At 34.4% G+C, this 72089-nt stretch overlaps 2 protein-coding genes across 6 annotated transcripts; one reads left to right on the forward strand and one right to left on the reverse strand.

Annotated features, from left to right (window-relative positions):
* The first annotated feature begins 2257 nt into the window (after positions 1–2257).
* LOC129311217 (protein NLP5-like) lies at positions 2258–8196 on the forward strand. Of its 4 annotated transcripts, none has more exons than XM_054953346.1 (7): positions 2258–2591; positions 2858–3858; positions 4336–4383; positions 4461–5358; positions 5666–6832; positions 6929–7120; positions 7969–8196. In XM_054953346.1, exons 2-5 carry the CDS (start codon positions 2986–2988, stop codon positions 6487–6489), a joined length of 2643 nt encoding a protein of 880 aa, XP_054809321.1. In that variant the 5' UTR covers positions 2258–2591; positions 2858–2985; the 3' UTR covers positions 6490–6832; positions 6929–7120; positions 7969–8196. The 4 variants fall into 4 exon arrangements, with proteins under 4 accessions (XP_054809321.1, XP_054809320.1, XP_054809319.1 ...); XM_054953345.1 differs by having other exon boundaries at positions 5666–6747; XM_054953344.1 differs by having other exon boundaries at positions 5666–7120.
* A 3092-nt stretch (positions 8197–11288) lies between these two features.
* LOC129312115 (suppressor of RPS4-RLD 1) lies at positions 11289–38950 on the reverse strand. Of its 2 annotated transcripts, XM_054954707.1 has the most exons (23): positions 38559–38949; positions 38317–38426; positions 37113–37756; positions 36908–36952; positions 36690–36791; positions 36524–36604; positions 34181–34247; positions 32998–33098; positions 32773–32880; positions 31469–31539; positions 31252–31308; positions 30397–30505; positions 29922–30002; positions 29334–29420; positions 22036–22242; positions 15396–15724; positions 13877–13963; positions 13706–13805; positions 12927–13018; positions 12812–12850; positions 12621–12711; positions 12069–12166; positions 11289–11986 (listed from the first exon to the last, which is right to left on the reverse strand). In XM_054954707.1, the coding sequence occupies exons 1-23, from the start codon at positions 38678–38680 to the stop codon at positions 11698–11700; spliced, it is 3117 nt and encodes a 1038-aa protein (XP_054810682.1). In that variant the 5' UTR covers positions 38681–38949; the 3' UTR covers positions 11289–11697. The 2 variants fall into 2 exon arrangements, with proteins under 2 accessions (XP_054810682.1, XP_054810683.1); XM_054954708.1 differs by lacking the exon at positions 22036–22242 and having other exon boundaries at positions 38559–38950.
* Between the last annotated feature and the right edge of the window lie 33139 nt (positions 38951–72089).

The raw sequence follows: 72089 nt of genomic DNA on the forward strand, positions 1-72089 counted from the left end.
TAGGTATAAAATATACAAGTCACTTTCAAACTAATTCATATAAATCTTTGTCCAAAATAAAAAAGAAAAGAAAACTCATTCATATGAATCAATAAAAGAAGTTCCCAGCCATCCTTTGTCACTTTGCATTATAAATTATAAGGCACTTTAAATTAGCTTATACTTCTAATAAATTAGCTTATGACATTTAAAATTATACATTTTTATGTTTATCTTGACTTAACAGGGTGTCTCAATTAAAAAAAGATTATCAATTATATCTCAATAATATTTTTCTAAAAGAAAATCTTTATCAATTACTCCCTCTGTTCAATAATACTCCCTCCATTTTTAAATATAAAAGAAAATAACTAACTAACACAGTATAAAAAATTTGATTAAGTGTAATAATTATGTTTAAAAATAAAAAAATTAATCTAAAATACCCTTGTACTTAATCAAATAAGTCTGCATTAATATTTTTTCTCATGAATAAAAACTATGATTTTATGAGGGATAATTTAGAAAAATTGTGATAAATGCTTATTTAAATGTGTAACTTTGCTTATGAAAAAAAAAACAAAATACCATGTGACAGTTTCTTCGATATTTAAAAATGAAGGGAGTATTATAAGGTATTATTTCTAACTAAATTACATCCAAATGAGTTAATTAATTGTCTTAAAATTATGTTATCTTTTCATGTCCACTTTTATTTAATATAGTGTTTTAATTAGAAAATTTTATTAATGACACCTCTAATTAAAGGTATTTTTAAAAAAATATTATCAATTGTACCTTAAAAGATTTAAAATGCCTTATATTTTTAAATATTTTACCTCTAAAAAATGCCTTATATTTTTTAATGGAGAGAGTGCACCTTAAAAGACCCAAAATATTTTATATTCTTAAATATACTGCTTAAAAAAAGTGCCTTATAATAATAAACGAAAAGAGAACTTATAGTGTTAAAATTGTCATAAAATTTATTTAACTTCAAATTTACTCTTACTAATTCACTAAACTCACTGTTATATTAATTTATATCCTCTCTCACTGTATATATAGAGACTTTTTTTTTTTGAATTTGATAACAAGTGCAGTATATAGAGAAAATATTTAATGCTCCTACAAGTCTATAAAGTGACTAACAAAAAGGATAAAAACATATATTAGGAAAAAAAAATCTGATAGAAAGTGCTTTGTATATAAAATGGGAGGGATTATTTGCCCAATCCAAAAAAAAAAAATGAGACACCTTTAAACTATCTTCACAAGAATTAAGAAATTAAGAAAATTAGTTAAAAGTGGTTTGCATGATCATTAAATTGGCAAAAACTTATCACTATAGCTCAAAATTATCTTCTAATTAAAATCAATATATCTTAGTTACTTTTAATTTTTTGTATAATCTCTCTTCCTATAATACAATTAACAAGGCCATTTGTAAAATGAATAATTTAATGTTATGATTTTTTTTTCAAAGCGTTTTATATTTTAAAATAACAATTGCTGATAAAAAATATTTTATAGTCAATTACAAATTGTCTCAGTAACAACAGCTCTATCTCCTCCTCTTAGAAAAGGTCCCAAGTTTAAATCTAGCATTAACATATTTCTACATGCTGAGCTATCTACTTTTCTTATAAGGAAGGATTATATGAGAGGTAAAATTATAAAAAAAATTTTATATTTAAAATAAAACTAATATATGTCAGTAAAACTGAGGGAATGTATACAATTATTCATGTATACTCGCACCCCACACACAGATTAAGCGGCATTTTAAAATATCGATCTCGGCAAGATTCCCGATCGCATTATGCAGAGAATAAAATAAGGGTATGACGCAATAAAAATTAATAAGAAAATGAGGATAGGAATCTCGTTCTCATCCCTTGGCCTGAGGTTTGAACTATGAAGAATGAATCACAACCAAAGGAGATTCATCATTTTTTTCCATTTCTAGTTCTTTTTTGTTGCTTTTGCAATTTTGTTGGTTCCTTCAAGTTGAAGACGAAAGCGACAAGTCCAGAGCCAAAAGAAAAGCTATGAAATCAAAATTTCTTGGCTGTTTTCATTTTCTCGAAACATCTTGCTAATTGTATGGTTTAATTTTTTTTATTACTATTTTTCAAGTTTGAATTTTTTTTTTTAATAAAATTTCCAAAAATAATTTTTTAACGTACGTAAAAAATATCAAACCAAAAAAAGAATATTATGTCACTATAAAAAGCGAGCGCCGGTCTAGATAGGAATCTTGGAACTTACTTTTTGTTAGGCTTGAGGGTGACGCGCTGGTTCTGTGTCACCGGGCATTTCTACTATCGTATTTGTGGTGGCTGACACTTGCTCTCGTCTCTCCCTTGTCGATTTTGATATTGGTTATATCCGGCTTCATTTGGTTAGCATCCAGGGTAGGTGTTTCTTCTTTGGTTTTAGTTCTCTTGCGCTTGATCAATCCAACGGACGACTTTTGTACAAGGGGAGGTGAAGTGGACGATTCAGAAGAGAATAGAATCCTGGTCGCAGATTCTTCTTAACCCCCACCTTCTATCTTTCCTTACGAGTGGTTGCAGCAACCTATTTTCATGGATCCTGGCAAGTTACAGGTATATCGATGCTAATTCTTCCAATTTTATCGCTCATCAGTAAACATATAGTCTCTTTCGTTCTATTTTTAGTTAATCACCCCTTCTAGTTGAGCTTGAAATCTCTCATTTTTGTGGTTAACGAACATCCTCCATCGCCTTCTTCATTCTGATTCTTTGTAGGACATCATGCCCCAATCAGCATGTTGACTATTTCCGGTCACACTCACAGACCGGTTTTTCCATCCAAATATCTTTACTGATGACTTATTGACGACGTTGGACAGGTAGCCCATGAAGATGGAAGAGTGATTTTGCTTGAAGCTTTGCCTTATTGACTTTTCAGTTGGGACACTCCAAATCGAATCAGTTTGGAACCTGAAAATTTCTGTAATTAAGCGGAAGGAACCGCGACATGATTATGGAAGACAATGTTGTGTCACCCAGTACCTTAATAGATTCGTCCATAGATTTCGATTACATGGACGAACTTTTTTCAGACGGATGCTGGTTGGAAACCCCTGCGGATGGATCTGACTTTTTGCTGAGAAGCCCTTCTGCGTCCAATCCCCTCCTTGACTCATCATATTCATGGCCTGCCTTGGATACTGTTGGGCATGTGAGTCTAGAACAAAGGCAGAGTCCCTTGATTGACGAATTACAGGAAACACAAACCAATACTCGATTGGTTGGCAAGGGCAACGACATAATAGATGTTGCTGGTACTTGTAATCAGTCTGAAATTCATTCAGTTGAAAGCTCAGAATTCGTAAGAAGGTGGTGGATTGGACCTATGGGTAATCCGAGCCCCGAGTGTTCTGTGTTGGAGAGGTTAATTAAGGCACTCGTGTATATAAGAGATTTCAATAGAGACAAAGATGTGCTTTTACAAATATGGGTGCCGGTTAATAGAGAGGGTGGGAGGATTCTAAGCACCAGTGATCTTCCCTTCTCGCTTGAAAGTAGCAGTCCAAATCTTGTGAAGTACCGAGAAATCTCTGCCAAATACAAGTTTTTAGCTGAGGGATATTCTAGGGGCTTGGTGCCTGGATTGCCTGGTCGAGTTTTTAAAGAGAAAGTTCCTGAGTGGACTCCTGATGTTCGATTTTTCAGGAATGATGAATACCCTCGAGTTAGCCATGCTCACGAGTATGATGTGCGTGGATCTTTAGCAATTCCAGTCTTTGAGAAGTGTGGCAACATTTGCTTGGGCGTTATTGAGGTTGTAATGACATCCCAGAAGATCAAGTATTTCCCTGAGCTTGAGTGTGTTTGCAAAGCACTTCAGGTTTTTCTCCTTGCTTATTTCAATAAAATTTTGTTTGGGTTTCGTTTTTGGAATGGACAAGCACATAAATATCCAGAATAAACTTAAACCTAAGAATATCAGACTTTAGAAAAGTGGAACTTTTTCTTTTTTTTTTTTTTAAATTCCTTTCGATGTGCCATCTTTTGTTTCCCGAGACATAAAATGCATCCTACCTTGTTGCTTTAAAATTTCCCTGAGCTTGAGTGTTTGCAAAGCACTTCAGGTTTTTCTCCTCACATCTGTTCTGGTTATTGTTACCATATCCATATTTTTACGGTAATTTTCTGTTTCCCCTCTTTTGATATGTTAGTCTGTTTTTATGTATTTCATTATAAATGCATATAGCATGGCCAATTTCTTCTCAATCAAGTAGTTTGTCCGCCAAATTCTTATAATGATTATCAAAACTTGAATTAATTTCAATTTAATGATCGGAAGAAAGTTGTTAACTTGCAGGCTGTTGATCTTAGGAGCACCAATATTTCAAGTATACAGAATGTGAAGGTAAATGGACAATCATATCAAAAGACATTGTATTGAAAATTTCCTTGATTTGTTCATGAAATCAGTTTTCATTTTAGCAGGTATCCAACAATTCCTATGAAGCTGCACTGCCTGAGATCCAAGAAGTTTTGAGATCGGCGTGTGAAATGCACAAATTACCTTTAGCTCAAACTTGGGTTCCATGTATCAAGCAAGGCAAAGAGGGGTGCCGGCACTCAGATGATAATTTTCTATACTGTATATCTCCTGTTGAGCATGCCTGTTATGTTGGTGATCCTTGTGTCCAGGCTTTTCATGAGGTTTGCTCTGAGCATCACTTGTTAAAAGGTCAAGGTGTCACTGGTGAGGCTTTTATGACCAATCAACCATGCTTCTCAACTGATGTAACTTCCTTAAGCAAGATAGATTATCCACTGTCTCATCATGCAAGGATTTTTAGGCTGCGAGCTGCTGTTGCTATACGCCTGCGAAGCATCCGTAGCATTACAGATGACTTTGTGCTAGAGTTCTTCTTGCCTATAAATTGCACTGACAGTGAAGAACAGAAGAAGATGCTCACTTCATTGTCTATGATTATAAAAAGGGTTTGCCATAGTTTGCGGGTGATAACAAATAAAGAACTGGAGGAGGAAAAACGCTTACCAATTGATGAAGTGACAGTCCCTGCAGATAGTAGATGTGCTAGGGTGGAGCTCCAACAATGCAGTAAGGTTACCTCACATGGCACCAAAGAAAAGTCAAATGAAACTGTGACTAGACAGTTTTCTAACCTGATTCAGCAAGAAGACTCTATTTTAAAAGAAAACCCTGAATATGGTTGGGAGTGTTCTTCTTTTGGTGAGGGTGGCTTGCCGATTGAAGGTTTAAGTAAAACAGCAGATAAAAGACGGACCAAAGCAGAGAAAACTATCACTCTGCAAGTTCTTCGGCAATATTTTGCAGGAAGCCTAAAAGATGCAGCAAAGAATATTGGTGGTAAGCTTTATATTGAAAGTGTGTTTCCATTTCAGGCTATTGATGAAGCAAATATAGTCTCTTAAGTTGGGATGCTAGTTCATTATAGTCATTCCTTGATTTCTTGCTGGCCAGTCCTTTTAAAAATTATATGATTTTTTTGTTGGTAATTTACTAGTACAAGCTTTGGCAACATTTTCAGATTGTCATAAGTGCAGATAAGCATCTGCTATTGTTTTATCGTTTCCTTTTTCTCCCCGCCGCCCCCCATTCATGCAGCTCTACTATAATTGTCATTGAAAACAACTTTTGTACTATACTTTTCCAGTTTGTACTACAACTTTGAAAAGAATTTGTCGCCAACATGGGATAAAGCGTTGGCCTTCTCGAAAGATTAAAAAGGTTGGTCACTCCTTACAGAAACTTCAACTTGTCATCGACTCAGTTCAAGGTGCCTCTAGCGCTTTCCAGATAGATTCTTTCTACTCAAAGTTTCCAGAGCTAGCATCTCCAAATTTGCCCGGAAGCAGCTTGTTCTCAACTTCAAAGCAAAGTGATCCGCCAAATCCATCAAGCACAAGGCCTGATACTGGCTTGATGAGCCCAGAAGCACCCTTATCTTCATGCAATCAGAGTTCCAGTTCAAGTCATTCCTCTTCCATCCTGTCAGAGTTACGGCTTCATGCACAAAATGTTGCGGGTGGAAAAGATCCTAGGGTTAGAGAAGATTCTGCTGATGGGGTTATGAAGAGGATTACAAGTGAAGCAGGGCTAAAAAGCTTAAGTCAAGATACAGCAGAGCTCTTGCCAACTTCCCAGAGCCAGGAAACACTTCATGAACATCCAAAATCTGTGTTGAAAAGCAGTCACAAGGCACATAAAAAAGAAGATACTCACAGAGTAAAAGTCACTTTCAGAGATGAGAAAATCCGGTTTCGGATGCCGAAGAGTTGGGGTTATGAAGATCTTTTGTGGGAAATTGCTTGGCGATTCAATATAGATGACATGCACAAATTCGATATCAAGTATCTGGACGATGACTCTGACTGGGTCTTGCTAACTTGTGATGCTGATTTAGAGGAGTGCATTGATGTCTGTCAACATTCTCAGAGCAGTACCATCAAACTTTGCCTTCTAGAGAGCAAATCATAGTATCGTCTATCAGATATGTCAACTAGTGTCGCAAGTTTTTCGTATTGTGGGACAATTTTGATTAGTTTTTTCAAGAGAATTATCTTGGTTATACTACAGAAGTTCAAATGACAGAGGTTTCCAATATTTAAAGTAATGAGCAGTTGCAACGTTGATTCATCTTAAGAGCTGAGTTGGTGTGGTACCAATACTACTCATGATTGTAAATATTCAACTCTTGACGTCTTTTTGGTTCATGGCATCAAGGCGCTGGGAATGGTAATGACAAAATTTATCATGCACATATTCCACTTTCCTCCACAACTGACCTGATTTACCATACCTCCACTTCACAAGAAATGATGTTAGTTTCATTAAGCTTAATGTAATCTGGATCATCCTTTCCTGTGAGAAATTATGGCCATCTGCAGTTTATATCCTTCCTCCTATTACCCTGTAGATGCCTGGTTGAGGCAGCAGCTCCTGCAGTGCAAGACACCGAGCATCCTCTCATCCTCCCATTTGGCTTCTCTCCATTTGTGATGCTCATCCACCAATGCAGCTTATCTCCATTTGCAATGCTCATACTCAGATTTGGCTTTTTTCCATTCGTGATGGCACCATTGATATGGCCTCCTTCCAAACATGGATGGTAAGAGTTACCTCACTGCTCTTTCTAGGTTACATGTTTCATTTTAGTTGCTACTTGTCTTGAACTACTTTTGCTCTGTTAATACTTGCTTGCAATTTTCAATTGAGGAAGTGTTTGTTATAGGGCTCAATTTATCTTCTGACGTAATGGGTGGATATTGACACAGGCTTGGATTAACATCAACTGTTTTAACTTATTTTTGCATTTGGGTTTTTATTTTGTTTGAGTGGGAAAAGTTATTCTTATCCTATTCACCCACGCAACCTGTTGTTGTTTATTGTCCATAAATAATCTTATAGGAGCTTATCGAATCAAATGAGGTTTCGGAAAATGTCAAAATGGACTTTTCGTTCGGGTTTTCAGCTACTTTTACTCCTTGGATGATTGGCTGAAGCTCATATGTGTCCTATAAAGAATCTGTCATAACTAAGTTTCGATTGTTAAAGTTGTTTTAAAACATGGCCAAGTTTATTGATGATGAAATAAATATTTGCCTTGATGACCTGATTCTATAAGATCATTTGCATATTGCTCTTTTAAAAAGAAGTAAACAACTTGATAAAACATCAAAACATCCATGTTAGAAGCAATCAAATACCAGAAACACCCTCAGTCAGAAAAAATAAACCGTTGCCTTGGTCTGCAAATCATAACAAATTGCAAGCTTTTGTTGTTCAACTTGTGTCAATTTTTTTGTGAAACTTTTTGTTAGTACTGTATTATGGAGCTCCGCAAATTGGTTGGGAATGCGAAATAATGTTTACAGTGGCAAAGCCACCTTCCCAGTTTATGATGGTTTTCTTTATTACTAATTATTTCAACAATTTTTTTTTTTCCATTGTGTGCAGATGCATTGGCAAAATAGCTGCAGTAATCAACTCGAAGACAAACTCCTTTGCATTTGAAGAAACCCATTTGCTGCAAATTGTATTGTTTCAGAATCTATAGTTCATATGATCATTTGAAGAAAGCTATTTGTTGGCTTGTATTCTTTTAGTGACATTGTTCTAATTTCATTATGTGAGACAGTTAGTAATTATGATTATTTCAATCTGAAAATGGTAGTCAAGGATTTATATCTCCTGTGCTGGTAGCTTTGACATTTTGCGTGTTTGTAGGAGGTATTCAGCGAAATATTGTACCCTCAAGAAAAAAATCTGTGAATTATAAGATACGTGTACCATATACTTTTTTCATAGAAAAATATAAAATATTTTTAATTGAATTTTATTCTTAATAAAATAGTTAATTATCTTTAAATTAACATTATCTTTTATGTTTATTCTTATTTAAAAAAGTGTTTTATTTTAAAATAAATATAAAATAATTTATTTATTATAGGTATTTAAAAAAACATATTAAATTTGGAAATATTTGACAAGGTTTCTAGTATACTTTTGCATGGTTCAATGGCTTCTAGATGAACAACCTTTGTAGAGGGGCCATTGGTATGACCTCTGAACAAGGAAAAAAATTTACAACAGCAAGCTAAATAAATCTTAAGAAAAAAATAATTTTAAATTCTTGTATTTAGCTTTAATTTTATTATAAATCCTTATACTTTTTTCAGTGTCTCATGTTTCTACACTTTTTTGTTTCTACTTAAGTCGTTACACTTTCAAAAGGACATTGATATATCACTAACAATGTTAATTATGCTGACGTGGACTCTAACAACATTAATCATGTGGTACATGTCATTCAATTGCTCATGTGTATTTTGTAATGACCAGAAAATTTAAAAAAGGCCACATGTAAGAACAAAATGAGCAGAACAAGACGATCTGGAAGCCCCTTATTTCCCAAGGCACAAGAAAAACAAAAGGCAGCTGGAGCGACATTTCAAGCCTGTGAATGTCATGGCATCGTTTAGTTCAATGAGTCTCTCTTCTCCGGCATCATGAGGGTCTCTGTAGGCATCATTTCCGGCGTCGTTCAGCTCAGGGGGGTTGCTCTTCTCTTGGTGAGTACATGACGTGACCTTTTCCAGCGTCCACTAACACCCTTTTCTGGCGTCATGGCTGTGTCTTAGGGTCCTTTTGTTTTTCTCGTCCAGATTGTTTTGTTCTACCCATGGAAAGAGGCTCAAAGTCAGCCTTTTCATTTCGTACATGTGGCCTCTCTCTCTCTCTCCCCCCCTTTCTCTCTCTGTTTTTTTATTTTATTTTTTGGTTATTAAAAAAATTCACTTCAACAACTGAATGACATGTCATCACATAATTAACGATGATAGAGTTCACATTAACATAACTAACACTGTTAGTGTCACATCAATTTTCTTTTAAAAGTATAAGGACTTAAGGTGTAAACGTATACAAATGTAAAGACTTAAAACAAAAAAAACAAAAAAGTGCAGGAACTTATACCCCTCTTACAGAATCATATTAGAAACATTTTAGTTCAAGTTCTTTTTTTTTTTTTTACCGAAAGAAATGTATTCATAATCAAAAGAAATTACACCAAGATAAATTGTCATACAGAAACATTTTCATCATCCACCACCTCTTGGGATAAAAGTGAGGAATGAACAAAGGTATGAAAACTAACATATAATCTATACTCCAAGTACTCCTTTCTTTGCTGTTTTGTTCAAGCTTGATCCTTGCTTCATTGTTGAGTTCCAAGAGACATACGAAGCACTTTCCACATGCACTTTAATTGGATGAATGAAGTATTGGACTGACTGGAGGAACTACGCTAAAACAATCCAAAGATAATACTGCCCATTGAATTTTCCGTTATGACATGCAGATATTATAATTAACATAAACCATCAATTTGATAGAAAATATAAAATCTATGCAATGATGTATTATTCACAAGTTATAGACAATATAATCTAAAATCTAATCAAGTTTAAAATCTAGTCTAGTATTATACTAAATTCTCTATGAAGTCACAGATAAGCTCTATTTTGGCTCCATGCCCTTATTTTTTTTTCAAAGGAAAAAAAAGAAAAAAAACATCGAATTCAAAATTTCCCTCCTCTTTATTTATTTTCATTTAAACTCCACTTATATAATTTCATCTATCTACTTCTAAGTATCCGTGCAAAACAGGGTTGAAATTCTAATTATACTAACACTTCTTGCAAAAGAAGGGGGAAAAAAAGCAGCAAGAACAAGAGCTGAGCTGGCCATCTCCTGCTCAATGGTGTATTTTTTTTTTTTCAATTTATTTTGTGGGCAGAGGAGGATCGTAAGTGATAAATTCTGAATTGTTAACAGAGAGCGGTCGGTTTTGGATGCTGAACCTAAATATTGGTTAGCCCAAAAGAATAGTGGAAATATGAAGAGGAATCACATCAAATAATTGTCAAAACTCAAAACTCAAAAGTACAAACATACATGCTGCCAAAAAAAGGTAATAAGGGGCACACTGAAAGCCTAACAGACTTCATTTTGAAGAAAGTAATAAACAAGCCCATGGAGGTCCAAATCACGTTATCAAAGGGCACACCGAAGGCAGGAAAACCAACAGCTAAACGTCATTTCCACTGGCAATCCCTTCGGGCCGAGACCTAAAGAAATTATTAGATCCGTGCATTATTTCGTCTGACATGTCGGGTCAAAAAAACATTTTCCTTTTGCAAAAGAAAAATTGAAGTGAGTTGCGTGCTCACTAAAACCAGTGAATGCTTTCGAATTCAAAAGGAAAACTAATAAAAAAGTCCTAAAAAACTCATTAATTTAAGTTAAATTTTAAATATTAAGCTTCAAAAATTTATAACTTAATATCTTAATATTATAATCACATTGTGATAAATGTATAATTTATTTTTTAAATTTTAACATAATTAAAAAATAAAAAAATTTATTTTTCTCATTAAAATTTAAAATATAAATTATAAATTTATTTTAAGTTGCAAATTTTTGAAATTGACACTTAAAACTTAAATTAATTAATTTTTTTAGGACATATGTCATTCTCCCAATCCAAAAAATGCTTATGGATCACCCACCAATGTCATTACATCAACAGTGAGCCTTAGTACATTATGAACTCAATCCTCATCCTAACATCGACTTTAATAGATAGCAAATTCAATCCCCATCTCCCTCGAATTTTAATTTCTAGCCTGAGGTTTTTAGAACAGCACTTTCTTCCAAATAGAGATTTGAAATTCATTCATACAAAATCACAGAAAAAAATCTCAAAACTATTGATATTAGAAAATAAAATCAACTTAGCTGAAATTGGTCGGTCACAGCGTTCTTGAATTAGTTCAGAGAATACAATCTTGAATTATACGAACACAACCACGCACTTTGTGGGTCTGGGGCGGGTCAGTTCCAGACTTGGGCCTTCCATCCCATCATCTCATGCCCAGGGCCAGACGGCCACACCCAAATGGAAAAATTTTGTGGGCACACACAGGACATAGGTAATTGACAGTCAACTTTGCAAATTAAAAGGCTTTGTTAACAACCCATACACATTATCTTTATTTCTCTCCAAACTTTACATAATTCCGAAGAAAATAAAAAGATCCAAATCTCTTTGAGACTGAAAGATCAGAGGCAACGGTACATTATTCAATGTGCATTTTAACTCACATTGTCATTGCCATGAGGAGTTCAATCATTCGAAGAGCTGAGAGCAGCAACAACCGATCCTGTTGTTTCAAAAGTTGATGCAACATCCGGATAGTCTTTCCATGAGGTTGTGATCTTCAAAGATGGGTATAGCCAACTTTTAACCGATTCCATAAAGGAGCTTGGATCTAGGTTCAAAATGGCTTCCCAATCCACCTGTAAACCTTGCGGGATGTTTCCTGTGAACTCCATATTGGCAGCGAGCAATAGACCCAGCATAACTACAAATCCAACTGCAGCAGATCCTCTAGACAATGGCATGAAGTTATACCTGGGGAAAAGAATTCAGTTAGATTTACAGAACCAATTTCAAATGTCTCAGAACAAGATCACACATTTTGATGATTGCATACCAGTAATATGTCATCCTTAAAATGGCATCTCTCACGTTTTCAAGCACGTCGAAGTCAGCAGATCCAAAATTTTCACCACAATAAGCATTGCAGAGAGCCTAATGGTATCCAGATGAAAGGTAAAAGTCACTAATTGTTTAGCAACATGAATAACAAATCAAATTGAGACGAAACTTCAGAATATCGCCAATATATTTCTAAAGTTAGACAACTTTTGTCGAAACGTTAACGGTGAATGAATTATAAAGTGATAAACTTGATCACTGGTAAAGATGCCAAGGAAACATTATTCTCTTAGAAACAAAGTAACAAATCACATAAATGGTGATATAAAGAGTACTTGATACATGGAAATCAGGAATAGGAAGGGGAATTAGGGGTAAAAAAGTGGTTTGGGAATTTAGTTATATTCTCTATAAATAGAGCCAACAGACATGTATTCCCCGTCTCGTGGATATTTTCTTATTTTAGTGCATTCTCTCCTTTCATGAGTATCAGTATTTCTATCAGCTATATAAAATATCAAAATATTGCTTATTATGAGTGGCATACCTCCCATGCCACTGCCATTTCAGTGTCAAAATCTTCCCATCTTGAAGGTGTACAGGGTGTTTTAATAGCAAAGTCAAAACCATGTTCACCCCTGAAAATAACAATAAAAGATATAAAGCACGCACACTATCGAATGGAAGGAAATGGGCAAGAAAATAACTTGACTTTCCACAACAAAGCTTGGTACTAACATTTTTCCAATGGTTATCCTTGTCCCTTCAAGCTGCTTCCTGAAGCATGAACACCCAAAAAGTAAGCATTTGCAGAGATTGTTCTCTAGATATTATTTCCATTAGGCACACTTACCCTTCAAATGCAGTACTGTTGCACCAAGTAGCCAACCAGAAATCCTCACCAACCACCCTATGAAGATCAGAGCATGATTTTGCATGCATGATCTGCGCATTAAAATTTAAAATTTCAATTTTCATAGGAGCATTGACAACAAAAATATATCACCAATCACACATGTTATCATGATTCATGAACAAAACAAAATAAAAGATCTACAGCAATATAAGCAAATAAAAATTCCTGATGTTACTTTGATTTAGAAGTTATGAATACCTGAGCTTGGATTGTAGTGTGATGGGATTTCATCTTTCTATCAGTCAATCTATAATTTAAATCCTATGCTAGTTAAAAATTACAGATTATATCTTCAATATTTATCTGATTTTTTGGCCAAGTTAATTTATCTAATTAAAAGGAAAAGGAATGCTCATTTTGCTTGGAAGTTTCAACATAATGTGTACATCAACCCTGTCCCCTGACAAGGCTGGTTTAGGTTCTTTATGACACCTAAGTTCTCCTCAAAGGCTCAACATGCCTCCAGAATCCAGGTCTACAAGTATACTACTGCAAGAAAATTTAAGTAATATAAAAGAAAAACAAGGTATTCCCTGCAGGCGCAACTTAGATTTCATCACCCCACAAATTAAAGGCTTAACAAGAGTTATACTGTGAGCATGACATGCAGAAAAGCAAACATTTTCTAAAGGTGCATCCTTTGGGATCACCAACATGAAACATGTGATGTTACAGCAAAAAAACACAAGATATCAGTCAACAATTCAACAACTCACATCTTCTAATTTCCCATCTTTGGAAAGATGGATGATCTCATCTGTTGTACTGTACACAAACGATCTCTCTTTCATGATAGTCTTTGCAACATTTAATGTCCTGCAGAATTATAAAGTTATGAGAATTGCTCAAGCCAGTAAACTAATTTAGAACATAAGTAGGCTTTATACCTTTCATAGTGAGGGAAATAGCGGATAACTTTGGCTTGTCCAAGAACCAGAGGGGTATGAGAACCAAATCCAGAGTTGAACTCTTCACTGCAGTGCAAGTGAGCTAAAAGACGTTAGAAATCCAAGGAAAGATCAATTTAATCAGCCCAAGTAATAATATGCAGAAAAAAAGGGAATTATAACCTAAGTCTACGGATAAATATACATGCAAAATAATATGAAGGACATCAAGTAAAGGACAAAAATAAAGCCACAGCAAAAAAATTTAAAGAATCAAACTGGAGCAATCAAATGAGAATGGCCTAAGATTGGTTTCCTGTTAAAAAAAAAAAAGGCCCATTAGATGATTAAATTGCAACAATTATAAGCGAAAGATCTAAATTAGTTTCCAGTTAAAAACTTAAAATGGTAACAAATTATCAGAAGAAATTTTTATGAGAAGTCCAGTCCAAATAATGAGTTTTGGTTTGCAATAGAGAATGATTGAATGGAGGAATGGTTTAATTGATCAATAATTTGTTAAAAAGATATCATAATTAACCTATTCAAGAAAAATACCGCACTTTATTAATGTAGAAAATGAACTGATGAAATATGACCTTTCAGGACATTTAATTTACAGAATCTTAAATACCTTAGCATGATCATATTCTCAGGATTGGTGTCCCCACGAATCATGTTCCTAGGAATGTGACTTTCCAACATTTGATTTTACCACCACCACCACCACCACATAATTTACTTATTCAACAGTTATATACTTTGTCAAATAAAACATTCTCTCCATATTAATAATTTTTTATATAATATTATTTATTATATTAATTTCTCATTATTTATCTTGCCAAATGTTTTATTTATAGAAAATTTTTATTTTTCATTTATTTTATCATTCTACAACAACAACAAGAAGAAGAAGCTTTATCCAACTAGGTGGGATCGGCTATATGGATTATATGGATTATTTTATCATTTATTATATTTTATCATTCTACAATTAAGTATAATTTCTTAATTAATTAATTATTATTTTTTTGGAAAGTATCTCAAATGAGAAGGGATAAAATATTCTATCATTTCTAAAACAGTCCATCCTCACGGGAATCAAGCGTTGTCATCTCTCCCATGGAATGAAATGAAGGATTCAGAAATATATTTTTAAAATCTGAATCAAACTTGGGAATGTACAATTCCTATTAGAGATTTCCAGGAATCCAAAAATTATTCCCTGAACCAAGGCCCCCAAAAACAAATTCATGTTAACGAATAAGAGAGATGGGACTTCAAATATAAGTAGAATTTTTGCAAGTTCATTTGACCATAAAACACACACCTCAAGATTAATGAATATATAGCAGTATCTATCAACAACTCAGAAAGAGAACCATAAGAATTGACAGATATATGAGAATCTGTGGGCATTTAAAATTCAAAGAAACATAGGCAAAATATAAAATGCTAAAACAAAACATAGGTTCACTGCCACATGATCAGGAATCATTAGCCTAAGATGAAATACCTTAGCTTGTTAACCCAAACAACAGGGTCACAGGGCTCAGAAATCTGTCTCCATCTAACAGCCGATGAATAAACATCTTGCCATGATATGGAGCGGAAGTATGATCTATCATCTATAATGCCATATGAAGGTGTTTCTAAGGCACTGCTAGTGCTACATCCTGCACCTCCTCTATTCTGACTAGCCATTTGAATTCTCTCCCTTCTCCTAGACCTTTTGCCATGCTTTGAGTTGCTTTTATTAGAATATTTCCATTCTCCTTGCAGAGATCGCCAAGCTTTAGATACCTTTTGTGCAATTTCAATAGCTGCAAATCCAGCCATACGATGCTGGTAAAATGAGGAAACGTTAAGATTCTGATAGTCAAAGGTCATATAAAGATAATATTACCATTTTGAGAATAACTACAATCATTGACATTTTGGACCAAAGTACATTAGCAAGCATGGACATTACAGAGGAAAACCATAACATGTGGTTATTCTAAACCTAGTTTAAAGACTGAGTCGATAAATTAAATTGGATACTGGTTTCAAATAAAACTAAATTAGATTGTAAACAATGGTGCCAAAGGAGCCTAAAATAAAGATACAATTTACTGCATCAGGATATCAAAGCAGCACCATCAGGATTAATTATAAAGACTACCCATCAACAAACAAGACAAGGACTGAAGTTAAATCTGGCCCAAACTCAGTGACCAAGTCTGTTTTCTGGAAAACAGGAACTCCTTGTTTATTTCCTTAGATGTTGACAAACAGAAAGGTAGTGGCCCCTTCTCTTACCATAATTGATACATGCAAATTAGGAATAATAGGGGTAAGTAGGGGTCATTGTGAATGAAGTGTTACTTCTCTCTATTTCGCTTCTACCTCCATCAAAGGTATCACAGCCTCCTCTTTGGCCATGGAGGAGCCATCAAAGCTTCAATCTTCCAATTGTATTGGTGAACTGGAGCACACCTTGATCTTCAACAAGCTACGCTTGAATCTACCAACACTTGTCTAGCCCAACACTCTTAGGTTATCTAGGAACTCAAACAAGCAACTTTCCATCTTGCGAAGTCTATACAAGCTATTGATGCTACGTTGTCATCAATGGTTGTCGGAAAATCAATCCTCATAGTAGTCACAGAGTGAGCAAAACTGAAGCAAGAGACCACAGTGGAGGAGCACTAGTAAAAGTTTGAAATACTCTTACCACACAAAAAGTTACCAAAATCCACTGCCATTAATCCAAGAATTGTTCGGTTCATCAATCCAAGAACCCTTACTAATGCAATGTATTTTGCTGATCTTCAAGACAGGTATGGATGATAGAAGAAGCATGAAGGTCAGGAAGATGAACATCTCCAAGAATTCAAGATTCCAACGCAAGAACACAGAAGTACAGAGAAGGGAGTCAAGATTCTGAGAGCCATGGATTAGAAATTGCAAGGATTAGAAAACTCAACCAATAGAGATAGATAAGGAAAAGGAGCCTCCCTTCAGTTGTGAGGGTGATGATGGATTTGGCATCCTCCAATTTCGTCCTCAATGTTTCTTGCTAAAGAACCAATTGTTGCATCTTCGATCCAACCAAGAACCAAAAATATCTTTGGGCTTCCATTTCACCAAGGGGAAGCTTCCATCGAGCTTGAAGATCCTCCCTATTGATGAAAAACCAATAATTTCAATTCCTCAATTTTTGCAGTTTTTCGACTTGACTCACCGTAGCCTTCCATCCACAAATGGTGTCGATGAAGGCTTCCTCCGCCAATAGTAGCTTCTTCAATTAGTTGCACCTCACTTTGGAAAGGCCCATTGAACCTATAGTCCTCCGTCGATCATTGACTCTTTTCTTTTTTATGTGATAAAGATGTGCACACATCTTTAGAATTGGCAACATTGCAATGTTCGTAGAGCTACACTAAGGAACAAGAGGTCACCGAAAACTTCCCTCAATGTTGCATCATCCTAGTGATGTTATCACAATCCACGACTCTTTGAACTCCGAAAATCCTAACTATATCATTGAAGATGGAATATCAATTGACGAATGCAAAGGATGACCTAGAGGTGAATCGGGTTGAGGAATCTTTGTTTTTAGGTTGGGTAGGGTTGTTGAAGGCATTGACTCAAGTAGTGTTAGCAAAACACTAATGGATTTCAATTTTTCATTGAGCAATCTTGAACCTTTAGTGGGGAGGGAGAGCATCTACCACCATGTGTTTTTAGGATCAGCTCTTTCAACATTGATCGTGCTATACATACTTTAAATTTCCTCTAAGTGTTCTCAACATGGCAACAAGCAATGCGGCAAGCAAGTCACTTCTAATATGTATGCATTGGGAAGATGAATTTGGGCCTTCCCAAAATGATCCAATAGTGCAAATGCCTCACAGTAGTAATTGGAAGCTAGATGTGGACCTCCGCACAATAATGCATCAAGTCCAATTTAAGGGCCCCATTGTTTCAAATGTGATTTTGATGCCTTTATGGACATTTTTACAACATTTTAACAACTTGAGTGCCTTCCATGAGTTGTTTCCCAGCAATTTTGAGGTGTGGTTAAAACATAATCAACATGAGCCTAGTGAGTTCTGTGAAGTTGAATTGAAAATGGGCTTTTGGTGCGTGAAGTATAGAGTTGTTAAACAATTATAGATCCTCTCTTCATTGGATTTTAGCATCAACAATCCTATGTGGAGGGTGACAATTAGGAAGCACGAATACACCAATTTTGGTGGTGTATCTGTGTTAGATACGTACTAGACACGGACACTTGCTCTGTGCGAGTACGTTTGTGTCCAACACGTTTTCTTTTGGGCGGCACGGCGGGACACGGCTTCGACGCGGGACATTGTGTTTTGCATAAAAAAATTGCCTAAAGCCCTAACTTGCTAAGCTTAAGCAGATCGAACCTTGCATAAGCAGATCGAACCTCACAGATTCTCCATTCTCTCCTAACTCTCAAACTTGATTGTCCGTCGATCTCTTCTCACTGAGTCCCAGATCATGCCATCGTGCTCCTTCACAGACCCTTGGAACACGCTACCGTGCCTTCTTGTTTGCACCACCGTGAATGCATTCTTGGTCGCTCAGCTCATCAGCGTTGATTCCAGGTTCTTTCGTTCGTGAGCTTCGCTTCACTGGTCTGGTCTTCTCTCTCTCTTGTGTCTCAACTCTCACATTGAAACTGAAAACTGAAATGAGTTTGTTATTTTATTGTGTTGCTCACTCTTTATTTCAGCTCAATGATCGGTGCTCGTGTCTTTATTTGTTTAAGCTCACATGCTCTTTTTTTTTTTTAACCAAAGCTTACATGCATTTGTTCTGTACTTCTATTCCCCTTTTCTAAATTTGACTTTTGTTCATTAATTTAATATGTTGCATTGCAATGTTCATATGCATAGAATCTATGCCCACTTGCTTTCTATCTTTATATTATTATCATATTATGTTGCTCAAATCTCAATCTGCATTTCAATGATTTTAGTCCTATTTGATTTTAGTTTATTTCAATTTTTTTTAATTAGATATGGGTATAACCAGTAGTTCTAGGGGAAGTATTAATTCAGCAGCTTGTTATTCTTCTACAAATGAGCTACAAAAAGATGGAACTCCCTTATGGTGCTAGGTTACTTTGGTGAATAAAAATAGAGACATACCAAGGGGTGGAAATAGATATTGGAGGTGGAATTATTGTAACAAAGAATTTAATGGCTCTTACTCTAGAGTTAAGTAGCACTTGTTAAAAACTTTTGGTGAAGGAATTGCTATATGCCCGAAAGTTGATGAGTATTGCCTAGTTGAGATGAGAAAATTACAAGATGCTGATGATAAGACCAAGCCAAAGCAAGTACCATTACTACCCCCGACTAAAGGTTCATCTTCCTTACATCCTATGACAAGTGAACGTAATCAAAGCAAGAGAAGAGCAGTAAATCCATTAGAAAAGGCCTTCCAACAAGGGGCAAGAGAAAATCTACATGCTAAAATTGCAAGAATGTTTTATACAGGTGGCTTATCTTTTCATTTGGCACGCGATCTATATTTTATTAGTTCATATCAATATGCTGCCAATAATATCATTCCTAGACACAAACCTCCTAGTTATAATGCATTACAGGGCTCATTGTTGCAAAGAGAAGGAACTCACACAGAGAAGTTACTTGAATCAATTAAAGGAACTTGGAGTTTGAAAAGAGTGCGCATGGTCACGGATGGATGGATAGATGCTCAAAGGAGGCCTCTGATTAATTTTGTGGCTGTATTTGAGGGGGATCCCAAGTTTTTGAAGGCAATTGATGGATCCAAAGAATATAAAGACAGACATTTTATGGCTAACCTAATGCATCAAGTGATTGAAGAGGTCAAGCCTCATAATGTGGTTTAAATAATCACCGATAATGCATTTGTTTGCAAATTAGCAAGTAGACTTATAAAGGCCGAGTATCCCACCATTTTTTGGACACCATGTGTTGTGCATACGCTCAATCTTGCATTAAAGAATATATGTGCAGCAAAAAACACAGAGGCAAAGGAAATTGTGTATGATGAATGTCATTGGATAAAGGAGGTTAAGGATGATGCTGGTTTTATTAAAACATTTATCTTATGTCATTCTATGCAATTGGCAATTTTAATGAATTTGTGCCATTAAAATTACTTGCCATAATTGACACTCGCTTTGCATCCACAATTGTTATGCTCAAAGGACTCGAGCTCATTAAAAGTTCACTTCGCACAATGGTGATAAGTGAAGCATGGAATGCTTATAAGGAAGATAATGTTTGAAAGGCAGCCACAGCGAAAAATTTGATTCATAATGAGCCTTGGTGGGACAAGGTTGATTATATACTTTCCTTCACTAGACCAATTTATGACATGCTTTGGATGGCTAGCACAAATAAGCCTATACTTCATTTAATTTATGAAATGTGGGATTTAATGATAGAACAAGAGGAGGAGTCCATTTGCAAGCATGAGAATAATGAGCTTTCTGAGTATTCAGGTTCCTATAATGTTGTCTATAGAATCATTAGTGATCGATGGACAAAGAGTTGCACTACCCTTCATTGTTTTGCACATTCATTGAATCCTAGGCTAGTAATATTACTATTGCAATATTTATCATTCATGAATTATTTAGTTTTGTTCTTAATACTTTTTGTTTGCAAATGTTATAGGCATTAGACACCCTAATGGCTTAAAGGTGCTCCCAATAGAGTTCCTTTTCATTTAGATAATGAAATATCATCCAAGAGAGTAAAGTGCCTTCATAGGCACTTTACTGATCCTAAGGAGAGAAAGGTGATCTTCCAAGAGTTCTCAAAATTTGTTGAAAGTTTAGACTTTTATTCATCATTTGATTGCTTGCAAGATAGGTGGAATTTAGAACCTAAAGAGTGGTGGTTAAATTATGGTTCTTTCACCCCATTTCTTCAAAGGCTTGCATTGAAACTTCTAGGCCAATTGTGCTCTTCCTCTTGTGAAAGAAATTGGAAAACTTACTCCTTTGTTCACTCATTGAAGAGAAACAATATCACTCTTAAAAGAGCTGAAGACTTAGTTTATGTGCATACTAATCTGTCTCTTGTCAAGGAAGAGTGAAAAGTATCACATTGGGCAAAGTAGAATGTGGGATACTGGTGGAGACACTATGGAGTCATTTGACGTTGTCAATAGCCTTGAGATGGCAAGCTTGTCATTTGATAAACCCATTTTAGACCAAGAAATTATAGGAGAGCCTAGTAATGTAATGAAAAATGAGGATGATGAAATATAATGTACTTGGTAATACTTTGTATTTTGTTGAATTGCTATGCACTTTTGATAGTTGACATGTTGCTTACATTTATATAAAAAAATTTGTACATTCTTGTACTTGTATCCTAAAATTTTTAAAATTTTCTGTATCACTGTATCATGCCATATCGTATCTGATACTCGTACCCGTACCTGTGCAGCCTAGGTGACAATGGGCTTCTGGATTGAAGGACAATTGCAAAAAGCTTAGGCTTTTGATGTCCATTAATTTTGCTTTCAATTATTATTATTATTTTTTACCAAGCCATAGTAACTTTTGGTCTAGTTAACTAAAAAAAAAAAAATCTTTAGATATATATATTTTACCTTCTACTTTTGTACTTATCCTCGAGAACAAAGATCTCTTGTTGGGAAGAGTATATTGATACATGGGAATCAAGAATAATAGGGGCAATTAGGGGACTTAAGAATATGAGGATAGTTTGGGTATTTGGTTATATTCTCTATAAATAGGGTCCTAAGGATATAATGGTGCCTTTGTGAATGAAGTGTTATTTCTCTCTCCCTATTTCCCTTCTACCTCTATCAATAATCCACCTACTCATCTCAATGGGATCTAATATATTTGAACTGAAAAAACAACCTTTCTGATGTAATACCACTTCTCAATGATTTAGATACCCACTTGGAGACCCAAAAACAGTTAATCAGAACTGAAATAAATATAGTTTCACATAAGTTCATCAACCCACCCTTCACCTTGGCGATTTGTAATTTGATTTCACAATATAAGATAATGCGATCTTGAGGAAAAAAGGATTTGGTGGAAAAGAAAGGAAAATGCAAAAATGCATATAATAAGCCATGATATATAATGTGAATAAGTTTACCTGGCGTCTATTAGGTAGAAAACCAGGGCAATCATACTGAATTTTCTTGCCAATGGAATCTGCAGCCCGTATTAGAGTAGCCTTTTGTTTTGTAATGGCAAAATCTTGCTTTCGAAGCTTCCACTTTTTTAAAGACTCACGCAAGGGAGGCTGCCTATAAACTTTTTCACATACATTCTTTGGATGCAATTTCTTGCACCAATAGTCCTGAAAATAATGATGAAGCACATGAATATTGCAAAAGTGGGATCCAAAACATTTTTAAGAAAAAGAACTTCCAACATAGTTTTTTTTTTTAATGCATTTGAAACACCAAAATCAACTATATCTGTAAAATTTGAAAAAATGAAGCACTGAACAGATCTTCCGGGAAAAAAATGAAAATTGAATAGAAATTAACTACAGAATTATATTCAGGGAAAGTAATCCTCAATACTGACACTTCTTATGAAGCGAAAGTTGCCACTAAGAAGAATTGCTTTGACTTCCTCATTGAATTTGCCATACAAATGTCAAGCATGTCATGCAATTGCTCACATAACCAAGCCCCATCACCTGAATTATATCCCTATGGAACCTGCTACCATGAACCAATATTACAGATTGATTAGGAAGATGATACCCACACTCACTCCAAGTCCCTAACTACGTGGAGAGCTTTATACTTGAGGGTTATAATCCTAGTATTTTGTCCTCTTAGGATGGGTATATAACTATTCCACTAAGCCTTTAAGTACTCAACACTCAAAGCACTGAAAGTATTAGTTATGGGATTGAAGCTAGAATTCAAGAGGAAATACAAAATATGGTATCAGAGGCAGGTGTGAGTCTAGGGTTTTTGAGTGCGTGCATCTAGGTTTTTTTTTTCCCTGGGTCATGTTGTGCAGTGAGCCCCTTAAAGCATCCGTGGTCAATGTTGTTCGTGATGGTAGAGGGCACTTTAACCCTCACCACCAGCCTAGGGAGGAATACAAGGGCCCAATTATTTGCATAATTTCATAGCATATAAGATCTAGTTTAATTGAGCCTTTAAGCATCACCTATGCATATTTGTCTAAGTATGGTATTAACCTTTATTGAGGGTATTTTAGACATAAAAGTGACTTTTTTCAAACATTTCACTTGAGCATTGGAATTACGTCTTTTAATGTGTCAAGATGATTAGTGAAATTAGTTTTCTTAGATTCAATTTAGGTTGGGAATTATTTAGTGCAGACACACTTTAAGATTGTTTCTCTAAAGGGTGTGAATTTACCTTCAACTTGAGTCAAGTGTGTATACAGCTCTACACTTATGTCTTGGCTTTATATTTCACTTTATATTCTTAAATTTAATATTCTCATTAAGTTGAATTAAAATGTCACATACTATAGTTGAATTGATTATTTCATTATCTTGTGACATGGGTTAAAGAAGTGAAGGGTAGAAGGCATCTAATAACTTGCATCAATTGGTTACATTGAATGGAAAAAGGCACCACATTACATTAGAGGAAAAGGTGTAGGCTAAGATTAGAAGGGTAAAGCATGCTGGATCAAACTAGCATTGGAATAATCACCCTTTCCCTCAAGTTGCTGCTTATACCTGGGATAGTTTGGCCACTTGACTCTTTAGTTAGAAGACTCACAACAATTCACTACTTTCCTACACCTTCCTTCACTTTCTCTCGAGCCAATTTCATCCATCACTCCTCTCATTTTCTCTCAACTTTCTTCATTTTTCCATCACTTTGCCTCACCATAACTCTCTCAATTCATCACCAAATCATATAAGACCACTCTTATTCTTCTCCTCCCTCCAAATTCGTCCAAAACCTTTTACTTTTGCATTGATCTTCGGCTTCAATCCATCAAGAAGATGAACGTAAGTGAACTCTCAATGAAAGCTTACATGGTAGACTTGGAGATGGAACTTGAAGTCTAAAGATCAAGGAGATTTCTAGGAGGAAGATGAAGGGAAATTGATTTCAAGATCATCAATTGGCTAAGAACACTTTTACTCTAGTTTTCTCATTCTTAATCGTGTTGCAACTCTTAATCTAGGTTGCAACTTTGAGAGGCTTGTAGCTCTAATTTGAGTTCATATGTTCTTGAGTAAGAATACTTGTCTGTTTCTCTTTTGTTATGACTCGAGGCTTTGATCCATTTTCAATATGATAATTGCATGATTTTGTGTTATTGTATTGATAGTCTTGATTTTGCTTTACATAATCTTGTGAGTAACTTTTTGACTAAGTCTTAGTGGTTGCCATAATCTTGTAACCTTCCTAAGCACTTTCACTCTTAGATAACTTCACAAACAATTTGGCTTAGTTCTTGGGGAAATGACCTAAGTTGTGCCCACATTAGGGCTCACTTGGTTAAATAAGTTGGTGCAAAGCGACATTGACACCACCAGGTCCAATGGCAGTTGGGCTTTTTGACAACAATGCAACAATTCCCATCAAATCCCAGCCAGTCTGACATCTAGGCACCCTCCTTTCGCATCTTCTCAATCACGCATACTTTATTCTTTGCTATATTTGTATATGTATGGGGTTGTACTCTATTTTGTTCTGTGTTGTGTGTTGGCTTTTGGACCAATCATGTCGAGAGCATGTGTTCCTATTTGAAGTGATGGAAGTGCTTTAATGGGTTCTCTTGAGTATCAGATCTACCATGTCCAATTCTACACATATCATAACAGTGGCAAAATGAGGGATTTTCCTTCAAGCCTTAACAATGTCACAAAATAAGGCCATGTTTGGTATAATGAAAGGGTTTTTGATGAAATTGAAATTGAGATTGGGATCAGAATCGAAATTGAGATCAAAATCAAAATTGGAATTGGAATCAGTTTTAAAAGTGTGTTTGGTTTGAAGATGGAATCCTGATATAATTTTAATATTTGTACTTCAAATAGGAAAAGACCAAAGTGCCCCTTGTCTATATTAAAAAGACCTCCTTTATCCCTTGCCTTATTCTCTTTCCTTTCTCACCAACACCATTAGTCCAAGAAGGACCGAAAACTCATTGGAGATTGAAAAGAAAAACGCATGAGAAGATGATGTTGAAGGGTGCCATCAAAAAAATAAGAAAATTGCATCACTTCTACCAAACTTGCCTCATTATTATTGCAAAAATCCAATATGGCCATCATCTCACCTAATTTGTATAAAGCAATAAGTAACCCCTAATAGAGTAGAGCCAATAAAGCAAGCAATACTGGTGTGAGTGCTAGAACATGAAGGGAATAGAGCATAGAACAGTAAGCATGCATGGAATAAACATGCACATGGCAAAGAACGGTTAAGGCCCCTTGATCCTATTCATCTATGGCTTCCTTGATCTCTGGTTCTTGTGGCACCAGCAAATCGCAGCCCATTGCTTACACAAGCCTCTACATCCTCAGCAACATTATTGGCCTTTTGGACGCCATAGCTCTTAATGAAAACAAGGTGTTTGTGGTCGGACATGACTGGGGAGCCATTACTACTTAGTAAGGAAGGGAAGAGGGAAAAGGTCAAATTAGAGGTAGAGGTGCAATAGGGAGGTTTGAAGATAAGGGTAGTAAGGTCTAAAAAATGGATTCCAGAGAATTGGATCAATTCCATGATCAGTGATGGAATTGGATTCCTGCATTTTTGGCAAAAATCAAATTTCTTAAGAGTTACAACTCCCACCTACCAAACATGGTTAGATTAGGATTCCCTTTCCAATTCCATTTCCACCTTACCAATTCGACAACAACAAACATGGCCTAAAATAGTGTGGATTGTTGACTCTGAAGTCTCTAGCCATATGACTAATTCTCATGAGTTGTTTACCACTTACACCTTGTGAGTTGGGAATGCTAAAGTCAAGATTGTAGATAGCTCATTAGCACCTATAGCAGGGAAAGGGAGTATTCAAATTTCGGACTCTAGTGTTTGGAATGTGTACTCCATGTGTCTAAACTTGATTGTAATTTACTTTTAATCAATCAATTGACCAAACAATCCATTTGTTATGCTAAATTCCTTCCATCCCATTGAGTATTTCAAGACCCATCAAAAGTGTCAAGGAATATGAGGAGCTCTACTATTTTAAAGTCAACACTAGAGTGGGTAATTGATCGGTTATTGGTAACTCTGCATCCACCTCTAAAATTAACGATTTTATGTCATGTCATAAGAGGATGGGCAACCCTAATTTTCATTATCTTCAGCAATTGTTCGCAACCCTGTACCCAAATTTGAATATTAATGATCTTAATTGTGAAGTGTATGAACTTGCCAAACACCATAAAACTTCCTCTCCTAGAACCAAATACACACCCACAAAACCGTTCACCATTTCTAGTGACTTGTGGGGACCATCTTGTGCTCCCAATCATGCTAAAAAACATAATCCATTTCCTTTATTGATGACCATACTCATGTTGAGTTTATCTTTTACGAAACAAGTCAGAGGCTGTCTCCACGTTCATGAGTTTCTTTAACACGATCAAAACTCAATTCAACACCTCCATCTAAGTCTTACACATTGACAATAGTACTGAGTACTTTAACCAATCCTTGAGTTTGTTTCTCTAAATGCATGGCATAGCCCATATTAGTTTTTGTGCCCATACATCCAAACAAAATGGGGTTGCAAAAAGGAAAAATTGCCATATACTTGACGTTGCTAAAGCACACTTGTTTACTTCCAATATACCCAGGTTTTATAAGGAGAAGCTATTTGAACGTGACCTACCTAATTAACCGTATGCTTGGTCAAATCTTATGTTTTGAAACCTCTCTCCACAAATTACAAAGTGCTTTCTTTGCATCCCATATTGAAACCACTCTTTCACTTCGTGTGTTTGGTTGCATAACCTTGGTCCATAACCACCAAAGCACTAAACTTGACCCTTGAGCTACCAATGCATATTCCTGGCTATTCTACCACTCAGAAAGGATACAGATGCTTTGACCCAATCTCAAAACGCATATTTGTCAACCTTAACGTAACTTTTCAGGAAGATTTTCCATTCTATCCCAATCCTTCGATTTAAGGGGAGAACATAGGTGAATCTCAGACTTGAAGACAAGAACACCAATAACCTAATAGAGAACTGGTGCTTCCGAAGCTATGGTTCCCCTAAACCATTACCTTTACCCACCCTAATTGAACAGCCATCCTCTCTTATGCCACAACCAGAGGAACACAAGCGGACAAAGGAGTTGCGAAAAGACTACAATAGGGAGAACTATCAGTTTACACTCAGAAAAAGAAATCAAAAGATAGTGAACAACTTCTATTTGAAGCACCAAGAGAGTTGAAGCAAAGGTAGCTCTTGAAATAGAAACTCATGGAGACTTAGAATTTGGGACAACTCTTAAAACCCCAAAGCTAGATAGTACAGAATAAGTAAATGAATCTACTGATCTTAATCTTCCTATTACTTTAAGAAAGCAACCTCACTCATGTACTTTCCATCCGATAGAGAGGTTTGTCTCATATAATGTAACATCTCCTCAATATCGGGCTTTTGTAACTAATCCTGATAAGGTGAAGGTACCTGAGACTATACAGGAAGCTCTAAGCATCCCTAAATGAAGAAGCACCGTCATGGAAGAAATGAGGGTCTTAGAAATGAATGAAACATGGGAACTCGTTCAACTACCCAAAGGAGAGAGAACAATGAGTTGTAAGTGAGTGTTCACTCCAAAATACAAGGCTGATGGAATTCTTGACAAGTAGAAAGTACGCTTGGTTGCAAGGTGGCTTTGCCCACACTTATGGTTTAGACTATGAAAAAACATTTTCTTCGATGACAAAATTGAATACTATCAGAGTCTTATTGTCTATAGTTGCTAATCTCGAGTCACCTTTTCTCCATCTTGACATCAAAAATGCTTTTTGAATGGAGAGTTGAAGGAAGAAGATTATATGACTCTACCTCTCAGTTAATGTATCCTTATTGTCTATGTCAATCACAAAATACTCATGGGAGATCACTTTGAGGAGACAGAAAGAGTGAATGTTTCCCTTTGCATGGAATTTGAAGTTAAAGATCTCAGGAAGCTAAAGTATTTTCTTGGGATGGAAATTGCTTGATCAAGAAGAGGAATCTATGTTTCTCAAAGAAAATATATACTTGATCTTCTAAAAGAGATGCATATGTTGGGTTGTAGACTTGTTGAAACCTCTATTGAGGTCAAGAAACCAAAGAAGTTGTCTAAAAAAAGAAGGAAAAAGAGAAAGATGCCAAGGGGGAAGAGAACTCATATGAGGAAGGTGAAGAAGAAGAGGAGGAAGCTAAAGAAAAGGAAGAAGCAACTGACAAGGAGAGATATTAGAAGCTTGTTGGAAAATTGATATATCTTTCCCAAACAAGGCTAGATATAGCATTTGTTGTCAATGAAGTTAGTCAATATATGAGTTGCCCAATGAAGAGTCATAGGGAGGAAGTCTACAAGATTGTGAGACATTTGAAAAATACTCCTGGTAAAAGGCTATTCTTTAAAGAACATGAGCAAAGGGGCACAGAAGTTTGCATCAATGCGAGTTCAGGTAGAACCTATAAAGATCAATGGTCAACCTTCAGCTATTGTTCATTTGTGTAGCTAATTTAGTCACATGAAAAAGCCAAAAGCAAAGAGGTGTTTCAAAAAGCAGTGCTAAATCTGAATTGAGAACTTTAGCTCAAGGAATAATAGAGTTGTGTCTGAAATGAGTCTTGAATGAAATACAAGTTGGAGCAAGCTCACCATTGAAGCTCTATTGTGATAATAAGGCTACCATCAGCATGGCCTTAAATCTAGCACAACAAGACTAGTCTAAACATGTAGAGATAAACCAAAATTTCATCAAAGAAAAAGTGGAAGAAGGAGCTTTATGTTTGACCTATTTGCCTACAAAGTTGCAAGAAGCTGATGTTTTGACTAAAGGTTTACTTGGACTAACATTTGAAAATTACATAAGTAAGTTGGACATAATTAGTATCTATGATCCAACTTAAGGGGGAGTGTGGGAACATTAGACTTTATTGTAAATATTGTCTAGCCTTTATTAGTATTTTATTAGGCTTTATTGAACTTTATTAATAATTATTTTCCCCATGTGTATATATAATCAATATGTACCTTAGTATAATTATCAATGAGAAATATTTCCTCTCTCAATTCCAAATATTCTAATATAGAACCTAGAGGATATAGCCACTTGGCCCAATCCCTTCTTATCTTTCCCCTTTCTCAAGAAGTTATGACAAGCCTATGCCCATTAGATACTCCCTAGAGGAATAATAATGCAGTAAGAGTAAAGAAAAGCAAAGTACAAATTTATAAAGTTTACCTTAAAAAGTGGATCAATATCCCCATCAATATCAAACCAGCAAAACTCACTGTTAATCTTTGAGGCTGTGTAAAGAGCAATCTCTTTCTGCAAAAGAAGAAAAGTTCACGCTTAACATCACAAAACCATGTTTATAATGAGTAAAACTTAGCAAGAACCATGCTAACGCTAGTTCACCACTATCAAATAACATCAATATAATTTCATTATTCCCTAAAACAAAGAACATAACCAGTCAATATATGAAGCTCAATGAACTAAAAATTGAAGGGAGGCAGACATATAGGTGGCTCTTAACATTTATATGCATAAAAAGAAAGAAATATGAGGAATGAATACAGAAGGAAACAACACCATTTTGATGCCAAAAGAAATCGGCCAGTTCACAACATGCTCTCAAATTTGTATATCAGTAGGCTTATCTCATTCTTGCTATACCTTATTGCCACTTGTGGAACTTCACTGCTTAGTGCAAATTGACAAGGACTAGTCTAAACTTCGCCAGCATTTCTTTTCAGCATACGAAATGTGATGATGTTCTGTTTGATACATAGAATAGGATAAAGAAAGTATCAGACTATAACAAACCTGATAAAAGGCAAGGCATTGGAGCACAAATTTTTCCATTGAATCCAATTCCAAATCAAGTGCAGCATCATAGTCCTTGACCTGTGACCATTAAATAAAGTTATTGAACCAATAAATGTATACCGGAATTTGATAGAAACCAGGAACTCTGAAGAGTTTCCAATGTTGTATGCCTTATTGGGAGGCAAAGAAAAAGAAAAGAAACAAAACAAGTACGCCTTCAGCTGCTATAGCCAAGGCCCCATTTCAAAACCCATATCTTGCCTACCTACTACTCTGCATGCTCCCTCCCTTTATTATTTCTCTGGACTAGCTTATTTTTAGAGGGTCACTCATTTAACTACACATGTCCTCCTTCCACTTTTGAAGGTTGTCCTGCCCGCTCACTACCCTTACACTTCGCTTTTCCCTTCAAGAATATAATTTCTTCATTGAAGGTCTATCAGAACTTGAAAACAAAAAGAAATTTACATACCGCCTCTTTGTATTGTCCAATAGCATGGAAGCAGGAAGCTCGCAAATATAAACTCTCAACATTGGCACCATCAATGCTCAACCCAATTGTCAAATCCTTGATAGCCTTCCTGTCATTTAAATCAAGAAGTAAAACACAGGATTCCGAATCAGTGCATGTTAAGAAAGTAGCAAGTATTTGAAAGTAATTTACACGGACTGAGGATGTTATTACAAATTCAAAGCTATCAACAAATCATCAGTTTACTGGTCCAAAAAAAAAAAAAAATCATCAGTTTTACCAGAAATCGCTAGCACCCAATCATTCCATGCAATATATATATATATCTAAATTTTTAGAGTGCAATTCAAAATGGCAGTCACTGACCACTAAATCCACCATCAGATTATAACATAGAAATAAATTATATTTATAAATACATGCTTTGAGACTTCAGGAATACTTGCAAGAAAAATTCCACTGAAGTGTGTATATTTTCCGAACCAACCATCTTTTCCAAATTAAAAATAAAACACACTCTGAATGGGGTGTGAAGGATCCCATTTCAAGTAAAATAATAATCAGGAAAAAGAAAGCCAAATATTTCAAATCCTCCTTCCTTCACCTCTCCTTAGCCCCTATTGCTATTCTTAACTGTTATCCCCTCCTAGAAAGGTAACTTTTTCTTCATGTTCTACCATTCAAATATGCTTACCAAACAGCTTATAAATCTTCCAATATATCTCAAAGTTTCCCTTACTATTGTTCATGGACTGAATCATCAAGACTCGTGAAAGCTCTGACCAAGTAAGGAACAATCATGTTGGTTAAAAATAAATCTATTCCATATATTAGCAGGTATGTTGTTTTAGATACCTGTGCTCTCCCATTGCATGAAACAACAGGCCACGCAAATGATAAGCCTTTGCAAACCTACCATCAAAACATAATAGCAATAAGACTCAGCCCACTAAAGTACGTTGAACAGGCACAATGTACATGTCAGAGAGCCACAAAAAATATTGATAATAAAAACAATAAGGTTCATTCACAACTACGTCGAATCAATTTTCATAAGAAAAAGAATAATTACCTCCCATCAATTTGCATGACATAATTTAGACATTCCTGAGCTTTTATTGGCTTTGCTAAATCTTGATAGAACTGCCAAAAATACATATTCAGAAATCAGAACAAAGATAGCAATTAAAATCATCTAGCAATAACAGAAATAGCTATCTGCCTCTATGTTGCAAAGGTAATATGTACCTAGTAGGGGCACAAGAATATGGTAATTTTCTGTGTGTATAGGTTGTGGCTACAGCAAAATGTACTATGAAAAAGAATATTTCATTCTAAAAAAACTTTAACACACAGAATATTTTAAAATATGTAAGACAATCTTCACAACAATCAAGACAAAATTAAATAACAAATGTTATACCAGATATATAATTGATCAAAATACTGATTGAAGCTTTATAAATCTAATATGATCTCGATGCTTATATAACATAATTAAAACTAAGATTTAACTTCAGGTCTCTATAACTCAGCGTGAAAAATTTGTAGGCAAAATTACTGTTTATCCAGACAAAATTACTAAATATCCCCCATACTTACAACAACAACAACAACAACAACAACAAGCCTTTATCCCACTAGGTGGGATCGGCTACATGGATTGCAAGACGCCATGTTGCTCTATTATTTATCAAGCTTTTAGGAATATTATTAATTAAGAGATCGCGTTCAATAACTTTCAAGAGTTTTCTCTTAGGCCTTCCTCTACTTCTCTTAATCGAACTCAAAGTTATATGTTCCACTCTTCTCACTGGTGCCTCCCTCGGTCTTCTTTATACATGCCCAAACCATCTCAACCGATTTTCTACCATTTTTTCCGCAATAGGTGCCACCCTCACTTTTTTGCGTACGTGCTCATTTCGAATTTTATCTTTACGTGTATGTCCGCACATCCATCGTAACATTCTCGTAAATATCCCCCATACTTAGAAAAAAAAAAAACAACATAGTACTTATTTAGGGGTACCAAGAGCAACCAACAAGTACCATACCAATTAGGCATCTGATACAGGTTTATCTAGTACCCATGCTTCACAAATAACTTGTTTAAGAAAATGTTTAAATGTGAGCTAATCAGCTATGGGATAACTACTTCAAGTCCAGTGAATCTATGAAACAGAACAAAGGTGAACAAAAATGAAAGAAAAGAAAACATCATTAACAGAGGTGACAAAGAGCATATACAACAGTTCACATATTAAATCAGAAAATAAAATGTAGAAAGATGATTTGGGTTTGTCAGAATGAAGCTTTCCATCTAAGTTCAAAACTTCTAACCGTCCATCCCCTTATCAACAAAAGGTTCAAAGATACCTGTGTCAGATGTGCCCATGCTTCAAGGAAATTTCTGTCTAGCTGAAGTGATTTTAAATGTGCTTCCTCAGCTTTCTTGTATTCACCAACTGAAGATAATGCTAAACCCTGTGAGAGACAATATTAGCCACCAGAAAGAATGAAGACTTCATCTCAAGCAGAAAACCAACATCAGACACCAGAATTAATGAGATTTCCAATTTTAAAGCTTTAGTTGCGACTCACCAAATATGTGTAGGCAGACTTATTATCCTTCTCTACCTTCACACAAGCTGAGAGGTCCTCAATAGCAGCATCAAACACCTTAAACTTGAAATTAACAATTCCTGCATTGAATAATTGAATTTTATGATAAACATATTATTCAGAATGCAGACAGATCTTGGGTGATTCTTTCTTGGGGCGAGGAATCATAGGCTCCATGGTAAGACCAGATTTATGAAGAATCAAACTACTTAAAACATAAAATTCTTAATGAGACGTCAACAAAAACCAAGGACATGCAGACAAGATGTTATATGAGTACCAAACTTGAGCAAGATTATTTTTAAGGAACTTAGCGATAGCCTGATTACCTCAAAATGACAATTTCTGTTTCACTTTTTAGTAATTGAGCGTTGCAATTAGCTCAAGTTCAAGAAAATTGTATATTTGGAGCTCAACGCTTGTTCAAAAATTTACAGATGTCACCTGAATTTCCATAGGAATGTTATGCAAATTCATTCTGGGTTTCCAAGTTTATTAAATTTCTATCCACTGGCTATAAATGTAGAATTTTTTCTTTTTTTAACACAGGATAATATGAATGAGAAAGACTACAAATTGATGCCATATAAAACTTAGTTCCTCTGTCTTGACTTCTAGAAGGTCCCACAACATATATATATATATATAGAGAGAGAGAGGCAAAATTGATGGACCAGGAGCGACCCAACCAGGCCGAGTTCACTGTAGAAAGAAAAAGACAAGCAGGAGTGATGAGCTGGCAGGGAGGGGGCAAAATTTAACTGATTCTGACAATTATAGTGAAGGGGAGCATGCACTGAAAGCATGTATGGACTGCAGTGGAGAGTACTAGCCTGTAGCTTCTCAAAAGCTGGCAAGTGTGGTAGTGGTACTGTGTGCCTGCTTCTGTTTTCTTTCTTTTCCATGTTCTCTTTTCAGTGTGTTAGGCTGCCATTGCTGTGATTTTTTTTCAGTGCTAATTCCTTCATTCTTTCATTGAGATTGGGTGAAACTTGGATATTTTGACTTAATATAATATATCTCACATCATTCTCTCCATCTTTTAACCCTGGTTCCACAGCTTAAAACCCAATTTCCATCAACAATTTAATTTTTTTAATCATAAATCAGTCTCCATGCAGCAAAATAGGGGAGGGGGGTTGACTTGGTGATATAATGCTACCTCTCTCATGTAAGATATCTGCTGAGTTGGGTTCAAACTCTAATGCCTTGGTCAAGTCTTCAATAGCCTGTTAATCACATGCAAAAAGAAAAAAGGTTGCCACAGTTATGGATTGTTATTTGTGTAACAAACATCATACAATACTTGAAAGAGAGGCATGACAGCAGGTATCAAATGTTTCCTCATATTTTAGATTTGTTTTGAACAGAATCCAACATCTCATAGTGCATGGAAAGACGTGAATCTATCACAGGACTCTTAACCAACTGCAGTAGTTTTGAGCCAACAGAATTAACTGTCAAAGAACTAACGTAGAAGCCTTAGCTCTTCAGTCAGGCATGTACCTAGGTTAAGCAAATTAGGGGCAACGTCCCCCCCCCCCAAAAAAAAAAATGATTTGCCAATATATGAGCAATATATGTGTCTGATGCTATTCCCCCGTGGGAGTATTCTTATTCAGCACAACCAAAACATTAAAATTAAAATTAAAACTAGAAAACATGCCAAACAAGTAATCAGCATTGCAATATCACCACACAGGATACTAGGATATCAAGCGAGATTAATGGAGGGAAGCATGACTGGATACTAGGATCAGTTCACTAGAATATCACTCTCCTAGAGGGGAAACAAGCATCCTATTACAAAGCATTATGAATGAAGGACCAGATTAATAGATTGGGTCTGTTGAAATATATCTCCCACCATTTTTTTTAATAAAAATATTTTACATATTGACCATAAAATAGATTTTATAAAATAAATAAAACACAATAAATCACCAAAAAATAAAATAAAATTTTTAATATATATATCTTCATTTTCTAAGAATGACCAACAATTTCTCACTCTTACTATTTAACAAGATTCCTTTTTTTAGTTCTTTAATTATACCATAAAATTACTGTAAAACACTATTTTATAATGATGTTATAACAAATATAAATGATAACTTTGCTATAGTTAACCTTGTTGCGTATATAGAGAAAAAAATGCCAAAAAAAAAAAAATAAATGGCTGAAATTATAAAAACATTCTACGCAATTACGAATAAATGAATATGATTTTAGTGTCCGATAATATTTTATCACCTTTATCATATATATACACGACTAAGAACTACATCAAAACTTCCCTTAGAGACACAATCCCCAAGTGATCCCTATACAGCTGACCCCCCATCCCCTCAGAAAGCTCAAAAAATCACCTTAAAGCAAAATCTTGACTGAGGCTAAAGTTAGCTAACCAGTCAGCACAAGCCTAGCCCTCCTACAAGTATGTTTAAACTCAATCAACCAATCTGCACATAACTCCAGAGCAGTCAACTTCAACACCAGGTTACTTGCTGCTCTCTCCTCTCCTAGCTTTGTCAGCATGCAAATTGCTGTTGCGAAATTGCTTTCCACCACCAATCTCCTAACCCCTACTTGCTTAGCAAATCTGACGCCCCACAGCACTCCCCACAACTCTGCATAAATGGCCGAGCAGCACCCAATTTTCTTGGCAAAGCCAGCAACCCATCACCCTTTCTCCTCTCATCATCCACCACATCCTGCTAAATCCATGCTTTTCATGGCTCCATCAAAGTTCAGCTAGAACCAACCACTTTCAGGTGAACTCCATTTGACCATCACAATCTCCCTCACATGCCTAACCCCAGCAACAGACTTCCCCAGTTGAATCACTTCCCAAACATAGTTCCAGATGATGTATACAGGATTTGCAGGCACAGTGAAGCCTTCCTCAAACAAATCCTTGCTCCTCCAATGCCATGGCCACCAACAAGTCACAACGAATACTACGCCAGTCAGTGCCTACCTTCAAATTACAAGGAAACCATTCCTTCTTCTCCCATGTAGAGAACAAATTACTCACATCTTTCCTTCCCAATCCGTCCCAGACTTTCCTTCCTTCCACAGTCTCTAAAAGTCTCAGGGCACATTCATCATGTTTTTTACATCAAGATAAATATATTTATTTTGATACAGTTACATTTATATAATTTTTTATTTTTATAACTTCTATTTATTTTAAAACTTTAAATAAATTTTATTATTTAAGTAAGTAAATGATGTTTTTCTTCATTATTATTATTAATTATTATAATTTTCAGCCCCACCAGGTCACCCTCTTATTAGCCAAAAAAAAAAAAAGTCCCCCCAAAATCTTGTTTGGTTGCTGTCCCTATTTCCAATGATGCAGTATTATAACCCATACAAATTTAACAGCATAGTTAAAACAAATACCATATATTATATTGATTTCATGTAATAAAACCAATCAATTGTACGAATTATCAAAACAGCAATTGTGATATAATAACCAAGGTAAGTCATCCTTCACCTCAACAAACTCCCCCAAAGCAGCCCGGGCCTGACCTCTCCTTTTCCATGCCTCACCAGCAGCCGGATTACATTGTATAGCCTAAAATATACATCAAGTAAACTAAAAAAATAAGGGGAAACGCCCATATCTCTATATACCTGACAGAAAGTGTTTGCTTCAATACCTTAGTAAAATCAGATATTGCAGCATCAAGTTCTCGCTGAAATGCATATGCTGTCCCTCTTCCTATTAGTGCCTCAGGATATTCAGGGTCCTCTTTCAGTATCTGAGTATAGATGGAGAAAAGGTTACAGATGATTATATGGTAGCAAAGAGCAGGCAACATAACAACCTCATGAAAATATAGAAACCATGAGTAAATATCACTAGTGACGATTGCACCTGGTCAAAAATGGATACTGCGTGGGCATATTTTCCTTCATTAACCTGCAGATGGATTTGAAAGGTTAAATATAATCTTAAACACCTAAATGCAGTTACAAAGCATCTGTCATATGCAACAACAACTACAACAAGCCTTATCCCACTAGGTGGGCAAAGCATCTGTCATATGATTATATTAATTAATTAAAAGCATGACACAAACCTCTGCTATACCCCTTGAGAGTCGAAAATCTACACTGATGGACTTTGACTTTGAAATCCGAGCAACACAGAACTTCTTATCTCTCCTTGCTTCATCATTTATTTTGAGGGAAAAATTAAACTTATTACTTGGCTTTCCAAAAATTTCAGTGATGTCAAATGTGTCACTACTTGTAGATGCTTTTTCACATGATTCTGAGGCGTCACTTGAGTCGTTACATGATTCAGAATTATAACTCAACTTATCAAGAACATCAGGGCTTCCATTAGCTTGATCATTAAATTTATTTGAGTTCCTATCTTCATCATGTAATTTATTTCTTGAATCAAATTTATCATCAGACTTCAGGCAGATCTCAGATGTATCAGTAGCAATATCACATAATTCACCTGGATCGCTCAACCTATCTTTAGTATTACAGTTTTCACTTGAGTTCCCATTACTGAGAGAATTTGATTCAGATTGAGGCATGGGTGCCCCATGTGTTTCATACTGTATGATGCAGCCTTGTTTTTCTTTTGTCAAAAGCTCTTCAAGTTCTAGCAACTGCTTCAAATCTGCAGACTGATGCAGAGCATGCTCATAGCCTTGCTCCCATATCAACAGAGCATCTTCTTTCTTCCCCAAAGCGCAGAGAGCAAGACCTAAATGACAATAAAACTAGCATGAGTTCAAATGACAGGACATCTACCTATCTGTGCGCGAGAACATTGACGTAAACTTCCAATGTAAACAAAAGGATAGCGCCACTATAAATTGTAAATATCAGGAACAAACTCAAGGGAAGTTGTTTCCAACGAAATCATTATTAGCCATTCATCAACCACCTAACTCTTAAGTGAACTTAAATCGTCCATCCCTGGAGCTGCAGTGAATTAATCATTTCGTCAATAACACTTATTTATCTAATTAACTAGTCATGAAAGATCGCATATCAAAAAATTTCAATAGAATAAAAAAACTGCACCAATCTCGCCATCAGATGAAGTGAACAGTGACAGTAAAGTTTTAACGGATAGCACAGTAGAAAACTGGCGAGGCATTACAGACTGATCCTTACTCCGGGGAACTTGTTCAATTACAAATTTAAGCATTGATTAAGCTGAATTAGCCGCAGAATGAATTAAAGCATAGATGATGAGGGGGCCAAAAAAAGAAGTTAAAGGAACTGAAAACTGGTGAGTAATCGGACACGAAGAGAAACCTTTGAGAATGTAAGCTTGAAGATGCGCAGGGTCAAGCTGAAGTGCTCGGTCGCAATCCTTAACTACGTGTTTATGAAGCTCTAATTGGCTGTAACAAAAGGCTCTGTTGCTAAAAGCAACGTAAGAACAAAAATTGCACATCTAATTAGTTAGCAAATTCCAATAATTAATCGCCAAAAGTGAAGATCGATCAAGTAACAAATCGGACAGGAATGGAGCTTCAAGGAAGTGTGATACACACCAGACGTCTTGGACTGCAGAAGACTCAGAAATAAGCGAATCAAGGATTCGAATGGCCTTGGACCAGTCCTTGGAGCTGCAGAGCCTGGCCAGCTGAACTCGCTCGGAGATAGCAGGAGCCATGGTTGAAGAGAAGATAAGAGAATCGGAGGGCACAGATCAGAAAGCTGAGCTTATGAATTTCAGGGCGTGCTTCGAAGTTTCAACTTTCAACGGATCCGATTACGATAGATTTGGGGCTGGAGACAGAAAGGGTAAAACGGATAATGCGATGGTTTGCCCAAATCGCAGGAAAGCAGTAAGAGGAAGGAGAGAGCGAAAGAGAAACGGCGTCAGTTGACGCGCCGAACGTGGAGGCAGTAGGTTGCCCCGTTCACGAAAGGAGTTGTTTTGCGCTGGCAAAAAATAAAAAAAGAAAAAGGAAACTGTGTTAAGAAACGATCGTCAGTCGTCACCGGGTCGCCAGGAATGGCCACAAAACCCCAACAGGGACCAGTTATCAGATTCCATAAAATATTTTTTCGGCATTTATTTTACCGGGAGTAGATCAGTAGAACAGAAGTCTGTATATCACAATGTTTTAAAAACCCGACTAATAATTAAACCGATTAACATAGCAATTTACAGTTTAATGATCGGATCCAGGTCAAACTGTAGTCGAATCAGTTAATAATAAATTAATATATTTTAAATAATATACATTTAAAAACTACTAATTGAATTCCCATATAAGCATAAAAATGTCATATACAATTAAAAATTCACAAATGTCAATGTTAAAGCCATAATATAACATCCAAATCCACAATACAACCCAAAAATTAAAAATCTCAATTACTGATAATAACACTAACTAAATCCAATAATTCAGAAATTGTGATGACCAGCAATTATTAACAATCATTAAAAATTTAAATTTAAATAAGAAAAAATTAAAAACAATGAATTAAAAAAAATCAACCAAAAAGGGAGGCATTGGGCTCTAACTCTATACAGACAGTCATTTGTGTACATGTAAGCAAGTCAAGGCAAGGATGAAGATTTATTGAAGCAAATAAACAATTAGAAAGACCAACCCTAGCAGAGAAGGGTGAAATTGCAACTCTTACAGAATAAGGGAAGTGACTCTAGAACATTGAGCTTGACCTTTGGGAGATGAGAGAGACACGATGATAGAGAAGGGGGAACTCAACCTTGGGAGGGAGAAAGATGATGAAGGTGTCAAGCCGTCGAGGTGTGAAGTTCAATGATCTCTTCAAAATTTAGGGAGAAACTGAGAAAGACGATGTCGAAGGTGCCAAGGAGTGGAGATCAACTATCTCCACATTGTAGAGTTCAAGGAGAAAGACAACAATGGTGCTGAGCTGCCAAGAGCACTCACGAATGGCTAATTGAAGCATGGTGAACATCAATGAAGAGTTGAAAGACTGAAACAAAGGGAGATGTGAGATGGAGCAACATTTTAGTAATTATTAATTATTAATTAAGTAATAAACTGATAAAAAATAAAAATATTATAAGAATTAAAAAAATTCAAAACAACATCGTTTTGACATTTGGAAGGAAAAAAATTATAAACTGCAAATTGACCAATCGTTTAAACCATCACTTTTTTTGGTTTTTCTAGTTCTTTGACTAGTTCACCAGTTCAATACTCCCTCAGTTTACATGCCTCAACTGAATCAGACCAATGACCAGTTCCTGATTGAACTGGTCGGTTTGATTCAATTTTTAAAATCTTGGTATTTCATGCAAAGTTTTGGGATATTTACATGCATAGATTCTATAACTAATGAATTGTCTCAAAAAAAATTCACGAACATTTTATCTTTCACGAACAATGTTTTAGGATATCATTATAATATGGAAAAAAATATAATATTTAATCCTTATAGTTTTATTGGACTTTGTTTTAGTCTCTATAGTTTTTGTCAATGTTTTCAGCCCTTATAGGGAGTAAAACTATTAAAAAATGAAAACTATAGGAACTTGAAAAACAAAGGTCACCCAATGTTTTTTAAACTACATGAACCAAAAATAAAGCCCCATGAAACTATAAGGACTAAAGATTGTGTTTTTTCTTATAATAACGCTTAATTGCTATTGCTAGGTATCCTATATCATATTTTCTTGATATAATGAAATGTTTGTTAATTTTAAATTAATAACATTTAAAAATTTACCAACATTCTTAAAACTTGAAAAAAATGTAAACATTATACTGGATCATCCATTACAAAATCCATCATAAAAAGATCATACTTCACAAAATAAATATATATTTAATTTCATATGATTTTTATTCATTTTTCCTTAATTTATGAAAATGCACTTATCTATTCATTCATTGAATATAGGAAGATACATTCACCTATTTGTTTATTGGATGTATTAATGAACATGCATTCATCATTAGTCATTAATATATTTGTTTGAACCAAAATTGGAGCGCTCGGCCCAATTATAAAGGCTTTTGAAATCTAACCAGAGGAAAAAGAACCTAGTTCAATTACATTCCAACTTTGCAAAAATAAGTGGGAAGGTTTGATAGAGTCATGCCCACTTCTCCTACTCTTCGAGATTCTTAGCATTGCCATGCCTACTTCTCCTGCTTTGCATGCTGGAAGCACAAACTATCTGCTTTTAATAGCACTAAAAATGAAAATTCAAAAGTACGGTGCCGTTGCCATTTTGCTATAAATAGCTAACGAGTGTGTAACTAAAAGGACTCAACACCCTACCAAATTTACCCTGCACTTGCCCAGAGTCTCACTTCCTTTATGTAAACTTAGATTCTTATGCTAGTTTTTCCAGACTTGTTTGCTTCTTTATATTCACGAAACTCCTTATTGTATTTACTTTTTCAAATAATACTATCGAGCTTTATGTTCTCTCACAACGCACCCATTATTATTCTCGCAAATCACTTGACTCTCGAAGAAAATTGTGGTAAAGGACCTTAGAAATCCATTTTGATCGTCTGATTACAATTCATTTTTTCAATTGTGCTCTAAAGTCTAGATAGTCCTCTCTATTTGTTCATTTGTTTGGAGGTGATAGGCCATGCTAAACTTTAATTTCATCCCTAAGGCCTCCTATAAGGATTCTTAAAAGTTTGATATGAACCTCAGGTCACAGTTAGATATAAAGCAACTTGATATTCCATGAAGGCTGACAATCTCTTTCATATATAGTTTTGCAAGCTTCTTAAGTGGATAAAAAATCTTGATGGCCAAAAAATGAGCTAATTTGGTAAGTCAGTCCCTGATTACCTAAATGGCATCATTACCAGAAGGTATCCTTAGTAGTCATATGATGAAATCCATCAACATGTCATCCTATTTCCACTCCAGGATATCTAAAGGTTGCAACAATCCATTGGGCTTCTGATGTTCTATCTTAACCTTCTAGTAGGTCAAACACCATGTAACATACTCTGTAACTTCCTTCTTCATCCCTAGACACCATCAACCTTACTTCAAATCATGGTACATCTTGGTTGCATCAGGGTGAACAATGTATTGCTTTCGATGCCTTTCCTCCAGTAGGATGTTTCTCAACCGATGGTCACTAGGTACACAAACCTTTCCCTTATATTTCAACATCTTTTCTTTAATAATCTCAAAATTTGACTTACTTCCATATCTTTCTTCATACTTATCAAATAATCATCACTACTACACCACCTAATATCTTCCCAAAATTGACTAATGAAATATTCTATATGGAGTATAGCCAACTAATGTTCAATTACATCTATTGGAACATTATGGAAACTGCCCCAAAGTTAATGTTTTCATACTATCAAGTGAGTAGCATGAATAGTCTTCTTACTCAAGGTGTTAATGACAACACTGGCCTTACCTGGATAATAGTGTAATTCAAAGTCATATTCCTTCAAAAACTCCATCCACTGACATTGTCTCATGTTAAGCTTCTTCTAGTCAAATAAGTATTTGAGACTTTTATTATAAAGATGTTGAACATATAGATAATGTCTCTAAATTTTTAGCAAAAACACCATTACAGCTGACTCTAAGTCATAGGTAGGGTAATTTTTCTCATGTGGCTTCAACTGTCTAGAGGAATAGGCAACTATGTGCTCATCTTGCATCAAGACACACCCTAAACCTTTCAAGGAAGTATCTATATACAGGGTGTAAGAAACCATGAGGTCAAGTATAGTAAGCACTAGAGTGATAGTCAACTTTTTCTTTAACTTCTGAAAAGTGACTTCACACTTGTTGGTCTATATGAATAGAGCATCTTTCTTGGTCAACTTGGTTAAAGGCATCGTCATTTGCCAAAATGCCTTGATAAAATGATGATAGTAACCAGCCAAGCCTAAGAAACTTTAGATCACGGTCACTGAGGTAGGTTGTTCTTACTTTATCACAACTTTAATCTTGCTCGAATCCATCGCCACGCCCTCTCTAGATACAACATGGCCTAAGAATTTCACCTCTCAAAGCCAAAATTCACACTTACTTAACTTGGTGTAGAGCTTGTGTTCCCCAAAAACCTGAGATACAATCTGTAAATGCTTAGCACAGTCCTCTTCATCCTTAGAATATAATAGATAAGAATATAATCAATAAACACCACAATAAATTTGTCTAAATAAGGCCTAAAAATCTAGTTAATGTAATTTATGAACATTGCAGGGGTATTTGTAAGTCTAAATAGCATCATTATACACTCATAATGCCCATATCTAGTCTGAAAGGCAATCTTGGGAATGTCATCAGCTTTTATTCTAAGCTGATTGTATGCGAATCTTAAGTCAATTTTCGAGAACATGGTTGAACCTACAAGCAAATCACTAATATAAGGCAGGAGGTATTTGTTCTTGATGGTCATCTTATTCAGCTGGCAGTAATTTATACATGACCTAAGGCTTCCATCCTTTTTCTTGATAAACAATACCAAAGATCCTCAAGATGAAATACTAAGTCTGATAAAATCCTTCTCTAGTAACTTCTCAATCTACTTCTTTAATTCAACTAATTCAGAGGGGGACATATGGTAAAGAGCCTTAAAGATTAGCCTTATAATAAGAACCAACTCAATTAAGAATTCAATTTCACACTCTGGGGTAAATTAGTAACTTCTTCTGAAAATAAGTTTGAATAGTCCTTCACAATGAGAATACTATTCACCCCTTTGTTTATCTCTGCCTTGAATAAAGAAGAAAACCATATATGTCGAGCAACCTGCCTTTATATACTTATTAACTTAAGCTGCAGACAAGAATATTTGATCTTGAGTCTCTACCAGGGTCGCATATAAGGTTAACAGTGACACATTCTTCCCTTTACCATCTAGCATTGTATCGTTGGCAGACATCTAGTTTATACCAATAATCAAATCTATATCCTTTTATAGTAAGATAATCAAGTGAATCATGGTCATGTGATCTTCAAACTCGACAGCTAGATTCAAACAAGCCTTGGCTATCCTCATAAATACTCTGGTCAGGGTACACACATTCACATCAAAAGGTAAATTAAACATAGGAAAATTTAGATTCTTTACACATTTTTTAAACACAAAAGATTGCGCAGCACTCGAATCAAATAATTCATGACTATTATGATTAAGGATTTTGATTATACCTTTGATGGCATTGGGAGAGTTAACGGTGTCTTAGGAGAGAGCAAAGACACATTTGAATGTCATGAGGTATTAGTCGGGCTTCTTAACATTCTCCCGATTATCCATGCAATGCTTTACGACATGAACAAGCCTCTTGCAAATGTACCATACCTAACAAAGCTCCCAATTAGGTATGTCCATACTTAGCGCATTGTTGATGGCCACCAATATTGGGGGCTAAGCCCTACTAAGATCCCTGTTGGCCATTATGCTAGCTTTTTTATCCTTAGCCCTTCTAAAATAGACCCTTCTCTACCCTTAAAGGCATAAAATTTAGCTTCCTTATCTGCCCTTAACTTAGAGGGAAAGTAGTGGCTAAACAATCTCTCTTTAAATTCCTCCTAAGTGAGTGTAGACTCATCTTAAGGTCCAACTTTCTCCTACTAAGTTCTTGCCTCTTTTACAAGTAGCATAATTACTAATTACACCTTTTAGTTACTAGCACCCACTACCATTGAAAGATAGACTCAAGATGCTTTACCCATTCCTCAACAACTAAAGGCTTGAGATCCCCATCAAAGGTAGGAGGATTAAACTTCCTGAAATGTTCCTATACAGTTGTGATAAAAGGTGGGGAATCTAGCTGCTATGAACATGAGCTCTCCTTCCTTGATTCAAAATCTTAAGGTGAATTAGTAGGTCTATAACTTACGTCCCTCATCTAACTATTGATATGGTAACCATATTATTCTTTAGCCTTAAACTACCATTCTCAAGCACTCTGTGCTTCTTCAGTTTTACTAACTGTAATGTTCCCTTAGATATTACCAAACTATAATCACACTTAACATACAAAGGTAATTAGAGTTCATTAAATATCCAAATTTCATGAATATTAAAAAAATATAGAAATCAATTCTTTAAAAATAGTTGGATCCCAAAAATCTTTTGAAAAGATATTTAAAACACCCAAACATATGTATTTATATACAACATAAGCTTTTAGGAATGCATAAATACTGTATAAGAGAAAATGGGGGCAAAATAGTCATTTTTGCCTAAAAAGAACTATATGCCACGGCATGTGCCACACGTGTAATATCTGATAGCAAGTTGTAAAATCTTTAATTACTTAATCATAAATTCATTGCAAAATCCAAGGTGATCATTAGACTAACCAAATTGGATTACCAAGTTTGTAATTTGTAGAAATAAGATCCTAAATTTTCATAATTTATAATTATTCAAAAATCATTTAATAAAATTCTAATTAGAGTAAAATATTATTTTAAAAGTATGAGATACCTCATAGAAGTGAAAAGATTTAAAAATCCGTTGAAAATATATCAAGAAATGAAAAATAAAGCAATGCGCAGTGGCATGTGCACATGCGTTATAGCTGTCCTGCTATGTGCCACGTGCCACAATACAGGTGCCAGGTGCCATGGCTTATTGCACGTGTCATATAGGAACTCTGCTATCATTTGACAGCAACTAGGGGTAATTTTTTATGTACCCTAATTCTCTATCGAATGTTTGAAAGTGCTAATCTACGTGTCTACAGAAAATCATGCAATTTTCAAATTATGCTAACAAATAATATCATATTACAAAATTTACTTATAAATTGTTAAACTAGCTAATGGACAAAATGAATTGATGAATCCTTATTTTTACTTATAATTGTGGTGTTTTTAGTTGCATTTTAGGGAGTCATCAATGAAAAAGAGAAGTATTTTCATATTGAAGAGATATTAACTATGTTTATCACTTAGGTTGAGTACAATATTTAAAAAAAATGATTTAAGTTGATTGAATTTTAAGCAAACAAGTGATTCACTTGTAAAATTTGATTTTCATAGGTGAACTTCAAAAGCTCAAGCAAGGAAGAGGAGAAATCATGGAGAAAGAGATCAAGGATAAGGGGCTCATTGATCCCACAGCACAAGAGTTTAGGTGCTTAAACACCAATGTTAAAAGAATAAAGTCAAGCGGGTTGTGTCTTTAATGCCATGGCATAGTAGTTACGATGCCATAGCATTGCTAGAATTACACTAGATACTTCTTTGATGCCATGGCATCTGTCAAAAATATGAAAATGCATAGTTTCATTTGTCATGTAGAAAAAACCTATAAGACTTGATTTCCTCTATCGAAACGCACATTGTTTAACCCTTGGAGCTAGCAGCAACCTTAGGAGAGGAAGTTAAGAAAATGCATCTATAATAATGATTAATCAATTTTTCTTCTTCTTCTTCTTCTTCCTTTTGCTTATGAATTCTAGAGTTTTTGTTGCTATCATTACTTTCATATCAGTTATATTTAGCTAAATACTTGTTGTTCTAGAGGACTATGAACCTATTTGTGTAAATAACCTTTGATTTACTATTTAGTTGTTGAGAAATAAAGTTTTAATTACTTGTTTTTGAGGTATCTTGTTCTTGTTTAGTATTTGGCCACTACTAGGTGAGATTTGGACATTTGGATTAAATCTTAGAAGAGGAAACTCACATTAGACCTTGAGAACTAGTAGCTTAGGATTAGTTTAGTTAATTTTTCTATTAGAACAGGAATGTATTTAATAAACTTAGGTAATCCTCATGGGTTAGGGTCTTTAATGCAATTAATTAATTAAGATAATATTTTACTTTAATTGAATTAATTAGGGTCTCTAGTAATTGGAAGATACCTTAGATTAACTTAGACTCCAAAATTATTAAAACTAAGTTTCAAGACAATTAATACGGTAATAAAAGGGTTAGGAAGCAAATAGGGGATTAAGACTTTAGAATGCTCCTCTCTTAGTTAGCTTTAGCTTATTTGTGAATTGAAAGTTATTTTAATTGTAAACTTTGATATTTTAATTTGAATTGTTTTAAAACCACTCTAAAATTTTGTTAGCTTAACTTGAATGAATTTAAAAATTTAATACCTAGTTGCACTTTTTAATTAATTCTATATAAGATCGACCTTGATTTACCATTAGCTACAATTGTGATCCCTATACTTGCAATGTCTATTGATTTTTATAGGCACCATGAATTACCCAGTTACCTTAATCATTCTGTTTCTAAAAAAGGTTACCTATGGTATTCTTTCTATTATTGGCTTCCAATTGCTTAGAACAATTTGTGAACCACATTAATTTACACAATTTAGCATTATGAGTCAATTGCCAAATTGACCATAAGTACTAATTACCATAATTAAGTTCAATTGACTACCTAATCACTATCATTTAATCATCTTAAGTCCTAACCACCTTCTATTAGGCTTTTACAACTTCTATTAGCTTCTATATAATGCACACAAGCATTTCACCTTTTACAACTTCCCAATTTAGACTGAATTGAGCATATAACTTTAAATCTCAACTATTAAATACCAAACCAGTCACAAAACCTTATTTAAACTCCTAATAGCCCTTTTATAACTATTAAGTGAAAATTTTTTTTAAAACTCCCCAATTCAATTTCTCTATATCCTAAAATAAGAGAAATTAGGGTAGAATATGAGTGTATGATAGTATAAAACTTACTTAGTAAGCGACAGGTTAGAATAACTCTTAGTGCTCTAAAATCTTATGCCCTAGCAAAGCAAAATTCTTCCTCCATTATGCTCCCTATTTTCCCTTCCTTTTCCTCTAAAATTCACGAGTTGACCATGTACTTAAAAGTCAAATTTCTTATCTATATGTTGCGACGCATATTACTTATACCGCAGTATACAGCATAATAAGGAGAATCTCGTTGTAGCTCACACACTTCACTCTGGACCGTAATTCATCCACTTGATACTGATCATACAACTAGTCATCAACTCAAAATATCAATTTATCACCCAAATCACTATTAACTTAATTAATCTATTAATTTATTAATTGACCCTTCATTAGCAATTATTTTTCAAATTAAAAATTTAGGATGTTACATTAACTCTTTTCCTTGAGTCTTCACCTTATTGATTAGATTCTCTAGCATTCTCTTTAGTTGAGCTAGAATCGAGTTACCACCTATTAGTTCGGGTTGAGATTGAGGTTGAGGCTGCTCATTTTAAGCCCCAACACTCGGTCATGTGTTAATTGACATCCTCTCTCCCCTTCGAAAGGATGCAACATACATAAGAGAGATTAGCCTAAAGACATGACAGACACACAAAAAGAGAAGTACCAACATTATGTATACTTTGCTAACAATTAGAATGCAATCCAATACTCCACAAGCATACATAATGGTATTAACAACATAGTGTCTTGAAACTCGAGGCTTTGATACCAAATAAAACATCCTTAACTTATATTAGTAGATTTTAAATCTATTAAAAGATAATTTATGTTAAAACATAGCTTAGTTAAACCCTTATTATGGTAGAAAAATATTTACTATAGTAGTTAGAAGTGAAGTATATTTTCAAATCACTACCATGGTAAATAAAAGACTTACCATGGTAGAAAAATAAAAATTGTTATTTCAAATTCACACCACAGTGAAAAAAATTTCTACCATGGTAAATAAGAATCAAAACATGTAATGGAAACTTGCCATAGTAGAAAAGAATTAGGAGAATTACATCCAGGTCCTATACAAGAAAATTTATTATTACAAGATTTATTGACAACAGAACTAAGAAGATTGATAGCATAATCAGTTATCAATCTCCTTAGTTTAGTTATCATTGGACCTTATAGTAAGTAATTTCCTTGTGTGGAACTTCAATATAATTCTCCCAAAAGAATTTTTCTTATAAATCAATCTTGTCATAATATTAACTATTATGGTAGAAAAGGATTTATTATGACAATAAAAGAGTTCGACATTTCAAAATAAGTCTATCATGGTAAATAAAGAAGAAGATTTAGTTGAATATTTAGTACCAAGAATGGGATCCCAAAAGAATACATGCTAAAGATCTTGATGGTAGCTTAAAATTCTTATTACAATGAAGCATGCTTATCAGGGGTAAATTTGTCCAAAATTAAGCTTAAAGAGGGTAAATGAGTAAAAAAGGACCTTTATGAAAGATTTAACAAAAAAAGAAAATTCTATAAAAATAGGACCTTCTGTTACGACATAAATGGCATGTGTCGTGGTAAATGACATAAAGGCCCGTGGCCTCAGAAGAGGTATTGCACCACGACGTGTAATATCCGTCATGACATTACCAAACATACAGGACACCCAACACAAAACACCATTATGATAACCAAGATTAATAAAATCCCTTAAAATGGTTATCATAACATGAGGGTTAAAAAAATTCAAGAAAATGGGATCTCAAGAAAAACCCTTTTAAAAATTTATTTAAGCTCAAACTATAGTTTAAAATTAATTATATAAGACAACGGAAGCATAAAAGTAAAAATAACACTTAAAATAATATTAAAACAATTTGGAAAATTTTTCCAAAAAAAGGCACAGTGCGTCATGGTGCAATGCTTTGTTCACCGTGGCGGGTTGCATAGAGGGAGATACCCCCCACTGTGCAGCATGGTATGGCACAGCTGTTAATGTGCTATGGCTCGCACATGTAGTCATTATCAAACACACAAAACACCTAACATAGAATACTGTTATGATAATCATGATTAATCAAATCCCATAAAAATGGTTATCATAATATAAGGATTAAAAAGATTCAAGAAAAATAAGATCCCAAGAAAAATCTTTTTAAAAGATTGTTTAAACTCAAACTAAAGTTTAAAACCAATCAAACAAGACAATGGAAGCATGAAAACCCATAACTAACATAAGAAATACATAAGGGACAATTTTAGAACAATTGTCCAGAAAGAGGCACATTACACTGTAGTGCAAGGCTTCATCTGCAGCAACAAACTGCACAAAGGGACACGTTCCTCTCTGTGCCTTGAGCTACATAGCTCTTTGAGCTAACTTTCAAAGTATGCCATTTTGCCATCCAATGTCCAATTCAAGCGATTCAAGTATCCACACGTAGCTCTTTGAGCCACCTAGCTATTGGTATTAGTCACACACCCAAACTCTAAGCCAAATAAGATTTAGACACTAAAACCTAAAATGATGCATTTTCTTTCCAAAACCACCACTAAAGTGTCCAAACTCACAAAGCAAGTGCCAATAACTATGGAACCACTTGAACTAACTCAAATGGATCACAAACCACTTATACACACATTCAAATCACAACAACAACCTTCTAGATAAGATTTGACTATCAAAACCCTATATTTAACATAAATTCCATAGGGGCAACAATCATACAATCATATTTCAAATGGCTAAACAAACATTGCATTAACACAAAACTAATACTTGTACTAGTATCTTGACTTCTCACAATTATGACAACACAAATACAACATTTTAGGTCAAGACACCCATAGTTTGCAACAAAAATCATGCAAATGTGTCACAAAATACATATGGTTCCTAAGTTAGCATATGCATATGTAATTTAATACAAAACCAAAATAAATAAGAAGGACTATACAATTACTGGTTAGTCCCCTCGATGCTTAGTTATACCTTTCTTTCCCTTATCCCTATCAGAGCCTGTACCTAAAAATGTAACCACGGGGTAAGTTGAGGACTTAGTAACTAAATAGTCTACTTAAACTACTCGTGTGTGAGAACAAATAATGCGTATGTGAAGTGGCATTAAAAACAAATATCAAGTTATATATCCACACATATAGTTATAGTATGATATGTATGATTAACACACCACTTTATACTCTCTTTATGTCTTCCAACTAGATCTGTGGGTTGACAACTCAATAGGGCCAAGTCCATGTGACTGGACTAACCCAAGCTTACCATTAATAGGAGGCAGCCCCAGTCAAGAGTACCTTCATCCACTATGGACCACAGATTTCCCCTGTCCATAAATACTAGGGGTATCAATGCCTGATCTGCCTCACGTAGTATTGAGACTTCTAAATAATATAATACTGAACACCAGAGCCTCCATGATGCTAGTATATCATATGGATTTTCAAACAATATCCCCAATAATATACTAGAGTAAACTCTCACCCTCTCACAATGATCATGCCAAACATATGCTCAATACTTTTAATACATAGCCATAACAGGTTATTTCCATTAAAATATTCATATCTACTTAAACTATATAATTTTATAAGTAACTTATACTTAAAATAGAATTTAGCTTTCAAATATCACAACATTAAGGATAACTTTTCATTCTACTTCACATAGGGTTTCTAAACCATAATCATTTTATAATAATACTATATTAGTACAAAATAAGAGTATTAGCTTTACAAATAGACATATAACCATCCAAACACGCAAATAAAAAGTTTGGACAATCCAATTACCTCAATCCTTTTATCACTAAAAGAGTTGTCATGGTCAAACAATGGCTCTACACATGTCTACTTCCTCCACAATGCTTGATCAATAGCTAATCTACAAAATTAAACCCTTAATTATCAATCTACACTCTAATTTCCCCATTTTTAACATAATTTTGGTACCTATTTTACCCAAAATCTTAATTTAGCCTCAACAATTCTCCCAACACACTCCATTAATCTTATTTGACATTTAAACACATAAATAATACCATTCTATTACCCATATTGCTCTAAATTTCCTAATTTCTACCTAGGGTTTGTCAAAGCCCTAGCCAAACATTCCAAATCTACTCAAAATCCATAAATCTAGGTTTAAAGTCTTGATTTAACTTTCCAAAACCTTAATTAAGGTAATGGGTTCGACTATAACCCAAGGACAATCGAAAACACATCCCAAATTGCCCCATCTTTTAGAAAATTTGAATATAAGGAGAGGGAGAGGCGTAGGAAGCTTATACAAGGATAAATCTTATCCTAGAAGCTTCTAATTTGGTCTATAGGTTATGCCCTAGCAATCACTAGTTGTTTCCCATCGCCTCCTCATGATTTCTCTTATCCTACTTTTGATTTTTAGTTTGATTCATAAGTATGATAAATGTTGATTTTGCATATCTGTTGTGGCATATGGCACAAAGAGCCCCATACAAGAATTAGACCTTTCTCCATATCATGGCCCACTCAAACTCTGATCTAGCCCTCTTTTAAGGTTGTTCAATGATCCATTAGCTACGTCAGTCTCTTAAAATATCATTAAATCAAAAATTCACTTAATTTTACTAATATATGCTTCTAAATACTTGAAATTCCTAAACTTAAATTCTAATATGTTACACGACACATTACACATAAATAGCAACAATGAAGCCATCAAATATCAGTTTCTAACTTCAAACTTTAAATGCACATAACTTTCAACATAAACATTTGAATTAGGTGATTCAAGTATCTATACGATAGTAATCTAGCCATGGTTTTAATTTAGCACACAAATTTCACCATATGAATATTTTATCCACTAAAACCTTCTATGGCTCTATAAATACTTTTTCAAACTTCCTAACACTTTTAAACCACCTATAAACTATTAACTAAAGTGTAGGGCACTTGACCACATCACATACACACACACATCAAATAATGCATACACTCATAAATTTACTCAAGTACATGCAAATATCCATAGTTGGGTGATAGCCACCCAACACAGTTAAAGATAAACAATCCTAATCTTTAATCATAATACATCATAACTCATCATGTATTCATCATAATATTCTAAAAATATCTTAAATAATACCATAAGTATAAAAAAAACATTCTCATGGCTAGCATAGGCAAGTTTGTATTAAAAAGAGACATCAATTTCTTAATTGACAATATGTAACATCCTTAAAATTAACCCTCTTGTTAATTAGAATAATTAAATAGGATTAGTGTAATGTGTCGTTAGAGAGGACTAGTGAGTATTTTTGGTTATGTTTTCAACTATAGGTTTGGGTTGGAAGTAAAATTGGGTCACTTGGGCATTAAAAAGGGAGAAAATAAAGGAGAATGTCTCTGTGCTATAGGTCATGATGTGTGCGTAGTGTGCCTTTATATATTAAGCCATAAAAAGCAAAGGAGCCTCTATGTGCTATATATTGCATCACATGTCACTTATGCCATGGTATATGGCCCATTTTTGCAAAAAATAAGACATAATGTGAGATGAGAAATAAAAGAGTTAGGAGAGGAAAATGAAGAGCACTTGAGGAGTTATGCTAGGGCTTAAAGAATTGAAGGTTTTGAAGTATTTTGGGGACTTTTAAATGCAAGAGATAAGTTTCCTGAGCCCTTATCTTCTTTCCTCTCTTATTTTTAGAAGTTTTAAAGTGAGGGTTTTTTGTTAGATGTTATTTTTGGTCCATAATGTTTATACATCTGAACTCATTGACTTAAATAGAAATCATCCATGCAACTATTTGGCTTAAGACCAAGCTTTGAAAGCAAATTACTTGAAGGGTAAACCTTTAACCTCTTAAAAGTTTGAGATAACCAGGGAACATCTTTTTTGTGTAGTTATCTATTAGTTGATTAACATTTTAAAAATAAATTATTTGATATGAATGAATGAATTGTACATTTGTGAATATGTAAACTTTAGTTAACCCATTTGGGTGACAAATGTGATGTTGGATTTGAAATATTTAAAATATCACAAGTATGATTTTAAAAGAAGAACTTGATAATTTGATGAAAGGATCGTGTTGTTGCATTAGTTGAATACAATCATAAATAAAGTAGGTATGTAAATGTGATATGAGTAAATGAGAATGAGGATGACAATTATATGAGATATGTAGTGCTCACGTGTGGTAGCATATTATATTATTGAAAATAATGCGCTTGTTATTTTACGTGCATATGTGTTGAAATATATGAGCATGAATAATTGCAAGATTAGATTGGCAAGAGTTCACCTAGGGAGAGGTGTCGATAAATTAATATGGTATTTAATGGCCACCTTTTAGTAAATGATGGCTTGCCTCATCCTACTATTTCTTAAGGGACTATCTCACTATTGTCTAAGGACTCGAACCTAGCTATCTTCACTGGTTTGTCGAGAATACTAGCTAAGGGTATTATGACAACCCTCAGGATTCAAGAATGAGGAAAATCATTATCCAAGAGTGAGTGCAGTGATCTTTGGCTCGGTCACTTCTCACAATTGGTAAGCTTGGATAGTCCACTCACACAGACAGAGCCCTATTTGAATTATAGCTTACTATTTTAATTAGAGAAAATAAGGGGGATATAATAAGGAATCGATCATACGTATTATTTAATGTGTCACATGATTTTTAAGCTTGTGGCAAGTCATGATTATTGATGTGCCATTGTCACATAGTTGTCAGTATTGTGGCAATAAGCACTATTATGTAATTGGAAAGATGTGTGATGATCTATACATGTATGTGATGTGAGAGAAAAAAATTTATGTGGATATGTAATTATTTTCTTATTATATGTTTAAATGTCAATTAATATGTAACTACATAGAATAAATATATCTTAGTTACTGAGTGGTTGTACTCACCTCTCTATCTTACTATTTTACATGCCCTATCTCGGGTGTGAATAGGGAAAAAGCTTTGGAGGCATGACAATTTGTCATTCCTACTGTAAAGCCTCCTAACTTTATTTATTTTTGTGTAATTGATAAGATATTGCCAATTAGGAGATAATTTTTATGATACTTGTACTAAAGGGATGTTTATGATTTGTAGTTATATTTTAGACCCTAAAATGTTGTGAGTAAATTTAATTATTGCTAATAGGGCCAAAATACTAGTGCAAGTATAGAAATCTTGAAATGTTTATAACTATGAAAATTATTTGATCAAAGGTAATGCTAAACCTCCCCCTTCTATTTTTAATATTAAGGGGTTGAGGAGTGAAATGAGATTTTGTTATTATTGTGTGCATGTGGTATGTTGCACGGGTGGTCTCAAGTTCATTGTGTGTACTTTAGGTGTTAATAGTAGCTTTTGGTACATGTATGGGGTTTTGGACACCCTTGTGTTGTAAAAAGTATGAAAAGTTGAGAAAATATATTTGGGTGTCCAACTTCCTTGTATAAAATAATTTGGAAATAAAACCATGCCATTAGCTAAGTTATGAAAAAAAAAATTTGTAAACATATAGATTACTTCAATTAGATGTTGAATTGAGAAAGGGGGCACGTTAGAAGTAGCCCTTAGGTACTGTCACATTATAGTACAATGTGATTAAATTCTGTGTAATAGGCTGTGGCGTATGACGCCTGAGCTATGGCTCGTGGCACAGAAAAGAACAAGTCATGGTGTATGTGCATAATGTCAAGCTTGTTCCTCTATTTTTTACTCCTTTGATATTTCTCGACTAGTTTTGAGTCTTCTTGACTACTAGATAGTATCCCATACTTTTGTAATCATTTATTCTTAATTTTTAGCTTAATAAAGTAACTTTTGGCTGGTTTTACTAAATATTAAACTTAAGATTCCAGTTTTTAAAAGAAATACTTTTAGTTTTAAATTTCTTTTAAACTGTTAACCATAGTTAGGTAATCCTCTTATGTTAATTTCATTGATTTTATGTGTTAAGTTATTGTGGAAACAGATTAGTTAAGGGTGATGTTACACAATATGAATATTGTAAAATCCTCAATTTTAAATTTTGAATTCTAAAGTGTTAAAAAGGGTAAATTAGTAAACATTAAGAGGAAATCAAGTTAATAGTGTTTGGTATATTAAAAGGTTATTAGACCTTTGGACAGTCTTGTAAGTGGACTAGGATAGAGCTTAGGTCAACTGAGCTGAGTGTAAGGCCTAAGTTTTCTCAAGCCTTATTGTGCCATCTATTGTGATTGAGGCATGGTGTGTCATGGGAGATGGGTTCGAATTTATTACATTTGTCATGCGAGACAAAAAAGAAGAAGAAAGGAAGAAAAAATCAGATGGAGCTCATTTGGCTCTATTAGGGTTTGGCTCCGATGTTATTTTAGGGGCATTTGGAGCTTGATTCTTGTTGTGTAATCCTTCCCTATCTTCCATCTTCATCCTCCATGCGTTTTTATTAATTAATAGTGTAGTTAGAGATTGTTTCAGTCATAAGGATGTTTTGATGGAACTTATTGGCTTAGTTAGAGCCTTGAGGAGTTAAATTAAGTTTTTAAACCTAGGTTTAAAGATTTTATAGTGATTTGAGATTTTTAACTATGGTTTGAATGGACTTAAGTGAAAATCTAAAGATTGGAAGTAATATGGATGGATATTTGATGTTATCTAAGTGTTTGGACGATAAACAGTATTAAGGGAATGTGTTAGAAGTATGGGTGTTGATTAAGATGGGATTTAGGTAGTGTAGGTACCCAAATTTAGGGTAAAAAAAGATGTTATTTAGAGTTGAAAATTAATTATTAGCATTTAATCTTGTAGATTAAATATTGATTGAGTTTTGTTGTGCTAATAGACTCTTGAGGAGTTGATAAATTGCCACGATAACTCTTTTTGTGACAAAAGAGTTAAGGTAATAAGATAATCTACTCCTTTTACTTGTGTATTTGAATGATTATGAGTTTTGTGAAAGTATGCATATATATTTATAAATTATTGTGAAAACTAGTAAAGTATTTGTATGAATGTTTGGTGTTTTGAAAATCTATATGAAGTGCTATTAAATTACAGTATTATTTCAATGTTTAAGACCTGCTTATACTCATTGGTTGAAAATTGTAAAATCAAATATAAGTTTGAAATGCTAGAAATCATTATATATTCATCCCTAATGAATTCAATATGTATGACTAATATTACATGAGTATGATTATTGTGAAAGGGTGAGAGTTTACTCTAGTGTAATAGGGGTATATTGTATGAAATTCATATGATACACTGGCACCGTGGAGGCCCCGATGCTTAATCATTTTTGTTTAGAAGTTCTAATACTATCTTGATGATAAATTAGGCACCTAACACACCGTATATTCGAGAAAGGGGAATTTGTGATTTGAAAATAGGCAAAGGTGTCTTTAGCCAAAGTTGCCTCCCATGATTGGTGAGCTTAGGTCAGTCCAGTTACATGGACTTGGTCTTATTATGTTGTTAGCCCGTAGACTCAATCGAAGGAAATAAAAAGAATATAAGGTGAAAAGTGTTGATCATGTATTGCATGAATAGGATTTGATAATCATGTATATGTTGTGTATATGATAAATTTGTTTAATTTCACCACTTTACACGCTCATATGCTAAGTATACTTGTGAATATTTTTGATTATTTAGTTACCGAAACATCATCTCATCCCCATGGTTATATTTTACAAGTGAAGGCTTTAATGGGGGCAAATGGAAGGAAAACTCTATTGAAGAGCTTGTAATAATATAGCTCTATAATCTTTTAGTAAATTATGTAACTTCATATATGGATGCTATGCCAACTTTAGGACATATATTGTTGATGCACTTGCATGATGATATGAGGCCATTTTGGTGTATTTTGACTTAGGCTATTATGTTTGGAATGGAAATTATTATTAGAGGTCGAAGTACTAGTGCAAGTATAGTTATTGTGGTAATTGTACGTGTATGAATGGTCATGAGATTGTTAAATGGAATTATGCCTATGCCCTTAATTTATGTGGAATTAGAGTTTTGATGGCCAATATATGTATGTAATTGTTTGTATATGTATGTAATTGTTTGTTCAATTAGGTGTATTGTGATTTGTTTGAGTTGGTTTAAATGGTACTAGGACTGTTGGCACTTGGTTGGTGGATTTGGACACATTTAGGTATGTTTGAAATTGGTAAAGTGTATTTTTGCATTTGGGTGTCTAACTTTTAAATGGTAAAGTATTTTGATGTGAAACTAGTGACAATAGATAAGTAGCTTTAATGGCTTCATGTTGATACTTGAATCGCTCAAATCAAACGTTGAATAATGAAAAGGCACAGCAAGTTGCTATCATGATAGCAGAGATGCTCTACAATGCAAGGCTTGTGCTCTGCGGCACATTACATAGTGAGGGGCCTTCTCTCTTTGTGCCATCTACCACAATAAATGACACATGTGCCATGGTAGATGATGCATTTTAGACTTTGTCCAAATTGCCCTCTTTGATGTAGGAAGGTGATGATAGTTGTTTTCATGCTTTTGTATTCCTTTTTTTTTTTTATGTTTTAAACTATTGTTTAAGCTCAAACATATTTTCAAAAAGGGTTTCATGAGATCCTAAACTTTTAAACTTTGACTTTTAAACCCTTATTTATTATAGTGATATAATATAATGATTTACTTAATCTTGGTCATTATAATAAGTTTTTGGTGTGTTATGGTAATGCCAAGGTATATATTACAAATACCCTTAAGTTGGCAAATGTATACATTAAGATATAAATGAGGCTCTACTACTAATTGTGTTCCACACACAAACACTACACCTCGGGTGCTTCTCCAATCAAGTCCTTTTTTGAAAAATAGATAACCATGAGGAATGAGATAAGAGGATCCTAGTAACTAAAAATGAAATGCCATGATATATGAACGTGCAATTAATTATGCAGCTTGCTAAGCGGACAAGAAAAACACATTTTCAATGCATATAATATTTCAAGTTATAAACACAAATATGCATGACATCGCCTTATCACTACCTTATAATATGTTCAATACTCTAACTCACTCAGCTAAAAGTAAGCTAGTCTAAGCCACATGTGCCACCCATTGGGCCTAATGGGGGTATACCACATGCTCAACTTTCAAGATTACACTACTAGCTATGTAATTTTAGACACATTTTTATGCACACATGTTCAAAACACAATAAGGCATATTGCTAAGCACACAATTTTAGTCTAAAACACATTTTAATACATTATAATCTCACTTAATGTAACATCCTAGAAAAACTAATCATTTAGTTAGGTAAAAGTGAGTAATTAAATGAATTAATATGGTATGTGTCTAGAAAGGTCTAAAAAGTGTGTCTGATTGTGATTTCAGCCCTAAATGCTAGTCTGATATGATGTTGGGCATCTAAGTATCAAAAGGTGAGAAAAAACTGACTAAGGGTCTTATATTCCATGTACCGTGATATAAGGAACGTCTGCCGCGATACACAGAGGAAACTAATGATGAGTAGGCCTCTTTGTGCCATGCATCGTGGTGTAGGCTGCATGCATCACAGCATATGGATAAATTTTTGCTTAAATCAATCATGCTTTGTTCAAAAAGTCAAAAAGGGAAAGGGAAAACAAGAGCATGCTACTGCCTCTACTAGGGCACGAATTTAAGGATCATTGGAGACATTTTAGAGCTTATAATCACTCAAGGTAAGTCTCATATGCCCTCTACTTCCTCCATTTCTTAAAGATTAAAGTTAAGGTTTGAGTTAGAGTTATGAATGTTAGTCCATATGAGTTATGAATCTAAACCCAATGGCTAAAATAGATATAATGGGAGTTACATAGAGTATTTATACCTCATATAAATGATTTTGTGAGTTGTTGGTTGTTAAGGATCATTAATAATCAAAAGTGATAATAAATATGGTTGTTAGAGTTATGTTGAAGCCATTAATGGTGGTTAAATGGTTCATTTATAATAATGTGGGTTATTAGAACCTAGTAAACTCATTGGGTATGATTGGGAGTGAAATTGTGAATTTGGTCAAAAGGAGATTGTTGAGTTAAAGAGGTAGAGATTGTTCAAATAAGGATAATAATGAATGTCCTTGTGATTAGATTATTAATTAACTAAACTTAGCATCATTCAAGCTATTTGGAGAGCTTAGGAAGATATGTTTTGAGGGGTAAACGCTTGACCTCTCAAATGTTTGAAGTAATTAGGAGAAAATCTAGTTTATATAATTATTTATTAATTAGTTATTTGTTGAATTTAATGATTTGGAACTTGTTTGATGTTTTGAAAACCCATTGATGCAAATTTTGGCAAAGTAATGAATTATATGTGTGGAATGGTCTTGGATTATGGAGAACAATATGCATGTCTCTGTGTGTGTGTGTGTGTGTGTGTGTGTGTGTGATTAGTGATGATGATTTGAGAACCACTCATTATGAAATTGATAAATATGTGATATTTAGCATGTGGGGCACGATGAATATGTGATTCTTGGCATGTTGATTAGTATAGAGAAAGATACTAATGTGATTAATCATGTTAAAAATGACATAGCATGTGTTAATATGTGCATAGCATGATTATTGGCAGCAGTTTCACCTAGGAAAAGGAGTAGATTTGGTAAATTCATGTGGTATCGGTAGCTTACCATTGAAATCAAAAGCTTGTCTTAGCATCGAATGTTGGAATCAAAAGGTAGTTATTGTTCTATGGTTGATTCGGGATTGTCTCTCTAGTTCTTTAAGGGACTTGAACTTAACTAATTTCCATTAGTTTATACGACACCCTATAGTTGTTAGTATTAGGGAAAATCGTGCTACGACACCCTATACTTGAACTTAATCATATCGTGAGGGGCTACCAAGTCAGGGTTACCTTACTCACTTATGAACACAGTTTTTCTCAAATCACACACTATGGGGTGTCATACCCAAAACTAGCTCTACCTAAAACTCCAGGCAGGCCAGTTAGGTCAAGTCCCTTAATAGGAATAATGCTACAGTACCATACAAGGTAAGTAGCAGCTATAACCCCTAGGATTATTGGTTAATAGCCAAGCACCATATGGATTTTGCATAACTGCTAACTCCTTCACTAAGGTGAACTCCCACCATATGATTATGCTCATAAGAAAATACATTTCAAAAGCTCATATATAATTCACAATTATCCTACATGCTCATCAACTTTCTTACTTAACAAACATCAAGAATCATCATATTTCAATCATGCCTCTTGCATCAATTTTTATATTATCATATAAAACCATATTAGTATCATATAAAACTCAACATGCTCATATGCAATTCATCACTATGCATAATCTACAATTTATAATCAAGGATGTACACATCATCATCAACCATCAATCTCATTACTCACACTAAGTCACAATTAACTTGGTCACAAATCATAGAGTCTCAACCAAGCCACATGCATTACAAACAACCATTTCAATATATATATATATATATATATTATTTTGTTTCACTAACATAATTAATTAATTAATATACAAATGCATAAAATAGATTTTCCCCGATTACCTCAACCTTTGAGAGGTCAAAGGTTACCCCTCAAGTTACAACACTTCTAAAGCTTTCCAAAGCTTGAATGGTGTCAAAAGAAAATTAATCTACAATTGATCATATCCCAATGTGTTAATAATATTATTAACACCATTTATACTCATACTCTGACACCTGAATATTTATTTTATTTTATTTCTTTTTTTAAGACCTTAGTCTTAGCCTCTTGAGTTCTAAAATTTATTTTCATGTATTTGAACCTATCTACTTGGTTCAATAGTCTCTTTTACAATAATTTCATTCAAATAATTTTTTAATATCAAAATTTCCCTTTTTATTCTAAAAATTCGCACATAAAAATACCAAAAAAATTGCAAACTTGATTTCAAGTCTAGAATCATTATTCTATAACCATAATAATTTATTTCTCATCTTAAATAATTATTTAAATATCAACAAATCAATTTATATTTTTAAATTTAACTAAAAATCTACCCATAAGGATCTAGAGATAAACTCAAATGCCTTAAATTTCAAATGTATTAACAAAATAATACTCTAGAATATTTATTACACTACCAACAATCTCAACAACCAGATTTACTTATCAAAAATTCATTCCTCTTTCAAACCCTAGATTTTTCAAAATCTCAGAATCTACAGCTCAACAGGAAAAACGACTGAGAAAAAAATGTTTAGAATACTTACCTAGTCTTAAAATACTTAAAATCTCATCTAAAGTATCCTATTATGAAGCTTTATCTTTTAAATCAGTCAGCCTCTCCGTCGCGTGGCGTCGCTCTCGTCTCTTTGTTCGCACTCGAGGCAAATGAAGAAAGAAGGAAGAGAAATGGAAATGAAATACGGGCATGAGTTGTTTTTTAAAAAAAGTGTAGGTCCCACATTCTTTTTTCCTCCTTCGTCCTTATTTATTTATTAGCCTTTCATCCTTATACACACACACGGATTGTACAATTCATTTTTTTTCCACCCACTTTCTTTTGTTTCTTTCTCTTTCTCTTTCTTTTTTTTTTATTATATCAAACACACACACACTCACAATGACGTCCCTATCCCCCTTCTTATTTTATTTTATTTGTCCTTTTCCTTCTTCTTTCTTTCTTCTTTTTTAACAATATTATTATTACTATTTTTATTTACTATAAAATCATAACTTAGGATTTAATCTAAATTAAATCCAATAATAATCTTCTAACTAAAATTATTTATATCTAAATATTCCTCTAAAATTACTCATTTGCTCTAAATTAACTTAATTAACCTTAGGTTAATTTTTGGGATGTTACAACTCTCCCCTCCTAATAGAAATTTTGTCCCCAAAATTTGAATAATCATGGGGAGCATACCTTAAACAAATAAGGATAGGAATGTTTCATCTTCTCCTCGGTTTCCCAAGTTGCATTACTAGGGGCCATTCCTTTCCAGAATACCTTCACGAGGCGAATGGTATTATTTCTCAATTACTTCTCCCTTACATCTACAATTCTTTCTGGTTCCACTCGATAGGTCATGTTCTCCCTTAGCTCAACCTCTTCAGGTTCTATTATATGAGATGGATCGGGTTGATATTTCTTTAATTGAGAGACATGAAATACATCATGAACTCCTAACAAATGAGGTGGCAAGGCAATTCGATAGGCCAAAGTCCCAATTTTTTGTAGGATTTGAAAAGGACCTATGAATCTAGGAGTCAATTTCCTAGCTTTTATTGACCTCCCAATGCCTGTCATTGGTGATACTTTCAAAAACACATTATCGCCTACCTTAAAAGTCAAAGGTCTTCATCACCTATCTGCATAGCTCTTCTGCTGACTCTGAGCAGTCAACAATTTCTGTCAGATTGTCTCAATCTTTTGAGTAGTTTGATCAACAATATCTGGACCCATAATGCTTCTTTCACTCAACTCAGTCTAACAAAGTGGAGATCTACACTTTCTACCATACAACGCCTCATATGGAGCCATCTGAATGCTTAAATGATAATTGTTGTTGTAGGAAAATTTTGCTAACGATAGATGCTTGTCCCAACTGCCTGTCCACTCAAGTGCACATGCACACAACATATCTTCAAGTGTTTGATTCGTTCTTTCAGTTTAACTATCAGTTTGTGGATGATATGCTGTACTGAACTTCAATTGAGTACCCATAGCATCATTCATCACCTTCTAAAAGTTCGAGGTGAACCTTGGATCACGATCTGAAACCACATCCTTAGGCACTCCATGTTATCGCACAATCTCTTGGATATATAGTTTCGTGAACTTATCCATGGTATAACCTTCTCTGATGGGTAGAAAATAGGCTGACTTCGTCAATCTATCAACAATGACCCATATTGCATCGTACCCTGCTTGTGTTCTAGGCAAACCCATAATAAAGTCCATAGAAATGCTTTCCTACTTCTAGGTTGGAATTTCTAATAGCTGCAATAAACCGCCAGGCCTTTGATGCTCTATTTTCACCCTCTGACAAGTCAGACACTTGCTCACACACTCCGTCACATTACACTTCAGACTATGCCACCACCAGTGCCGCTTCATATCTTGATACATCTTAGTTCTTTGGGGTGGATGGTGAATTTGCTTCTATGAGCTTCGGCAAGAATTGTATCCTTCAACTCTTTCACATCAGGAACACAAACCCTCCTATTGTAGACTACAAGACCATTATCATCAAAAGTGAAATCTGTGCAAGTCATCTTCTCATCTAAGTTCTTTCAAACTTCTAATAAGTATGGATCTTCAAATTGAGATGCTTGCAACTTATCCTAGAATTCAATTGTAAGCACCATAGTATTCAAATTAAACATAGCATAATTTGGGATATTTTGTGGAAAACTAGAGAAATCTTTCAATAACTTCTGTTCATGAATCATCATACAAGCCACATGCACAGTCTTCCTGCTCAAGGCATCAGCCACTACATTGGCCTTCCCTGGATGGTACTTCAATTCAAACTCATAGTCTTTTAAGAATTTCATCCATCTTCTTTGCCTCATATTTAGCTCCTTCTGGTCCACTAAATATTTAAGACTTTTATGATTGCTAAACACTTCAAATCGTGCACCATAGACGTAGTGTCTCCAGATCTTAAGAGCAAAGACAATAGTTGCTAGCTCTAGATTGTGAGTGGGGTAGTTCATTTCATAAGGCCTCAATTGTTTTGATGCATAGGCTATAACTTTTCCATCTTGTATAAGAACACATCCAAGACCCTTAAGCGATGCATCTGTATAAATATCAAATGATTGCTTAGGATCAGGGATAGTTAAGATTAGTGCAATTGTCAACTTCTTTCTCAAGGTGATAAAAGCCTCTTCACACTCTTTGGTCCACAAAAAAAGGTTTGTCTTTCTTGGTTAATTTAGTCATCACCGATGCTATTTGAGAAAACCCTTCAATAAATCTCCTATAATAGCTGGCCAACCTTAAGAAAGTTCTGATTTTTGATACTGAGGTCAGTCGTTCCCATTTCAACACTACAACCTTTTGAGGATCAACTGCAATACCTTCCTCAGAAATAACATGCCCTAGAAACTTCACTTTATTAAGCCAAAACTCACATTTACTCAACTTGGCATAAAGTTGCTTCCTTTTTAGAATCTATAGCACTAATCTCAAATGCTCTTCATGCTTTATTTTACTCTTGGAGTAGATAAGAATATCATCAATAAAGACAACAACAAACTTATCTAGGTAGGGTCTAAAGATTCTATTCATATAGTCCATGAATATTGCTAGCACATTTGTTAGCCTAAATGGCATAACTAGGAATTCATAGTGTCCATTCCTTGTTCTGAAAGCTGTCTTAGGTACATCCTCTGCCTTTACTCTTAACTGATGATACCCAAACTTCAACTCAATCTTTGAGAATACCACTGTTCCAGCCAACTAGTCTAAGAGATCATCAATTCGTGGTAACGGATATTCATTTTTGATTGTCACCTTATTAAGGTGGAGGTAGTCAATACACAATTGCATACTCCCATCTTTCTTTTTCACAAAAAGAACCGGTGATCCCATGATAATACACTCAGTCTTATGAAGCCCTTAGCTAATAAATCTTCTAGTTTCTTCTTTAACTCTTCTAATTCTGTAGGGGCTATTCGATATGAAGCCTTTAAGATTGGCTCGGTATCTGGAGCTAAATCAATTGAGAACTCAACTTCTCTCTCTGGTGGCAAACCATTCACATCTTCTGTAAAAACCTTTGGAAATTCTTTCACTACTTTTATCTGATCAATCTTTTGTTCTTTGTCTCCTTGCATTAAATAGAACACCATGAACATTTAGCATCCTTTTTTATCTAACTTCTTGACTTCTATAGCAGATAAGAACTTAGGCATTTCTGTGTCCACCATAATGGTATGCACAGTCTTTTTAGGGACTGCAGAAGTAGCAGTATCTATTGGCAATAGGACTGTCTTCTTGTTACAGTCTAAAGTCTCTCCATTAGCCGACAGCCAGTCCATTTCCACAGTCACATCAATGCCCGACAAAGGCAAACAAATTAAGTCAATAATTGTAACCATATTACTAAACTTCAAATTAACATTAAAGCACACACGACTGGTTCTAGTAAAGGCCCCAGTCGGTGTAGAAACATTCATAACAACATCTATTTCACACACAAACATTTTAAGTCTAGTCATACAATCTATTGCAATGAAAGAATGTGTAACACCTGAATCAAATAATGCTTCTACTTGTTTGTCATCAAGGACGATCATACCTTTGATCAATTTTAGAGAAGCTTCTGCTTCCTTTTTAGACATCGCGAACACATGAGTAGGAACAACAAATCTCCCATCAGTCACAGCCTATGGGCAATTACGGGAGATATGACCCATCTTGTTACATTTATAGCCTACCCAACAATCTCCAACGTGGAATCTTCCACACTTGTCATAATACAGTCGTACCACGAGTGGTCCCCTGACAGATGGAGTTGAGTCTTGCCTTGAAGCTTGGCTCCGGCCTCTGAAGCTCTTAGAATGGAAGCTCTTAGATTGGGATCCTTTAGATTGTGATTCCTTGGAGAAATTCTTCTTACTGCTTCCTCTACCTCCACTGTAGCCTTTAAAGAATCCCGAGCTATAAGTTGACTTCTTGCTCACACCCCCCGTGAGGCCCATAAAAGAGGAATATCAGCCTTGGCCATCTTGTCAGTTACCGACATTTATTTGGCTTCTTCTAGTAATAGCCCTGAACTTGTTACACATGAATTCAAATGAATCAATATCATGATCCACCAATTGCCTACTATACTCAGGCCTTATCTTATTAAGGAATTACTCACACTTCCATTCTTCATCAACATTACTCTTCAAGTACAAGGAATATTTAGAGAGCTCATTGAATTTGGCTATGAACTCCTCAATATCTATATTGCCTTATCTCAAGTTATGGAACTCAGCTTCTTTTGCTACCTTTACTGTTGGCGGGAAGTAGTGGGCAAAGAACCTCTTCTTAAATTGCTCCCAGGTCAATTCAGATCTATCAATAGGCTTAACACTTTCCCACCATTATTTTACCGCATCTTTAAGTTTGAAAGTAGCTAACAAAACCCATTGTTCAATAGTACAGGTCATCACAGAGAAAATGGACTCTAATTCATCAATCCATTTCTCGCCAACTCGGTCTACCATAGAACCCTCAAATGATGGCAGGCTAAATCTTGTAAACCTCTTGAATGCATGGTCAATGGTAACCTCTTGCACTTTTTCTTTGCCTTTATTTTTCCTTTTTCTTTACCTTATAGAGTTGCTTTGATCACTCTATTTAAAATCCTTAGAGGACTCTTCCTTTTATTGATTGTTGACTTCTAAATTTACTTCCCCTTGCTTCTCCTTAGGGTTACCAGCAACTTTCACAATGACTTTGCTATTTCCCTCAGCAACCTTCCCCAATATAACTTGATCATAAACATCCATCCTCTTCTGGATGTCCATCAATATTGAAGTAAGGAGGGCTATATCGTTGTTATTACCAGTCGTAGGAATAGCTTGAACTAAAGCTTGGGTAGAAGGTCCTGCTTGAGTCAAGACTTGAACTTGCTCAGTCGGGTTTAGTAACTTTAGCACCACCTGTCCTTGTTGGACTTGAGTTGGTGCTATTTCATCTTCCACCACCACCTGATCCTCTAATCTTGGTGGAATTGCTAAATTATTAGCGGCAGTGTTCTTGGTTAGCATTATATTCTCCCCTCCTAAGGATGGAAGTAATACCACAAATGAAAAAAAAAATAGTTAGTGCTAGCTCACAGAGGAAAAGAATATGTGTATAATGATAATTGCTAACTCTATATACAAATGCAAGCACAATATAAGTACACAATCATATAATAAGTCACACACCAATCACAGTCCAGTTCTCGAAACTCGAGAACCTAATACCAATTTATAAAGGGTGTCCTAAATTAGGACTTAATTATCAGACTAACTATAGTAAATTAAGGACTAACCCAAAAGAATTATACTATAAGAGATTAACTTAAATAAATTCTTAATATGTATTTTCACAAATAATTTAATATAAAGGGATCCCAAATCTTTAAAATATTTGAAGAACTCATATCATTCAATTAAACATATGTAGAAGCATGATAAATGAAACATATCAACATGGGAGAAAAGCTTCCCCCCTTTATTTTCTCTCTATGCCTTACTTTATAATACATATATACATATTTACAACATAACGCTTGGCCACTCAAACCCTTCCATAATTGGCAGCGGGGGGCCAAGGTCTCAATCACATTGATTACAATGACTATTACCTAATCATCATACTCTATATATCATCTATTCATCAATAGCCCATCATATGCATGAATCTTTTTCTTTTCATTCACATATAATTAATATCAACTGCTCACCCTTAGACATAAAAAACATAAGGGGAGACCATAATAGCATTCAAGTTCTCAATCTAAGCAGATATTAACTATTTTCACTTGCACAAATATTTTAGCCCGTTAATATAGTACAAGCATCAAACCACATTCCCAAGGGCCTAAAATACATTTTCCCCAACACAAAACCCGTAATGCAAGTGGATCAAGAATATATTATCCTAATAGTAATATCATAAACTAAATACACATATCAAAATAAAAAGAGAAAGGCCCACAGAAGTAATTAATATCATTTGGCCTAATACTCATTTCCTTTGTTCTTCTGAGATGAGCTAGCTCTTGTAATATGTTAAAAGAGAGGGGTGAGTACAACCACTCAATAACTAAGGTACATCTAAGTTATACAAATGTATGATAATTATTCATGAATGCAAGTGGCCAATAAATTTATCAAGGTGACCATACAAACAATCACATTAATAACATGTTAATCACATTAATATTTAACTCATGTGAATAATTTTAAGAATAAAGTCAAGTACAAAATTTACACAAATAGCCACACATACATTATTCGCATAATTACTACATGTTCTCATTTTTATAATTATAATCATATTCTCAACATAGCCATCAATCACTCAAATGGCATGATAATAATAATATGCATGATCAATCTCTTCCTTATATCCCCCCTTATTTCCTCTGACATGAAATTCATAGGCCAACAACCAGAAGGGATCGTCCATGTAATGAGACTACCCAAGGCCTTAATCATATCGTGAAGGGCTACTAGACTAGGGTTACCTTACTCACTTATGAATACAGTTTCCCCCAAATCACACACTATGGGGTGTCATACCCAAAACTAGCTCTACCTAAAACTCCAGGCAGGCCAGTTGGGTCAAGTCCCTTAATAAAAACAATTCTACAGTACCTTACAAGGTAAGTAGTGACTATAACTCCTAAGATTATTGGTTAATAGCCAAGTACCATATAGATTTTGTATAACCGCTAACTCATTCACTAAAGGGAACTCCCACTATATGATCATGCTCATGAGAAAATATATTTCAAAAGCTCATATATATAATTCACAATTACCCACATGCTCATCAACTTTCTTGCTTAACAAACATCAAGAATCATCATATTTCAATCGTGCTTCTTGCATCAATTTTTTATTATCATATAAAACCATATTAGCATCATATAAAACTCAACATGCTCATATGCAATTCATCACTATGCATAATCTACAATTTATAATCAAGGATGTACACATCATCATCAACCATCAATCTCAGTACTCACACCAAGTCACAATTAACTTGGTCACAAATCATAGAGTCTCAACTAAGTCACATGCATTACAAACAACCATTTCAATATATATATATATATATATATATTATTTTGTTTCACCAACATAATTAATTAATTAATATACAAATGTATAAAATAGATTTTTCCCGATTACCTCAACCTTAGAGAGGTCAAAGGTTACCCCTCAAGTTACAACACTTTCAAAGCTTTCCAAAGCTTGAATGGTGTCAAAAGGAAATTTATCTACAATTGATCATATCCTAATGTGTCAATAATATTATTAACACAATTTACACTCATACTCTAACACCTAAGTATTTATTTTATTTTATTTCATTTTTTTAAGACCTTAGTCTTAGCTTCTTGAGTTCTGAAATTTAATTTCATGTATTTGAACCTATCTACTTAGTTAAATAATCTCCTTCACAATAATGTCATTCAAATAATTTTCTAATATCAAAATTTCCCTTTTTATTTCAAAAATTCGCACATAAAAATGCCCAAGAATTACAAACTTGATTTCAAGCCTAGAATCATTATTCTATAGCCATAATAATTTATTTCTCATCTCAAATAATCATTTAAATATTAACAAATCAATTTATATTTTTAAATTTAACAAAAATCTACCCATAGGGATCTAGGGATAAACTAAAATGCCTCAAATTCCAATTTTATCAACAAAATAATACTCTAGAATATTTATTACACTACCAACAACCTCAACAACTATATTTACTCATCAAAAATTCATTCCTCTTTCAAACCCTAGATTTTTCAAAATCTCAAAATCTGTAGCTCAAAAGGAAAAACGACTAAGAAAAAACGTTTAGAACACTTACCTAGTCTTAGAATACTTAAAATTTCATCTGAAGTATTCTATTATGAAGCTTTATATTCTAAATCAGTCAGTCTCTTTGTCACGTGGCGTCGCTCTCATCTCTCTATTTGCACCTGAGGCAAATGAGGAAAGAAGGAAGAGAAATGGAAATGAAATATGGGCATGAGTTGTTTTTAAAAAAAGTGTAGGTCCCGCATGCTTTTTTCCTCCTTCATCCTTATTTATTTATTAGCCTTTCATCCTTATACACACACACGGATTGTACAATCCATTTTTTTCCCTCCCACTTTCTTTTGTTTCTTTCTCTTTCTCTTTCTTTTTTTTAGTTATATCAAACACACACACACTCACAATGACATCCCTATCCCCCGTCTTATTTTATTTTATTTTTTCCTTTTCCTTCTTCTTTCTTCTTTTTTTAATAATATTATTGTTACTATTTCTATTTACTATAAAATCATAACTTAAGATTTAATCTAAATTAAATCCAATAATAATATTTTAACTAAAATTATTTATATCTAAATATTCCTCCAAAATTACTCATTTGCTCTAAATTAACTTAATTAACCTTAGGTTAATTTTTGGGATGTTACATGTGTTCTACACCTGATCATATGGTTGTCATTTTTGTGACTAAGACTATACATGCTTTATGAGTATAAGATGTTTGAGTTTATTGTCATTTACATCTATAATTAATTGATATGCAACTGTATAAGTTAGGTTGACTTTGATTACTAAGTAGTTATACTCACCCCTCATTCTTCAATCTTTCAGGGCCTAGCTCATTAAATCAAGATAGAAAAAAATGACTAGAGGCTTAGGATTGTGTGTAAATACTAACAGTAGGCCTCTAGATTTACTTTGATGTGTATTTAAGTTGTTAATTTGCTAGTTAGGATGTTTATCCCATTCTTTTAACTACTTGCATTATAACTAAGAAAATCTTATGTATTTTGTGCCCTAAGTTAGTGACATGTGATCATAAAGCTTACAAAAAAGAATGCAAGTAGGTAATGTTGTATTTGATTACTTATAATGGGTATTTGGTGATTTTGTGTAAAGTTAACTCTCCCTTATATTTTTGTGAATCAAGGGGTTGGATGTTGAATTTATGATATATATGTTTATTGGATTAGTTGTAGTGTGATGCACGAGTCCAAAATAGTCTATTGAGTATGCTCTAAATATTGGTGTAGGCTTTTGGCACTCATTATGTAGTTTGGGCACCTTAATTGTAAGTTTTTGTGAAAAAGGAGTGTAAACTAAAAAGGTGTCCAACTTTTGATAGAAAAATAATTTGATTGTGAAATTTATGCCGTTAGCTAGAGTTTGGAAAAAACTCTTTATAGACACCTAGATCACCTCAATCAGACGTTGGATGGAGACCTAGGACATAATAAAAGTTGGTCTTGGGTGCGATCATTTAATAGCAAAATTATTGTCAAATATGTATAATGCACCTCGGCGCATGGCACAAAGGCACACAAGTCATTGCACAAATGCATCAATTTGTAGCACATGCCCCTTTGTTGTATTGAATTATTGTTTTTCAACTTTTATGAAAACGTTTTAACCCTTTTTGAGGTCTCATGCTTCCATATAAGAATTAAACCTTGATTTATACTTGAAAGGAGAATTTGTCAATTTGGAAAATCCTTAAAACTTAAGATTCCATTTGTAAGGTCTCTCATACTTAATGGACTCTAATAAACTCGTGCAATATACCATACTTAATCAAAAACACATAAATTGAAAAATCACCACTCAACTGTAAATTTCACAAAACATAAAGGGGAAGAAATTCATGCACAAATCTATCATTTTCATTTTAAATCATTCAAAA

Source organism: Prosopis cineraria, unplaced genomic scaffold, assembly GCF_029017545.1.
Source record: "Prosopis cineraria cultivar Desert tree isolate PC_DT_omini unplaced genomic scaffold, ASM2901754v1 PC5, whole genome shotgun sequence".
In the NCBI taxonomy this organism is placed as follows: Eukaryota; Viridiplantae; Streptophyta; class Magnoliopsida; order Fabales; family Fabaceae; genus Prosopis; species Prosopis cineraria.

Excerpts from the sequence above, each read along its gene's own strand:
- LOC129312115 (XM_054954707.1), bottom strand. The coding sequence starts at position 38,680 with ATGGCTCCTGCTATCTCCGAGCGAGTTCAGCTGGCCAGGCTCTGCAGC. Across the intron at positions 34,248-36,523 it reads CTTTGGGGGAGTTTGTTGAG|GCTATTGAAGACTTGACCAA; the intron begins GTGAAGGATGAC and ends TGTGATTAACAG. Across the intron at positions 22,243-29,333 it reads ATATTGATCCACTTTTTAAG|GACTATTGGTGCAAGAAATT; the intron begins GTAAACTTTATA and ends CATTATTTTCAG.
- LOC129311217 (XM_054953344.1), top strand. The coding sequence starts at position 2,986 with ATGATTATGGAAGACAATGTTGTGTCACCCAGTACCTTAATAGATTCG. Across the intron at positions 3,859-4,335 it reads GTGTTTGCAAAGCACTTCAG|GCTGTTGATCTTAGGAGCAC; the intron begins GTTTTTCTCCTT and ends GTTAACTTGCAG. Across the intron at positions 4,384-4,460 it reads CAAGTATACAGAATGTGAAG|CAGGTATCCAACAATTCCTA; the intron begins GTAAATGGACAA and ends TTTTCATTTTAG.